This window comes from Centroberyx affinis, unplaced genomic scaffold (genome assembly GCF_046629955.1).
Source record: "Centroberyx affinis isolate AG114_WGS23_722 - 3 ecotype Tasmania unplaced genomic scaffold, CSIRO-AGI_Caff_v1 ptg003754l_1, whole genome shotgun sequence".
In the NCBI taxonomy this organism is placed as follows: domain Eukaryota; kingdom Metazoa; phylum Chordata; class Actinopteri; order Beryciformes; family Berycidae; genus Centroberyx; species Centroberyx affinis.
In genome coordinates this window covers 17,378-79,931 of record NW_027281631.1, presented here as the reverse complement: position 1 = coordinate 79,931, position 62,554 = coordinate 17,378, and the positions used below count along the sequence as shown (strand labels likewise).

Genomic DNA, 62,554 nt, shown 5'->3' with positions numbered 1-62,554 from the left:
CAATCAATACTCACCTTTGCTGTTTCTTGATGATTTTCCTTGGCTCCTGCTGTATGTTCCTTAGTAAACCGTGGTTTAGCATTGCTGCACTTCATAAGGGTCTCCTGTGGAAGGCAAACTTCCTCAGATGTGCAGTAGGAGCAGACAGTAAGGGTTAAAACTATCATTGTGGCATCTGAGGGCCTCAAACTCTGCAGTACTGAGATAGTATTTGAGCTCTTTAACTGCTTTCCAGGTCCACCTTGGTAGTGGTAGAGATAATTAGGGATGAGTTTTGTAACCTTGAAGAGTTTACTGTGTTTTTGAACCACGTGTACTATTTCCTGATCAGTTTTGGCAGGAGGTGGGGAGAAATTACCAGAATGTACCTTTAATGATGGAGAAAAAGGAGCCCAGTGTCTTATCCTCAAGTGTTGGACTGTTGATCACTTGTTTTTATTTAGGGAGCTCATCCCTAAGATAACAGTGGTTAAAATCACCCAAAATTAATACTGCAGAGTTGGGATTTCTGGTTTCCAATTTTATTATCTTCCCTGCTAGTAGGCACACAAGACTGAGGCCAATAAGGTCACTGTCCATGACATGACTTTCCAAGTGGTGTCTCAAGACCGGACTCAAGCTCTTACAACCCTGCTTTAATGTCTTTAATCTGTTTGTCCGGTTGTCTTTTTCAGGTGCCAGCGCCCTCACAGCTAGGTTGATCTTCACTGATTCAAACGTCTGTCCAAAGCTGAATATGGAGGAGTGACGCAGCTTTGGAATGGTGAACAACACAAACTCTCTGTATTCATCAGATATCGGACGAATCATCTTTTTCATCAATCCGAGAATCTTTTCACCGGTCCACTATGGAGAAGCAGCAGTGTGTTGGGATGGTCATGAACAGTCATCTGGTGCATCCGTCAGATATCAGACTGTACCTGCTTGTCCTTGACATTCTTTATCTGTTAATATCATTAGGGCAATAAATAACCATAATGTCCAAACTCAGAAATCAGTTTTGATTATTAAAATCTAGCTGCTCTTTTATGAGGTTTTAAAGATAGACACAGGATACAACAGTAGAAAGAGATAACTAGCTGCTCTTAATGAGTTCGGGGGAAATTAACGGGGGATGCTTATCAGTTGCCAAGGGAAAGGGATTAGGGCCTCTATCCATCCTGAGGTATTGCTGATCAACTGTCAGGACAATGGCAAAATTCAGAGAGAGGCCAGATACCTTAACCATGACTATGACTGTCCGCTATGACTCCTTTACAAAGTGACTCATTTTGTTTAGAAGTTGTCACAAAAGGCCTACCATTTCTTCCCTGGTGCGCAGCTAAAACAGGATGGACACTCTATGATTTTGTTTTCGTAAAGTGTTATTCATCAACTCTCTCTTTCGATTAACAGCTGTATTGAATCTGCTCTGCCTAATTATGGTATACTAGTACAAGTTCATGTAATAAAATTTACTCCAAATACAAGGGGCCTCTGTGCTATCTACATTTGCATTGGTATATTTGGGTTGGTAACATGTGAGGACACTGTGGACGCTTTATCTGTAGTAAGCACATTGTTGGCAAAGCACAAGGGGTTACTGTTTGCCATCATCAATTTTTATTACATTCAAAGCCCTGTAATCACACTCAACAATATAACCGTTTCATAGTCAGATAAGGAATTACTATAATTGATGCTCTCACTGCTAAGTAGTGTTTTTGGTATTTAACTTTCTCTAGGAAAAGCATGCACCTTGTCTTCCTTTTTTATTTCAGGCATTGGAATCAGATAGCAGACATTGTCCAAAGCAATGCAGTTAGGAGCAGCACCCCATGCACGTGAGGACGTTTTGTACTGAGAGGGAGTGTTTTGTTTACTACTGAACATTCAGAGGACTTGCGGCCAGCCAGAGGTTAGCTCTACACCAACTAAGCTATTATGTAATCCAGCAGAACATTACGATCTAGCGTCACTGGATTCCCCCGACGGGACATTTCAAATGCCTGCACTGTACACCTCCTAACGTCAGGGAAGTGAACACAATGTCCTCAAGTTGCCACACATTCTGTAGTGGTCACGTTTTTTGGCTTACTGCCAGCTCGCCAGCCAATGACAATCCAGGAAATCTTGGCAGTGGGCGGGCGTAACAAACTAAAGAATGTGACGTGTCCACTACTCCGCACAAGTCGACGCCCCTAACTACCAAATATGGGAGAGTAGCACTACAACGTATACCCTGTCTCGTGCATCTCCCCCTGCGTTTTTCACTACTCGTGAGCACAGATGGTCTCCAGGAACAAAATCCACAACCGACGATACTTTCCCTGCAACGCTCGCAGAGAAAAGGTCCGTTTGAGGTGACTACCTGCACGCCTGGAAAATAGACGCGAGTAGCCGAACAACAAGCCGAACACTTCTTTTTCACGTCTTTTTCTTCTTCTTCAGTTTTGTTTGACGGCGGTTGATAAACAATTTAAAAGGTGCATTTCCGCCACCCACACTCACTGTGCTCTAACAACCCAGACCTTCACGTTACTTATTTTTATTTTAATGTAGGCATTACAGGTGGCATTTATGGAAGATATTACATAGCGTTCTAATAAAATGGTATAAGGACTGCTCATGGAGTGACATCTTGGAATAGATATAAAAACATCATCCTCGGAGCTGTGCAGTCGGTGGAGAGCAGCAGCGCCTCGGTCTCGCGAGATTCCCGTGGCTGGTCGGCGGAGCAAGTCGGACAACTTTTCTAACCATCATGCAACGGACCAAGCAAGTCGCTGGTCAAAACTGCGCAGGACTTGCTCATCTCAAACGAGCCTAGTAGCAAATTGCAACGGACACATCGCTGCATCGCGCTGCGCATGTGACTGAGCCGACGGGGGAGGAGCGGTCGGTCTCGTGTACAGTACCGTGGAACACCGAGTTCTAGTCAACGGTAGCTTCCTAGCGAGACAACAACGGCTGCAAACCGAAAAAACAGACACCGAGACGGACACTTTGACCAGCGCCGAGCTCGTTTCTCTAGGGCTTGAGGACCAGCATCGTTGGAGCTGTTCCAAGGACGTGGTACGTACTTTCTTTTGTTTCTGTTAAACCGTTTTGTGATGTTTTTATGCGATTAGAGCAAGTCGCACTTTGGCGATTTATCGGTGCCTAGCTACAATGTCCTAGGTAACCAGGCTGAAACAGATTGAGGCTGCCTGTAATTCGTGCAGTAACGTTAATGCCAGTTTGTTAGTGTGTTAGTTACGTTAGCTAACGTTAACTTAAATTGTGCTTTCATCTTGTTTGTTAGTGTTCAGTTGCTCTTATCCAGGGCATCACATCGCTGGTGTTCACTCCTCGTGTTTATACCTTTCCTTGCCAAGTAAAGATAGATGTAGGTGGGCTGCACATGCCATCTAATAACAGATCAGTGTCGTATAAATCAGTACAACTCCCCATTTTATCGGCGACACAAAAAATGGGAGCTACTCAATAGTTGTTTGATTCCCAGATTCAACCTCTCGGAGATGCTGATGTAGATGTGGGAGTTTGAGCCAAGGATATTACCACAACAGGAAACAAGATGAGCACCAAGAGGAAGGCGGAGAATCACTCCAGGGCCACAAACAAACTGTGCACCATGAAGTCTGGGCGCTCCAGAGCAGATTCGGAGAGAGACTCTGGATTCTCAGGTTCGAGTTCATTCTTGCCACAGTCTTTCATGCCGTAGTTATACAGTAGCACATAATGCAACCTCCAGTTTCTTACCCATCTCCCTGTCCTGTAGATGCAAGCTCGGAGCACATGAGCGTGATGGTCACTAGAGACTCAAAGGATTCCCCCCGCTCTGTGGTGCAGCAAGGGTCGCAGTGCTCCGGCTCCGGGTCCAAACCCTCTCAGCTGGCTGTGGTGGGAGGCTCCTACTCCAGCCTCTCCCCTATGATCATCATGAACAACGTCCTCCTCAAGCAGGTACATGGCTGTTTAATCCCCTCCCTGCTCCTACTCAGAGGTCCAAACCTCAGTCTTCAGGCAACAGTTTGCAGGTCACAACAGGGAAGTGGCAGTCCAGTTTTACTGCGCCTGAGTTTAACTGGAATGTTGTCTTCAGCTGCCTGGAATGTGACACACTCTAAAAAAAGGACTGGCCAGTGTCAAGACAAACTGCTCACCAGCAGAATAGAAGAAAGAAAGAAATCTATTCATATCTGCTACTTTAGATGTCATGATTATTTGTGTGATTAGTACCATGACCATGTTCAGCTAGCATATAGCCAGGAGGTAATGTATAAGCATCCAAAAACATGAGCAGGGTCTTTATATAAATGATAGAGTTATGCTTTTCTAGTGGTTTATTCAGTGGTTTATTGAGCAAAGTTTTGGGCACAACCAGGCTTTATTAGGCATGCATACTTGACATATGTGTCGGACAAAGACCACTTCTGGTTGAAACATTGCTGAATAAACCACAGTCTAGTCTGTGGATATTTTTCATTTTTATTGATAAGAGGAATTAACTAATTATTTATTTATTTTAATTATTAATTATTTATTTTCCGTCATGGCTTATTAATACAATACTGCTTTACCTCCTGTGACTTGTATAAATTGTGTAACTTATGTGTCACAAGCTAGAAGATATTTTGTCTATTTCTTTCTATTAAGCATAAGTCCTAGTTAGTTAATATAGAACAGCTGGTTTTGTTACTACACAGCCATAGCAAAGCAGCATGATTTTGGTTTGTGGGTAGGTTGATGTGTACTCTCTTATTATGTATGTCAGGAGTGTTTGAGCTCCGTACTTCTACCATTTTGTGGTTGTTTTTTGTGGCTCAAATGTTTGACCAAGCACACCCATCCCCCACCATGATCACATATCCATTGTAAGCAATGAGAAAGAGACACGTAAAGTGTGAAAGAGGGAAAATGCTTGTGATAGACCCGCCTGTTTAATCCCTGTATTTTGACTGTATTTCCCTCACAGCCTGGAGACAACCCCCCTGCTCTGGAGCCCTGGGGGTTTAGTCCTGCTGTAGAGGTGGTTCAGCCGGTCGTCCAGCAGCCTCAGGTGGTTTTCCTGCAGCCTGTGGTCTCTCGCAGAGCTTCCTCTGCCTCCAAAGAGGCCTCCTCAAGACACAGACGGCCCAAGAAGTATCTTCCCATCCTTAAGTCCTACCCCAAGATTGCCCCACACCCTGGAGACAGCTCTAGTTCCTCAGGGAGAGGGACTGCTTCCTCTTCTTCGTCCTCCTCTTTCTCCACATCTTCCTCTTCATATTCCTCATCCTTTTCCTCAGGGTCAGAGAGAGGCAGTAGTTTGGCCTCCAGCCACCGGGAACGCCATCAAAGAGACAAGAGAAAGAGAAATCTGTCTGGTGGCTCCAGTAACTCTGGGTCGACCACACCGAGTCTTCCTGCTCCTCCCAGCTCCATGTCCCCTCTGCTTCAGCACCGGCTCACTCTCCCCTCAACAGAAACCAGCGCCAGCAGCAGTCCTGCCAGGGAGAGCCGGTCAGAGTTAACCCCCTCCCCGTCCCTCATGCCCTCCAACCACACCAGTTGCACCAAGAACCAGACACTCCCTGTCCCGCTGCCCCAGGTTGCCACCCAAGAGAGCAGCAGCCAAGATGAATCTAACTACACAGACGGCGAATCTGATACAAAGAGGAAGCGGTTCTGCAACACTTACAACATCCTGAGCAAATCTGGTCTCCTGGACATCACACTCCGAACCAAGGAGCTTCTGAGGCAGAACCGGCGCACCCAGACTGAACTGGACCGGCTGAAGGAGCTCACCGACCTGTTCCTCCAGGCCCTGCAGAGCGGTGACAGCAGCATCTGTGCCAAGTTGCAGACCAGCCTTCAGGAGGAGGACAGGGAAAAAGAGAAAGAGAGGGGTGCCCAGAGCAGCTTAAAGGCAGAGTAGACCTAGACTAAGGCTAGACAGTAATCCTTTAGACTGAGATGGGGAAAGGAAGGGAAGGATGGGGGGTTGGAGCACACAGAGACAGCTGGACCGGAAGTAATGTGCTCCACAATACACCGCCTCCAGTCTCTCACACACAGACAGTGTGCTGTGGCCTACATTCTGGCTGCCGTCTGCCTTAGCCCAAACCAGGCCAGAGCCACAGCTCAATTTTTTTGTCATACCCAGCCTGGCTAGATCTCTTCCACTGAAACTGCCTCTCTGCTGCACAGACATCCTTTACTGAGTGGCAGACACTCAGACTTAACGTTTATATCATCGATTCAACCCGGCAGCCCCAACAGATTTTTAAAGATAAGGGATGAAGATTAAAATCTGTAAGACTGGATATTATCACCCTGACAATGCATGACGCAATATGGTTATTTGCATCTAAAATTGAAAACCTTCAGCTGGTGCTCATGACAACAGAATTTCTGATCTCAGTACATAAACTGAAGTAGGCCAACGTTTCTTTTGATCTGTAACTCTTGCATCATTCATGGTAGCTCTGCTCTGGTCCATTGATACAGAGATGTTGCCTAGCTAATGTCCATTTAACTGTTGATGTAGATCGTGACAAGCAGTCTTTCAAAAGGAAAATAGAATAACTTCAAAGTGACTGTGCTGCAGTCAGCCATTGTATATCTATGATTATCAGGCTTAAGCGAGTGTTTTCATTTTACACTGAATGTGTTCAGGGCCTCTTGCTTATCGGCGTCTTTAAACAGAACAACATGTGCCTAAAGTGTCTTTTGAGTTTCTGCTGTATTTTGAAACTTTTCATATGTATGATGTGGCACTCGTTGACACCTTCACGCTTAGCATTCCCATCATGTTGATGGCAGCTGTAACACTTTGGAAACTGACTGCGAGTATAGCTCAGTCCATTCAGGCGCTTCCCAGGCAGGTAACATTCAAGTATGGAGTGTGCTTCCATAGCTCATAACAATCAATATTTATTAATGGCTTGATGTATGTGTTGTAGCTTTTGTTGTTTGTGGGTTTTTTTTTTTTTTATATCTAGGCATATAATTTAATGAGTCAATATTGCCTAACTTAAGTGCACACTTGTTTCTGTTTTCATCTTCTGTTTGGAATTATAAATTGCATGCAGCTTATGGAGTTTTCTGAAAGAAACTTGAAGAAATTGAATTCAGATGAAGATACAACCATCAGAACAGTTCCATTTGTGAAGAACAGTAGTGGTGTGTCAACTTAGGGGCTCATTAGTTCAACTAGACAGCAATTCAGCTTTTCATCCAAGCATTTTATATCCAGATCTTAGTTTTATTCAGCAAACAAAAAGTAACAATGAAGTCCAAAGTTATAAATGGTCATGGAGTTTGGGCCAAGACACTTCATATGTCATTTTCTGTGTGTGTGTAATTATGGCCTTAATATCCAAACCTGATGTATGTTAAAGATTTTTGTGTTTGCACTAAAATATTCTCAGAGTAGCTCTGAAGCGATTTCTGAGCAGTACTTTAAGGCAGCTATGGCGGCTCATTTGAAACACAAACTGCAAAGGTCTTTTTGTTAACAATTTACTTGAAGTGCATTGTGAGGCATCATAAGCACATTAAAAGTGTATATGTACTATTCATTACATTATGATCATGTATAAAATTTATATGAATTGCAATGTATTATGTATTATGACATTGTCATATGAGATGTTTTTTTACTTGGAATATTTTCCTCTGCATTCAACCCCTATTTTTTGCATATACTGTGTATGTAATTATAGCGTAATATATTGTGATGATTACAGTGCACTTGATGTGCTTATGATGACTTTAAATATGAGGAACGCCTCAAGTAAGGGATGATTTGTATTCTACTTTTGCAGTCTTTAGCCATGTGCATCTGAATATAAATAGATCCTTGTTTACTATACAAAGCAAAGGTTTGAAATGCCACAAGACAGTTTTTGCAAACAAATTTGGGAATGCGTGCACATGGTAAACACGATGATGTGACTGTTAATGAGGCTATGATACGTGTACTCTGTCACTGTAATAGACCCAGTAATATCTTTATATGCCATGTGTGCTTAATCAAGGCCTTATTGAGACACCTTGTGTTTTGTGGTGATCAAGATTTCTCCTCTACAGTACGACTCATAAGCAAGGACAAAATGTCAGCAGCAAGACCACGGGCAGCATTTTTTGTCTTCTGCCTTGGCCTACAAAAAAGCAATGGCAGTGTGTTTGTGCCTCAGTTTTTATAGCTATCATTTATCCTTTAGAGTCGGGACCCCACCACTATGATTTAATTTTTGGTCCAATGCTGATACCTGGGGAAGAAAATTAACATCCAAAAACATATATATATATTTGTGGTATAATTGTTACAGAATACATCATTAATAAGCCTTTAGACCAAGTCCTCAACAAGAAACCTAAGACATATTTTGGGAATTATGTTCAAATTATGTGGTCCCAATCTTACTGGTGCACTACCAGTGGAATAAATGATGGCTCTGATATATTGGAAAAGTCAATCTATTATCATTATCTGATAATAGCAGCACACTGATATATGATCAGGCCCATCTTAACAGTCAAGAGCTTTCCTTGTCTGCTGCCATTGGCCTAAAACAGCACATTTCTTCATTAGACAGTAGCTGCAATCAACTCAGTGTAACCTAAAACAAGGCTTTGTTTACATGGATCCACATCGTTACAGTGACAGATAATCTTCCTTTGATCTTATCCATATAATTTTGAGTTACTATTTATTTTTTATTTTTTTATTGCTGAAGAGTTCAGCAACTGAACTGTATTTAACCGTAGCCTCTGTTGCAACTAGAGTACATATTTCTTGCTGGACTGTAACTGTAGTTGTAATATGATCATGTTATGTGACCACTACTTTCTGTTCAGTAATTACTGTAATTCAGAGCAACACCTTAATTGGATCTGAGGAAAGGCATTTTAAGGTGTGAACTATGTACATTGTCATTCATTGTTTAATACCTATGAAAGGCTAAACCTGCTTGTTATCATAGCTTTCAGTGACACAGGTGAATATGTACTGCCTTTGCTCGTAGGACAATGGTAATCTTATGGCACACTGGAGTCGCTTATCTAAATGTTGGCTGCTGTTTGTGTTTTTTTTTTTTTCAGTGTATTTCAGTCTGCCTTCTTTCATTTCAAAGATGCCGAAATGTGAGGATTGTGATTCTTTTTTATTATCAGTGTTTCAGTAGTGCACCAGCAGTAGCGATGGACAAAATGATCATTAGCCCAAACATGATTGGTTTTTTTTTATGATGATCTAAATTCTTTAAATTCTGAATTTTCGGGGGAAAAGTATATGATGGCAAACAGGTTTTGAAATAAACAGTAGCCACCAGATAACTGTTAACTTTTGCTTGTGGCTGGTAAGTCCGTCAGTAGAACTAGTGGAATCAGTCTTTTCTATTCTAAAACTGTGTCTGCTGGTAAAATAGCTGTTCAAATTCTCATTCTACTGGCAGATTTACAAAGATACAAAGATGTTTGTTTCATGTGCTAACGGCAAACCTCTGAGAAGATGGACTTATGAATAATGGAACCTCAGCTACCAATCAAAGATCATTAAAGGAAGATGAAGACAGGAGGGTTTGGTGTAAGGTGCTCTAAGGCACTCTCTGTACATTTCTAGTGAGAGAGTCATTGCTTGTATAATAAATGTCATTCCAAAGAACCTGTCTGTGTGGTTGGATGTTATTATTACACACCTCAGTTTTACAGTAAGATGTGTCCAAATTAATGGCACCGTTTCTATAGTTGTCTAAAGTCAGTTCATTCAAGTCAACATTTTTAGCCTACATGGGGGCCGGAAAGCAATCAATTCTGCATAGAAAAGATAAATATAAACATGATACATCCATATACTGCAATCATTAATCAAGTTCAATGTAAATATTCTTTATCCCACTTAGCTCAGTCAAGCAGCTAACTCAATTAATAAAACAAAAGTTCAATCATAAATCACAAATAGACAATACATCCAATGTTACACTATGTACGTATATCTGGGCTTCAAACATTTAAAGAGAACTGTCCACTGTAGTTAACAGACTTTCACCACTAGATGGAACTGATGACACAGCTATTATATGTATACTAAACGCGGAAGTGGTTCAAACATTGTTCCATCACGGTCTCCGTAGAACAAACCTGCTACTATGTTTTGACACATTTCTCACATTACTCTCACATTGGTCTTCATTTCACTAAATTATAAGGTAAATGCTTTGACTTAATGTTTCACTAGTGATATAGATAGATAATGGGACTCGGGTTCGTAGTGTCGTTTCAGCGGCCAGGTTATTGTCTTTGACAGCGATAGCTAACATCTGGCTGGTTAGCTAGCTAGCTGGCCAGCGACCATCAACAACAACAAACTCGCCGGCTAGTTTGGTAGCTAAGCTAGCTAGCTAGCTAAGTTAACAAGACAGATTTTCATCCATTGTCTCTCCAGCAATATGTAAGGGAGGATGGTGATAAATACTGACATTATTGTCAATCTTCAGTTGCATAGTTGCATTGCTTGGTCGGCCAATTTTCGGCCAGTAAGTTATATTTGTAACAGCTAACGTTAGCAGGGTTAGCTAGCAAAGGCTAGACATTTGCGTTTACTTTTTTGACGTTTTTGTCCTGTTTTGTTTGACTGTAGATCTCGTGTGATGGTTCTGAGTAAGAGATGACTCGCGCCCAAAACAACTGAGAATCTCACAGTTAGCAGGTCAATTTTGGGTAAGTGTTGGTTTTATACTTATGTGACCTTAGCCCAAGTTGATCACTTTGAGAAGTGCTGAGGATTGTTCCGTCTGGTCACAGTTGCTCATCTTCTTATTGTACAGATTTCACAAAGTGTGACCCATGCTTTCTGATGAGCTTGACTCCAAACCTGAGGTAACCTCCTTATTGTTGAGCCAGAACACTCTGTTACTCAATGTAACTTGGGTTATAACTTTAAATAAGTCACAAGTTTCACATTCATTTCTGACGTGTCTCACCTCACTGGTATTATGCTCTCACTCTTTTCCCCATTTGTCCCATCAGCTGCTGGTGCAGTTTGTGCAGAACGCGTCCATCCCCCTGGTTCAGGGTCTGGAGGACTCAGAGTCCAAACACTCCTGCCTGCCTCTGCTGGCCCCGACTGAGAGCTCACTGTGCAGCCCGCTGGAGCTGACAGGTCAGCAGCTACTATTACAGCCTTTTGTCCATTGTAAGGCAAAGTACTAGTGTGGTTAAAGTGACACTTGATTATATTTTCAGCATGTTGTGGACAAGATAGTTGACAGTTGTTGTTGAACCGTATTTATCCAAACTTCAGTCATCTCCATTGACAGGCTGGTATAACAAACAAAAATATACAATATAGCCGCAAGCGACGATTGCGGGGTCCAACCACAATTTGATAAGACAGACAGATAGACAAAACATTACAGAAGGTAGAAAGACACACAAAAACTGACATGCTGTGAAGATCGGACATGCAGTCTAACACCGGCTTTTGTGTTGGCCCGTGACTTCTGTCAAGTTAATCTTTTCATTGCAGGAGTTGTTTACAACGGCCAAACTTTCTATTATTTGTCCTTGACGACTAATGACTTTGGAAAGGACAAGTCTGGAGTTGAACCCACAACCTTCCACAGAAAAAGTGTTTCTTAAATGATTCAAAATGGCGGACAATGCAATATGGTGCACACTGAAAGTGATATATGGGTTGGACTCGGCACATTCCAAAGAATCTAGGAACACAAGAATTTTCAGTCTACGACACACGGTTCAGAAGTTATTGGCCAAAACGTAAAGTTGCTTGTTATAGAGCCACCATCTGGCCAATGTGCATGGGCTGCCTTGCCTGAGTAGCGGTGCGCCATAGGAGCCCACCTGCCAAATATGGTTGCTGTAGGACTTACGGTTCTGAGCTGCAGATTTTTTTTAGCAGAAAGAAAGAAAGAAAGAAGCAGAATAATTCCAGCAAATACAATAGGGTTCCAGCACTACATGCTAGGACCCCTAACAAGGGCGAAACTATGTTCTGATAATTGAAGCATACAGTATATAGTCAATCCAGAGTACTTGAAGTGTAAATGGTATACATTACCTGAAGGCACACAACCTCTGCAGCTGTAACTATGAGTGTGCATAGCACTTAATTATACTGTTTTAAGATAATGGGATTTGAAAGCTGTACTTATTTCAAAACTTATAATGATTGTTCTTTGTCAAAAGTGGTCAACTGTGCACAGACATTAATTTTATTCAGTGTATTATACAGTTTTCGGATGTATTACAGCTGTGTGAATATTTCACCAGTTTCATAAGATCTCTGTTCCCTACAAATTTGGATTGGCATTGGTTCTAGTGTGTCGCTTTCAATCCTACATGATTAAAAGTGAGCTTTGACAGGCTTCACATGACTCTGCTGTGGAAAAGTGATTATTGACTGATTGAAAAGTGAGTATTGACAGTTCCAGCCCTTTTAGATATGTGCATCACTTTTACCTAAGATGGCTTTAGCAGCTTAGGGTTCTGTGGCAAAACCCTGGATAGAAACCCCTAGTGACATTTAATGTCTGGTGTGATTTTTCTCTGTTATCTGCCGTCAATCCGCCAGGGCCAACCCCTGGTCCATGTTAATGCACTTGGAAAGAGAAGTGATATTGCAGATTTGATGGTGCAGATACAACTATTTATAGATATTGAATGTAGTATATATATAGAGTGTATATATGTCTATGTATAGTATATTGTCTGTTATATCCCTCGCACTGTATGTGAGGTCCTGTTGTCCGTGTACCAGGGCTGGGCGATAATTAAATATTATCGTTTATCATTTTTCAGTGGAATCATATTGGCACGATATGGTGATTTTGGGATATTGTGACACACACAATTCTGATTTCTAAATTGATATTAACAAGCACATTTTATTAAAAATCTTGGACAAAATGAGGTATGAAACATTGTAAGGAATATTATTTGAAAATTTCAGTTTTGCTTGATATCACTCCTAGCATTAGCCTACCATTTGGTTCAATGGGATGAGCTTTAATTTGAGTATTTAACATGTATTTTGCATACGTGAGCCATATCGCAATATATATGTCAATATCAAAAAATCCTTATGACTATTGTGATATTGATTTCAACCATATCGCCCAGCCCTACCGTGTACCATACTGTCATAAGTCTCTGCACCAATGCCACAAAGGTTAATAGAGTAAACCAGATTCTGATTATTTTGGGAAATTGATTTGCAGATAATGTGTGTTGTTTGATCCAGGACAAAGCTCCCATTACATGCTGCTAACAGACTCTGATTTGCTCCTCAGATGGCGGCCTCAGCCATGAGCCTGAGAGTTCTCCCTCCCTGTCAGATTTTGGGGGCGCTTCAGAGCGAAGTCCTCTAGTAGTCCAGGCACACTCCCACCCACGGGGCTCCCCCAGCCCCCCGCCCATCCTGCACGACCTACAGCAGTCAGACAGCACCTCCTACGTCCTACTGAACCTTGCAAAAGGTAAAGGGACACCAAAGCACTTATCCTCAACTGTCCACACCCGGGTCTGAAATGAAATGGACACCCATCAGGCGCCAAATTCCAGTAAAATTGTCTTTGATGGATACAACAATAAACGTCACCCACCACACTGGCCTGTTTAACTTTTGAGACAATAACATTTGAATGCCTCCGTTGTATACAGTCTTTGGTCTTTGCCTGTTCTCACACTTTGTCCCCACTGGCCACCACACAATCTCTGTGAAATCAAATCACAGCAAAACAATGGCTTCGTATGAAACAGGCTCCTGATTGGCTGCCTGTTACGCTGGCCCTACATTAAGGGGCGTCTAAACTTGCGATAACTTTTCCTCCTGTTTCTTCCCTGTCTGGATGGTTAACCAGCCTAACGTTAGTGGAAACATAACATTATACCATATGGTGAGTCACGTCATGATGAATCACAAGCTTGATCCATTTTATAAGAGAGTGAGCAAGTATTAAATTAAAATCTAAATCTGCTCTTGTCTCTGTACTCAGTGTTTCGCACAGTAACTGATACAATGCACAAAATCGCATTGAAAAGGGTTAGGGTGACATATTTGTATGAAAAATGTACATTCATTGTTTTGGCTGGTAAAAATGATTCTTGGCAGGCAATTGCTTTTGGTTTAATAGCCCTTGGCAGCAGAGCCAACAAATTAATTTCGGACACTGGCGTACACCCCTGTCTGCTCTCAGTCCGCTCCCAGACTGCTCTCTGTCTGACTCTGTGAATGAACATCGCTGAGGACATAAAGGACTTTCCAGGAGAGAGAATCACTTTCTCTCCATTGTTCTGTTATATTTAAATCCTGAATGGAGATGGATTGTGTTTTTTTGTGCGTGTGTGTGTGCTTTTTCTGTGTCTGTTCAGCGACATCTTAAACCCAGAATGCTCAGAGAGACTGTAGGACAATAACGAATCCAGGAGTTTAACCTAGAGGGGCTGAGGCATTGGCGAGCTTGCACAATATTGCAGTGTCTTTGCATTCTGACAGTGATTCTGCTTCTGCCTTTCTCTCCGCTGCTCATCCCAGGCATCACAGCCTCCTCAGAGTCCCTGATCTTCGCTGCAGATGGAGCCGGGGAGGAGGATGACGAGGGGGTCTCATCGGGGGACTATGGGATAGATGGCAGCGCTCCATGGTATCTGCGGGTACAGGAGCTGGCGCACGACAGCCTGATCGCCGCCACGCGGGCGCAGCTTGCCAGGGATGCCAAGGCCAGCCAGGACGCCAGGGCTGCAAGTGTCAATAACAGTAATGTCACTTTGACTTAATCAGTACAAGCAGAAAGTCAATGATCTTTTTAAGAGGTGATTTACAATGAATTGCAAAATTCTTTGGACAGTGCAGTGACATTTTTATTTGTTGTTTTTCACCCGTGACATTTCTGTTTCACATAAACAAATAAATCTGAGGCAAAAGAATTGTCAGTCAGCTATTGACTCTGACAAGGAAGGCATTTGCATACATGCCAAAGCATGTTGCAGAGAGAGAGAGACCGCATTTGTGGTGGACATTCTCTCTGATCTCAAGCGTACATAACTAATCATAACAATGACTCAAAATTTGCATGTATATTGCGATCTATCAGCACCTCAGGATTCTGGATATCTTTGTTTGACACGATCTCCCAAGACCAAAATGCAGTGTCTTGCATAAGCATCAGGCAGAAGATATTCTGTGCCTTATAGTACTTAAGTGCATTGTGGAATATAATGTCGAAACCCCGAGCTAGTGTAACAGTCAGAAATTGTCTTACAATACTTTGTACCTTGGTGCATTGTGGATTAAGATGACTGCAGCACAATATAACAGGTTTCAGTGTGGAATAAAAAGTTCATTATGTATCTAAACTAGTGTAATGACCAGAAAATGATTGCCCTCCCACTACCTTTCATTAGATTATACAGATTCCCTTCAGCAGTAATAGATGCATTGCTACTGGCATGCCATAAGCAAAATTGGAACTGATAAATGCATTCATAGCAGGGAGTCCTTGGCAGGTTAAAAGAGAGTGATTGCATTCAGCACTGGGTTGTTTTCTCTATGTTCTAGTACTTCAGCAGGTCTCAGTCCCTGATGATTAGCTTTTATACAGCCAGGCTCCAGAGACTTGCCACCTGGCACTGCTGGATTATTTTCTTCACTCTCTTGCTCACTTTCCTCTTCCGGTTGCCTAGGTGACCACACACACAGTTTCACATCAGACGGGGAAAAGCGAGAGTTGGCGTCTCGCACCGGCCACACACTCTCCAAGCAGATCCTCCGCTGTTCGTTTGAGGGTTGCTGCAGGACCTTTACCTGGCCCGCTCATCTCAAATACCATCTCAAAACACACAGGTGAGAGCGTTTGCACACAGTGGTGGAACTCAGTGGTTTTGGGCAGCAGCACCAGTCACTTGGCTGCTATCTACAAACCATCTCCACTGGACCCTGCTCGAATTCTGGACACATTCTACTATGTGGATAATTATTGGACTTGACCAGGCTGAAAAATAACACCAAGCTTACAGGCTAGTAGAGTTTCCATCCCTTTATGCAGATCAGAACACACTGCAGCTGCAATTATCACATGTTCAGACACAGATACATATCTGACTGAAAATTCAAAGTCAATATTACCTGTAAACACAAAAGGTGACACACACACATGAAATAATTATGTCCTCAAGGAAATCACATGATTACCATATCCATTTTGTTCCATTTCATGTGCATGAAAATAGGTCTGGGAATTTATCCTGATGGAATGGTGTTAGATAGCCCCAACCTAAACAATGCAAGCAAAGAGATTAATTGTAAAAAAAAAAAAAAAAAAACAGTAAAAGGAGAATAAAAAGAGCAGAGAAAAATTTGTTCCTTGATTATTATAATGTAATAAATGTAAAAACAGTGGGGCAGCAGTGTGGCATAGCGACTGAAGTACCTGGATTGTGCTGAAGTGTCCTTGTGTATCACTACCAGCGATTCACTGCTCTGTTCTGACCCTGCAGGAGGGCATGCAAAAAGATCAATTATGTATCTTGTTGAAGAATTAATATTAGGTGTACCGTTAATAATGCAAATATCAGCTATCAACATGTGTCAGACAGATATAGATTAGATCAAAAGCCTGCAGGATGTTTGACAGCTAAGTTGAGGATGTGCTGGCAGTTAAGACTGTTCAGCTGTGGAGTTTCCCACTGGATATTTGTGGTGGCAGCAGACCAGGCAGGTAAGAGAAACACAGTGTGTACATGTATCGCAAAAAGCTCTATAAATATCAGTTTGGGAAATGTATTTGTGGCTGGCCTGCCTGACATTGCGGTGGGCTGTTGTAAATAAACCTAGTATGCACAGGAGACGCTGAGAGTTGTGTTTATCTTCCAGGAACGACCGTACGTTCAGGTGCGGCGCCGAAGGTTGTGGGAAGAGTTTCTATGTGCTGCAGAGACTGCAGGTTCACATGAGGACCCATAATGGCGAGAAGCCCTTCACCTGCAAGGAGAAGAACTGTGGCAAGAAGTTCACCACTGCCGGAAACTTAAAGAACCACAGACGCACACACACAGGTGGGGAGCAGGAGCAGGAAACGTTCGCGCATAAAGGCCCAAACACGCTGGAAGCAGTAACTGACTCAGTCCATTTGACTCCTCATTTGATGCTTCCTTGGCGCACTCAAGGCCGGGGATTCGAAGCGTCAGCAACACTGGTGCCGCCAGTACACTACTGCAATGAGTAGCAGTACTGTGTCATATTTTATTTAGGGTGACATAAAGATTTTTCATGGCCTGTTTCACAGTCTGCTTCTTATATCTAGAGACCAGTTAGTAGAGCAGCTACACTATATATAGTGTTCATATTTTGTCCATACGTCTGGGAGAACTGCTTGCCACATTACCCACTTTGTACACAGTAATTGTATTACATTTGTTCAGTCCTTTTGCCTCAGAGTAGGTCAGTTGTCACCACAGGTCAAATAACCTCATAACAAAAATCTCCAAAATGCTCCGAAATCTAACCAAGTTTGCATCAGATGCATTAGCCTGGTTTGGCGCATCACTTGATGCTTTTAGAGTGCACTGGGCCATTGAAAACAATTTGAAAACATGCAGATCTGGGGCTTCCAGTGCATTTCTGCAACAAGAGGCTTTACTATGTGAACCCTTTGTGTTGTGGAGGGAAATAGAATTGTGTGCGTGTGTATTCACCTGTGTGTGTGTGTGTGTGTGTGGTGGGCGGCTGCTTCTAGGAGAGAAGCCTTTTCTGTGTGAAGCAGATGGTTGTGGGCGATCCTTTGCAGAATACTCCAGTCTACGAAAACACATGCTTGTTCATTCTGGTGAGTGGGACACACTTCAAGCTGGACAGCTGAGGAGTTTCTGTAATTAGTGTGCTACAGCTATAGTATTTTAAGTGTCTCATATCTGTTCACAAGAGATCACAGGAAAGTGTGTCCTTTTGTTTATGTGTGTGTGTGTGTGTGTGTGTGTGTGTGTGTGTGTGTGTGTGTGTGTGTGTGTGTGTGTGTGTGTGTGTGTGTGTGTGTGTGTGTGTGCTGTTTCCCAGGTGAGAAGCCTCATCTATGTGGGATCTGTGGGAAGACCTTCTCCCAGTCCGGCAGCAGAAACGTCCACATGAGGAAGAGACATGGAGAGGAGGGACTCACTAGTGAAAGCAGAGAAACAGGTCTTTCTCTCTAACTCACATTATCTCTCCCACACACTCCCACACACACACACACTGCGGTAGGTAGAAATGGTAATCCTTGGATTATGTAGCTGTAAGCAGTCCGTACATTTTAAAATGTGCATACAGATATTGTTCCATGGTTAAAGTTACATTTCGGAGTACGTCTTGAATTCTTCATGACCTTTTGTGGTTAAATAATTTATTATTCAACTTATTTATTCATCGTGACCAATAGATGAATTTGCGCAGAGTGTACATAAGATACATACATTTTTGAAAAAGCAGAGCAACTATAACTACACTACAGCACAGATAGACTTGTTAAGATTATTTTGATGGAGTCAAATAGGACTGAAAAATATGCAAGTTAAATAAGAACAATAACTCAAATTCACCTCATTAAGCTTCCCTGACCTGACTCAAATTTCCTTCTTGCCTTCACCTTACAAAATTACTGAGATACGTTTTTGGAGACTGAGGTAAATCTCCTTTTGTAGCTGTGGGAGATAAGTTTGGTTTGGGGACCTGGATTCACCCCTGCCACTATTCTGTGCATCAGTTTCAGTGCCTCTTATGGGCTGAAAATATCTCTCATTGAGATACTTATGGACTAATTGTACAATATTGACCTAAATTCATTTTGGGTGAAACAATAAACCCAGACGGTGAATTTTCATTCTTCTCACATCTCTGTAGCAGTGGGGAAGCACCGCAGCTGAATCACCACCGAGGAAACAATGCCAAACTTCTAATTATAAAAAACAGATTTATTTGGGCCAGCCTCCCCGAAGAGCCTGGTCTTTTGTAGAAGCAGAGCAAATGAAAATAACACAGAACAACCCCCTCTGTTCTCAAGTTGCATTCATAGACAATAGATTTATTGGATCAGTTATTAAATCCTGCGTGTTGGAGTTTATACAGTCCCAATCAGACCAAGAACCATTTTATCATAGCGGGCTAAAGGTATTTTAAAGTTAGAATTTATGAGCAACTGATCACTTTCAAGTTGAAATAATAAGATGATTCATTATCACAAACAAGTAATCTGAATGGCTCAGTTTAGCATAATCCGGATGCCTTTTAAAGTCATGGATTAAGCGGCTGTGTGTCTTCCACTTCATGTTTCTTTTGTGTCGAATAGTTTTAAGCCAAACTGCCAGTGTGACCTTTTGGAGAGCACTTAAGAGTCTCAAGAAAAGCTGTAATGGGTCCAAGTGTTGTACAGAAACTTCATTCAAGTGTTGTGTGTGTGTGTGTATGTGTGTGTGTGATTGATTGATTGACAGGAGAGGCTCTGACCCATAGCAGTCTGCTGGAGGCAGACGGGGAGACTGGGGACAGTCTGGTCACCATGACAACAACAGTAGAACCCATGAATCTTCATCACGCTATGCTGAGAGCTCCAGGTAGGAGTGTGAAGACACATACGACATCAAGCACAATAATAATATAGTAACATATGCAGGGATGGATATTTCCAGTGTGCGAAATCAGTATCTGAACTATCGGCTGGTAGTTTTCTCAACCCAGACTCAAAACTGTCCCCATTTGTCAGAACGTCAACGAGCCTGTATATTGGATAAAGTTCCTATGCTTGTCCTTCAATTTCGCTAAAACGGCCTGTCAGCTTTCTTCATTAAAACCAAGGAGCATAGCCAGGTGCAAGCTTGCAGAAACTCAAGGACAAATCTGTGAACTTTTTTCCCCCCTGCAAGGTGACGAGTGTCTGGTGAAATGAATTTGAAAATGTCAAGGAGCCCATTTAGGTTCTACCTCTGGACAGATAAAGCAGGACAGGCCTTCTCACTGCTAGACGTCTTTCATGTTACCGTGTAGTTTCTCCTGTTTGAACTTGCCTTGGTGTTTTTGGTTCCTTCAAGGCTCTGCGGACTCGGTGGTGGTTCTCTCTCAGCCACACGAACTGGTGACCATGACGACCGAGGGCCATGCGTACGGAGAAGACGTGGTGGCTCTGCTGTAGTCCGTTATCATGAAACTGTCATACACTGCCCATTTCAACAGCACTATGCTAGTCAGTCAAAGGCGAAGCGGACTAATTAAAGATATCTTTTTGTAAATAGATTAATCATTGACGTTCACCCATGTAGATATTTGTAATTAGCAGCCAATAATGGTTTTATTTTGAGAAGTGTGAAATGCAAAAGTTTGTACAAACAACCTTTTCCTCAAGTTTTTGAAAACAAGTACTCCCAAAGAAATACTGAGACGGGTGTAAAAAAAAATTACGTTTTATGAAAATATAAAGACAATGACCACGCATTGTTACCTGCAATATCATGCAACACAAGTTAAAGGTTGAAATGCAGTGATTTTCCTAATGCAAAACGAGTGCCATTTATTTTTACCCAGAAGTTCAATGGCTGATATAACTGACTGACTGTTAAATTTAAATGTACCAGACATGTATTCCCCTCTCCGCTCATTACTAATAACAAAAAAATTGGCAGTAAGAACTGCTAAGGCACTGTACATCACATTGCTGCATGAAAACACTGGACTTGCACAGCTAGCCTCTCTAGTTATAGCATTACACACAAAAAAATATTAATTTCGAACAAAATTGTGTATCCAGTAACATCCAGTGCTACATTAACAGAATGTGATATTGCTAACAGCTTTCCGTCAAATTTCAGCCCTCAGTGCTTCAGCTGGTCTCGGAGTAAGGCAACAAGTTGCTCATTTACAGCTCAATATATTAACACTTGAGAATAATTGCTTTTAAAAAGAAATGAAGAATCACTCATGAGGCTAGCTACACCCTTAGGAAACAAACAGCAAATGTCTGGGACCGTTAGATAAGGCAGTGAACATTACTCGGTACGTTTGTTATTGAGCACCACCTGAATCAGCAGTATTCGCTCCTCCTCCCGTTGCTCTCTTCTCCTCAGTGGATCTTCAGGTTGCGGAAGTGGTCGAACGTGGCGCCCAAAGCCCAGCTTGCCTCCACGTTGTTCACTTTCTTGGTCAACTAGGAGGGGAAATAGGAGGGGAAAAAAAACCCCAACACCAAATCACTCAAATGCCTTTTTGTATTTATTGAAATAAAAAAGTAACAACAGAATGTCACGTGTAGAATTTATGTTTTTGTCTACTGCATCTGTGTTATATTGTGGTCTGGGGCATCATTTATAGAAAGGTTTTTTTTTTTTTTTAACAAACCTCATGCTTGACACAGCTCTATTCCAGGGTCAGACTTAGCATACTGTTTTGCTGATTATTGGGTCAGTATATTTTTCTCTCAGCCATGACTGCTATGTCAAGCCCTCCCTCTCATCTAGGGATTATTAAAACAGTAATTACAAATGCTAAATGGAGGGCATTCATATCTTAATTAATCTTGTTCATGTGTCTTCGAATGGGAGTTAGAGTATGATTTATATACGACTGGTAAGACTGCATAACTTAAAACGTGCGCACTTGATTCTATAATGCCCAACCACGCTTTGAAACACAATCTTGCTGTTGAGTTGTTGTATGACACTGCCTTACCTGCAGCACAGTGTTCTCCTTGAAGCCAAAGCCATCCTTAAGCAGACAGGTGATGTAGGTCATGTCCATACATAGAAAAGGACTAATGGGACGGTACTTGGTCATCTTGTTGCACACTGAGCAGACAAAAGGGGAATCATGTCTCTGTTAGGTTGGATAATCAGTCATCTGTATGCTGCTGTGAGGTGTGAGGGCAGGGTTTCAGATGAAGGAGGAGAGGACAGAAGTCCGGACCATTGAGATGCACACCGTGTCTCAAGTACAGCGAGCTGCAGATCTGTCACAGTAATGATGCATCGCCAAGCGTTTCAGGACTCTGTGCCCGACTCACCCTCTTTAGCTCTCTTCTTGAAGTCTCTGACCTCCAGCATCCCTCCTCGGGCCCCATCTGCAACACGGGGTGATCGGGGTCATTTGCCTCTCATCTAAAATGCTATACCATTCATTACAATGAGAGCAGGACTACACGCACATTTCCATAATACTAATAATAGAGCTTGTGCCCTTTCAGCTCAGACTGGCAGTGGATAGTGATTTCTCTAATAACTACACACCTATGGCTCGTCAAATCCACAGACAGGTGCTGATGACTCATATTTCACGGACTCTGTCTAGAATTGGATTGGGGAATAATGTCCTGCTGGGTCTGTGTAATTATGTAAGGTGTGTACTGTGTGTGTGTGTGTGTGTGTACTAACCGATAAGGCCTGCATCCACAGCTCTGTCGAAGTAATAGGAGAATGCATAGAAAACACTGCTGTCTTTGAGCTCGTACGGCTGATGGATAATCCCCCTCACAACCTTAAGTACCTCCTGATAACAAAGCTTGTATCCTGCATAACCTGGAGCAGAAACAGAGACCGTGATGTAAATTACGCACCTTATGTTGGGAACACATTAGGAAATGCTGCGCAAGTCCATTTTGCTGGGTTTAGTCAACAATATTGCCCATGTTGAGATGCTTATATAACATTTGCAATTTTATGTATTTTGTTCAAACATGCACCGGGTGCCATATATTGTTGACAGCGTTTTTACTCTGCGGCTGTTTGTACCCGGTTGATATAAATCTTGCTTGCAAGGGAACAAAATCTCACCATCTGGGATCCCACTGACTTGATAGGTGAGCCCTCCAAAGCTCCATTCATCCCTGAACTTCTTCGGCAGACAGGCGCTTCTGAAAACCTGCCAATCCAATCCTGTGAGAGTACAGACAAGAGTTTTATCTGCTGATTGGCTCAGTGGCCACACACCTGGTCACCCTGGTTTTAGACACTGACTCAAGAACTGAGGTAGTTACTAATAAGACAATTTTCTCAAAAGCCCTTTGGTGATTCATTGCACTTCACATCCTTTCTCAGTGTCTCATTGGAATTGTTGATTAGAAATTAAGATTTCAAGTGCATCCCACAAAAACGTCTTTCTTTCATCACCTCCTTCTCTCACTACTTGGAGAAAACAGCGAAGGACAAAACATTCGGGGAATCAAGGGGATACTTGGAGAACTGGCTCACTGTTGTGTCTCGGGATCCTTTTGAGACACACTTACAATGAACACTGGGACTCAGCAGAGCTACAGCTAATGGCAACGGAGTACCTTTCATTCATGTACCTTCTGCACCCAAAGCTCCCAGTGTGGCCAGTCGCGCCGCCATCAGTCCGTTCCCCAGGTAACTGGAGAGAGTCACAGTGTTGTTATGCAAAACCAACCAGGAAAGAAAGAGACTGTCATGTAGCATGTAAGTTACTCTGAAAGTAGGCCAAATAAAAGCCCTCTGCATGTTATCCACATCCTAGTGACTATACAAACAGATTAAGTTTTCATGATGAAAAACCTTTCAGAGGAGAGTTTTGAGTTGTTTCACTGAAAATAACTACAACAACTAGGTCAGTTCACTGCACACAGAGGTTTCATTCAGAGTCCATGTGTAATGCAACTGGTCTATTCTGGAGACCAATTAAAATATTGTGAATAGAAGAGTTACACTCAGTATTTGGGTAATACGGAAGTTATCTTGAATAAGGATTAAGTCAGGCATTAATTATATGCAATCAAATATAATTCAAATCCTTTTTTAGCATGGCTGTCTCTTGCAATTACGCTAATATCTTGCTAAAAGGACAACTAACCATTGCATGGGCAGCCTGGGATTAGTATGTCACTTGAAAGCAGGATATTATAGAAAATCATCTATATTTGCATGAATTAATAAATCCGTTACCTGTGAGTGTACAATTCATATGTTGAATTGAACATGTCAAATCTGGCAGTGTAATCAGCAGTGGGAGCACTTTCAATGGTTTTCTACAGAGGGATATGAAGTATGCAAATTACACATCACAAAGGGGTTAAATTTAATTTGCAGAGAATTGTCTAAACATGCAAATGACTAACCCTCAATTTTGGCAGGAAAGTGATCTGCGTAGATCCTCCACCCAAATCCAAGATTCCCACAGTCTTCTTGTTTTGCACATTCAGGTGACCTAAAAACATTTCACACGACACCTACTTTAATCCAGCAGTTGACTCCACGGCGGAGGAGAGATAATCAGTTACACCTTAGATGCTATCTTCAAAAGGCCTATGTTGGCACGGGACGTGTAACCATAAAGTACAAAATCTCAATGTTGAGGTTGATAAAGATCACACACATCCCCTTCTAAGGAAAGGAATTGTGTGTAGAGTGAGTGTGTAGGTGTACACACTCACTCAGCTTCTGTCTACCAGTGAACAACGGTCTATAATAAGACACCGTGACAATTTCAGCTGACACCGACTTATGCTTAGATATATCTGAGCTCATAAGACACAAGTGCATAAATAGTCCAGGCTTCATTCAATAATAGAAAAAAAACGAAAACGCTGTAGACCATGTAGACACGAGTTTTCAGACCTCACCTGTCAGAAAGTTCACAGATACCCAGGCCAGGATTCCTACATAATAGAAATTAGCAAACAAGCAAACCAAGAAAGAGAAAACAGTCATTTCAGGGGGAACTTACAAGCTCAATTTTAGAAATGATAACCACATATTCTCATAAAAATTACAATGGTTACAGCATACAAACACTGACAAGTGCAAACACTTGAGCAAGAGCTATAATTCAAAAAACAAGTCTGAAATGCTGACAAATCAATTACACTGCAGCATAACATGTGGCCTAACACCATAACATTTTTTCACCACGTAATTACAGCCTTTTAAGGTCACAACAACTTTGTGGCCAAAAGCAATTCCATTTTCTAAAGTGTCATCATAAAAGATAGCAATAATCTACTGCAATTTAGTTAAATGTCTTCCGTAAACAAAGACTTCATAATGAAAATGCATAGCACGCTAAAACTGGGGGAGAGGGATGACTGATGCCACCTACGAAGTACTGCAGAAACAACTTGAGTGACAGTGATAGCTGACGAATGACTTTGAGTGGTGCTTGTCAGGGCCAAGGGTGGGCAGACGTTACCTTCATTTGTACCGTTCATTATGCTGACGCTGTTGTCTGGGACCAAAAAAGGAGATTCGTCAAACACGTCTTGAACCTGAAGGAGAAGAAGGGAGGGGAGGGGAGGGGAGGCGAGCGATAGAAAGAGGGAGACAGAGAAAGAGAGAGCACAAAAGAGCAAGAGAAAGAAAGCAGCAGAGCAAGAGGGAGAGAGCACAAGGGAGCCAGGGAGAGAGAGGAATGGCCTTAATGTTATCTGCTGTAATGGTAGCTCATCCAGAGGTGCCCTCCACTAGAAGGGATTAATTAATTCCCCCAGGGGGATTAATAAAGTATCATTTATCTCCCAAGGTGCCCCCGGGCCATCCATTACTACCTTATCCCCTGCACAAGAGCCTTCCACCCTAAGCTCACTCCACCACTCTGATAACAATGCTTTTCCTCCTCTGCCTCTGTAGTACCTGTCATGCCACTGAAACCTCCTTTCACTTTCTGCCTGCTCCCTCACAGGCTAAGAAGTTGCTTTACCCTTCCTCCCTTAGCAGTGTCAGACAGTGCAGTGTCCAACATCTTCCCCCATTACACACACCTGCACTGTACCTTATCTCAGCCCTCCTCGCCGTCTAAACAGTGCTCACAATGTTCAGTCTTTGTATCTCATGTCTAAGTGTCCATGCAGCCCTTTACCTTGTCAAGTAGAGCCTCTGCTTTCTCTCGGGGCAGCAGCCGGAGTCCAGCTGTGGCCCTGAGGACCACCGGGGTCCTCTTCCACTCCAGACGAGGGACGGTCTTCTTGGCCACCTTCAACAACATCCTCACTGTGTGCCCACCCTTTAGAGACAGACACACAATGCTAAACACAAAGCAGCACTGCACTGCACAGCAGAGCAGTCTTTTCACTAAAAGATAAAACGGTGGCGGGTTGGAGCTGAGAAAACACTTGAGGTGTCATGTGTCGGATGTGGCTGCTTCAGTCTTCACTTGTTTGTCATTTAGCTTTTCTCACTTCCTACTTTCCTTCATTACCAAAGTGATTCCCTGCAAAGGCAAGTTTTTGGCAGCGTTTCTGTATATGATATAGAGACAGCGGACCTTTTCCTTTGGTTCAATACAATTGATTAAATTTGACAATGTACTCACCATTTCGGGTGAGTCAGCATATGCTGACAAGCCAGGCTTTATGGAATGGAACATCTCATTGTCCAAAACAGGCAGCTCCACTAAAAGATACAAGATCCCCCCATATCAAATATGCAGCAGCTATTAAAAGCATTAAGAGGTCTAAATCTGCTTAGCATACATATGCAGAATATATCTCCTTATTCAAGACAATGCATGTTGAATATTATTACTTGAAAAATAAATAAATTAAAGTACAGTCTATGCAGTTTGCAGTTTTACATTTGCAGAAATAGTAATTAAATAATTAAAGAGTACTAATTTGCAGTTTCACAGAACTGAGAGACTGTGAGAGAAGAGAAAGGAGGGTGACGAAAGAGAGATTCAATGCCATCGCATCTACCTGTCTGCTAATCAGCATTGCAAAACTGCTCATTTGCATTGTAAATAAACTGACTTCATTAAATGTTTCACAAGCCATGTTTGTACAGCACATGACAAAAATCTTCATCATCATTTAAAGCATTTCTCATACTATCATGCAATCAACAAAGTAGGACAGAGTAATCACTACACTACCTGAGTCAGTCTGGATGAAGGTGTAGATGTGGATGCGTGTCCCTGTGCTCCCTGCATCAAACATCACCCCATAGAAGATGCGGCTGAAGTTGGCTGGGCGGCTCAGACTGGGGAGGATGCTCCCGATGCTGTTGGTCAGGTCCAGGAGAGAGGTCCTGGCCTGGGCACGGCTCAGCCCCGCTACAGCCAGCAGGACCAGCAGCAGCAGCGCGGGCACGACGGGCCTCATCTTCACTCTGGAGGATCAGCAGAAAACAACAGGTCTGAACGAACGAACTGAACGAAGCAGCTCAGGGTAAACAAGAGGACCGGGTGTCGCTGCCTATTCTTGAGAGATGTTAAGTCGCGGGGTGACAGGCAACAGAGGAGTAAGGAGCAATCAGATGAAGTTATTTACTCTGGCCTTTGACCACACCCTTTTAGTCATTCTACCCAACCGCAGGGAAACATCCCGAGATCAGTGCAACCTCTCTACCTGCTGAGTCAACTCCTGCAGAATGGAGACGATCTAAAAAAAACAAAAACATAATTTCACAGGGTTGGACTTGGATATAGATCAGCTTCAAGAGTGTTGGTAGGGGGCCTTATAACATTTTTCCTTTTTAAAAAAATGACAAGAATTCAAATATCCTTTTCCTTTGATCTTAAGAAGTTCAACCAATATCCATTAACCTGACCAACTGTCTAGAAAACTGAGATCCAACACAATAAACAATGATGTCTTAAAGCCCCAGTCAGGCATTGCCGTATGACAAACCCCTGTTGAAACACTGTCACCCTGCTACTGACTTTATTTACATAGAAATCCACTGGATTATAATCCAATGACTAGCAATTTACAATGAATGAGCATGTAGGGGTTAATTGTCTTCCTCAGTTACAGGACTCTCTAACCACTAGGCCACCCTGTCACCTTCCCTTTATTCTTCATTGATGATTACTGAAATGCTTCAGAAGCTAAGTGGAAGCTATATGAAGTATCGATCTGTGACATGCTTGTCTTGTGATATGTGATCCTTGTCTCTGTATTATGGTGGTACATCCTATGCCGTGTTATGTTGTTATGTGTTTTATGTAATGAACACTTGCTGTGGAAAAAGATTTCCCTCCATGGAGAACATCTATCTATCTAGCCTATCTATCTAGAGTTAAAAGAATAGGTTTATTCCTCAGTTTTTATTTGCATCTTGCAAAGGGAGTGTTCTCCTCTGTGTCTGTGTGATCTTTAAAACGTTAATTCTCCTAAAAAAAATGATGGGCTTTATCAATCTGAGCCTTATTGTATGACTGAGATCATTGTCATGTCTGGTCTGGATGTACGCTCATTCAAAATGGTTTTCTGTTGAAAAAAGATAGAAACACAAAATGACAAAATGCACCAGCATCTATTACTGAGAGCTGTCATTTCAGTCTATGTGTATTCACTGGAGGACACTGCCAAATCCGGGGGTGTTTTGGTGCTCACAAGAACTTGCCTTTCACAATCCTGCACTCAAATGGAAGCTGGAAAAAGGATTCTTACAATCCTCTCTGCATTTGAATTAGCAATGATTTCTATAATGGTTTCATAAATGAGTGCTATTGTCTGAGTGTTTGATAGGACTGACAGTATGGCATGAGTTTTAAATTTTTTGAAGTTGTAAAAGGTTAATTTACATTTGTAATGCTTGTAAACAATGGAATAAAACAGACCGCTGCTTTGATATTGAAATATTAAGGTTCTGTACTTTACAAGGAGAATCCAGGGGCTGCTTCATTGACGATGAATTAAAAACTGACTATGGGTTTTATATCTAAATACACTTAATTTCATTGTGGCATTAACAGATATGAACCAGAAAATGTTGGAATAAAATCTACAGTCACAGAGTCCATAAAGTTAATAATCCATTGTCAGCGCTGTCAATGATGCAGTTTCACTGTCAGTGAAACCGCTCCAGGATTTGTCTCACCAAGGTCTCTAGCTTTGAGAGAGACTCATAAATCTAGTCTAGGAGATTTTCCTTTACAGAGTATTTCTGTATTCTTCCACTGGCAGGATATTTGATATTCACTTACAGCACTATTTCTAGAAAGCTCATGTGATACTGAGTATGATCTAAGGCGACAATGTCTGTGACAGCTAGCTAGACTTGTTTGGGCTTGTAGCTGAAGTCAAGTCCATAGCTAACTTTATCAAATTGAATGATAGCAAATTAAACACCAGAGTATTTAACACTCACAGGTTAACTGTTAGCTAACGATAGCTAACGTTAACTGGTTTACTAACGTTACTGTAATCTGTCACTTCACTGTTATGCAATAGGTACAGTAAGCCTGTTACCTTCCTTGACTATCACGCTACATACCAGATACACTTAATTTGCAGTGTTATATTAGGATTCATGACCAACTAACGCTAAATGAACGTTAGCTTAGCTTCTCAGCACATGCAGTCAACTGATATTAGCAAGCTAAGTAGCGAAGTTAGCTGAGCGAAGTTAGTTGGCTGCCGGTTACAACGTGCTCCTCAAAGAAACTTGAATTTTGAACAAAACTAAAAAGACCTGTGCCTATAAAATACAGCACAAAACTCTATTGAAGAGTTATCTGAACGCTAAACATAGTTCATGCTCACCATGGTGTCCGACTAGCTACTCTTCTCACAGCTGTTACCGTGACGTCACCCCTGTTATGATAAACACCAGCTGAAGTTGTTTTCAGCAGCCTCGGTCTCAGAGGTTCATGTCAAAATGACAAACATGCTGAGTAGAAGTACACAAACAGCCCACAAGACCAATGTCTAGCATGCTTGATGGAGTCAAGGGGAAACCATCAGTAATTAATTTTCTGCCAGCAGGAGCATATTTCTAATGTTTTCATTTTACAGGCAGTCAAAACAGGATTAAGTCAAATTCAAATGATGTGGCCATGATGTGGCTATATCTTTCATCTCTGGAGTTCATTAAGCTGTTTAGATCTGCATCCTTTATGCTTCTGCATATTACCTAGATTTGCACAAAGAAAATTGCAAACCAGGGAACTGTTTCATAACAAATCAGAATACAGCTGTTTTACTCAAACAATGAACTGCAGACACAAAAAACCTCAGTGTTATCTTCTGTAATCTGCTTCTTCTTAGAGCCACATCTTATTTGGTGGCCTCAAGACCTTAAAACTATTTACTTAACAGTCAAGGAGACAAAGTTTCTTAGATACTTTGGATCGAAAGGTGTCTAACAAATAACTATGGTGCAGCTACAAACAATTTATTCCAAGGAATTTCACCATAACGATTCAAAACAGTATCAAGTGTCAGGTTTTATCACATGTAACACAATGCAATACAACTTCTCTACCATACATGGCCAGAAAAAGAAAGCATCACTGTGATACTACAGAGCAAACTGTGAACCTATCAAATTCAAACACACACTAAACCAGACACTGGACAGTACAGGACAAACAGTTTGAGTACAACAGCTGGAACCGTAATTTAAATGTCACTGGAGTGTTATAAAATGATGATGAACCATGTAGCTTTTGTTCAATTTATCTCCTTTTCAAATATCTACACAATGCTGATACACAGGGCAAGTGAAAAAAATAGCAGAAACTGATGGAAGAACTTTGGAAGAGCTTTGATTTCTCTGAGGCAGAATCCTACATCCTTTGCTTGATTCCTCCTATAGGTTTTGAGAAAGGTGAAGGCAGAGTTCACAGGGGATCAAAGAAATGGCCGACTAATAGACCATGGTCTTTCTAGTCAGTACAGAAAATGAACACAAGGAACATGATGGTAGAAAATACAACCCCCTTGGAGACTCTGTGACAGCATCATTCATTGCATCAATCCGGTTATCTCCCCCTTCTTGTGAGAAGAGGTAGCATGTGGCTTATATTTGAAATGGAGAGCTTGTTTGTGCAACATCGTCCAGGTTGTTTGAAGTAGCAGAACCACTGACTAATAATCCTGTAAAAATATTTCTATACAGTAACAGACTTGCAACCTTTATCGATAACCCCCCTCAGGCTCCTTCTTAAATATTAAGGCATATCAGTAGTCACTGAAGGTTATGCTGGATGTAATCACACATCTATTCTTGGGTCGCTCTTGTCAATTTAGCGTCCCATGGTTGGCATGGTAACAGCTGGGCTCGTCAGGGTGGCATCCTCAGCCTTCCACTGTGACGTCACCGTCTTGATCTGAGTGTAGAACTGGATGCCCTGGTGATAGAAAGAGAGACAACTACTGTGACAGGCAGCCACCCAGAACATTTCTACAGGGGAGTGTGTCTGTATTGTGAAAGTATTTTGTTTTGATGTGTAGTATTCAATGTTTTAACACGTGATGCAGCTTGTTTCTTATTTACCTGCTTGCCATAGAAGTTAGTGTCTCCTCTGAATGAGCCTCTGGAGCCGGTGAAGGAGAACATGGGCAGGGGGACGGGGATAGGCACGTTCACGCCAATCTGTACAAAAAAAAAACAAAAAAAAAACACACATGATAAGTCACCATAATATCAAGAAGTTATGATGCATAATTACTACAGGAATGCAAACACATCAAAAACCTGAAGACACATTATAGCTAGTGTGCAGTGGACATACTCCCCCAGAATTTTTTTGGGGAAAAAAAAGTGTTTAAGAGCCTATTTCTAGTATTTATTTTTTTATATAAGACTATATGAAAAGCTCTTTAGGTCAAGTTAATGGCACCACAAAATTATTCCAAGAGTAACTTTGATTCAAAGGATGAACATTTGAAAAAAAAAAAAAAAAAAAAAAAGCTCCAATGACTATTCCCCACTTCATGTGACGTAAACTCAGCAGAAACTGCAGTCACATTCACAACCGTCACATTCACAAAGGGAGAAGAGTAGTCACAGCCGAGTGTGACACAGATGGAGGGAGAAAGAGAGAAGCGAAAGAAAAGAAACACCGATAGAGGTTTTGCCTGTCGAATTGTGTTTTTCTGGTCATAAGACGGCCAATAACCCCCCAGTCTCGTATGTTTAAATTGGTGCAGCCATATCTTGTATATCTGGCCCGGTCTCCCGGATTCCAATTGAATAATTGTTACACCCCTAGTCAAGATAGTACAGAATGAATGAGAGGAATAACAAAGAATTATGGAGTGGATAGAGAGAGAGAAATGGGGAGAGAAGAAAGGGGACAGAAGGGAAAAGGGCAGAGAGCAAAAACGGAGCATTTCCGTTGGAGCCTCTCTGCTTTGCCTGGCAGCGGGAAGCCAATGTATCAGCCGACATCCAGTTAGCAAAGATGATGGCTCTGATGCTGACAAGATCGTCTGACTCACTTGGTTAAATAACAGTCCAATAAAGCAATATATAACAAGTGTTTCTTTCCTCATTCTCAAACTGACACCGCCCCCACCTTCTAACCCAATTTGTCTGCTACATAGCTTCGGGACGGCATCTCTCACCTGGCCGACGTCCACCTCATGTGTGTATTTGCGTGCAGTGGCTCCGTTGCTGGTGAAGATGGCGGTGCCGTTGCCGTAGGGGTTCTTGTTGATCAAACCGATGGCGTCATCAAGATCCTCGGCCTCCAGGACTACGAGCACTGGGCCGAAAATCTCCTCCCTGTAGCACGTCATGTCCGGCTGGGGAGAACAGCACAGTGAGTTTCCCCTACCGTTTAAATGGTAACTCAGAACCTAACCCAATTCCAGTTCCTGTCTCACCGTAACATTGCCCAGGATGGTGGGTCCTACAAAGTTTCCATTCTCAAATCCCTTGACTTTGACATTTCTGCCATCCAGCAGCAGCTTGGCTCCCTCATCCACCCCGCTCTGGATCAAAGAGTCCACCCTGGTCTTGGCTTCAGGAGAGATCAGGGGGCCCACGTCTGCCCCAGGCTGATCGCCTTCAGGGCACACACACACACACACACAAAATTAGGATATCATTTCCACTTACACAGGATCATACACCCCAGTATTTTATATCAAATCCATGAGAACAAGCTGTATTCATTTTAGCAAAGAGATAGTGTTGAAATTACCTGCATTGACACGCAGTGCCTTAGAACGCTCTACCAGCTCTGGGAGCCAATCACGAGCCTCTCCCACCAGAATGGCAGTTGAGAGAGCCATACAACGCTGACCAGCTGCCCCAAAGGCAGCGCCCACCAGCTGGTTGAGTGTGTTCTCTTTGTTGGCATCAGGCATCACCACACCATGGTTCTTGGCACCCTAAAATGCAAAAATGTAGGACATGGCTCTGTAGGATTTTTCTCTGCAATACGTTGTAGGACATCAAACAGATGCAGAAAAAGGCTAATCACATATTTAACAAACCTCAGGGATTTGCAGCCAAGAACTAAGCTTTAGTCTTGGTGAAACAGCAAGAGCAAATGTTTTTGTCCGTAACAATGTGCGCCGTGCGTAATGTGTGGGTTATCATGGAAAATAACCGTTGCTACCCAGAGCGATAGATAATCACAAACACAAAAGTAGCATATTTAGCCGAAGGATGTTAAAATGTAGTGTTGTGTGTTCTGGATGTACCATGTTAGACTGCACTCTCTTGCCGTTCTTGGAGCCCCGCTCATAGATGTACTCTCCTGCCTGGTTGGAGCCCACAAAGCTGATAGCTTTGATAGCAGGATGGTCACAGATGAAGTTCACCGCTACATGAGAGATACAAATGGATACTGTAAATCCAGTCCCCTTCTTCTTCACTGCACCCTGAAGGCACAGCGGCCACTGATACAGAGTTTAAAATGGGTCTCTCTTGCCTACAGCATTTTGGTGAATTACTTAAAGACATAGGTGCCACACATTATGCAAACCACCATCTACATATTGCCAAAGGGTATATCATTAGTGTTTAAATGATCTCTGGACCTTGCTTTTTGCTTAACACACACACACACAGCGTATTTGTCTGCTTCTGAATAAACAGACAATTTAAAAAACAAACACACTTCTTGCTACCCCTTTCCATATTTCATGCTAATGTTGTGCAGTCACACACACACACACACACACCTGCATGCTGGCCGTGGATGACGTTGAGTGTGCCATCTGGTGCCCCAGAGTCCTGGAGCAGTTTGGCCAGGAGCATGGCGCATCCTGGGACCCGTTCAGAGGGTTTCATCAGGTAGGTGTTGCCACACACCATGCCAATGGGGAACATCCACAGAGGTATCATGGCGGGGAAGTTGAAAGGAGCAATGCCGGCACACACACCGATGGGCAGCCGGTAGGTGTAGGTGTCCATGTCCTTTGTGATGGAGGGCAAGGTTTCCCCCAGCATGAGGGATGTAATGCTGCAGGCGTGCTCAACCACCTCTAGGGGGCCAAGAGGAGGAGAGAGGGTGAGATAAACCCCAGGAGAGGTGCAGCATCTGAGAGATGAGCTACACAGTGAACTAATGGATAATACATGTTGGTGTCTATATTTTATTCAACATGATTTAATGTACACCTTACAGTGTATTATCCAGTTTGTACCTTGGCCAAATCTTTTTTTCTCTGGAGGCCAAAGATAAAAAAAATCGGAACAGTTTCTTTTATTTCTTGGAGAAAACTGTTTTTGTGAAATCAAGTTGGTCCCTTTGCCAGCACTGTAGTAAATCTCTGCAATGCTGGCAACCCACACCTGCCAACACAGCCTGGCCTTCAGCTGATAAGTTAAAGTTAGTAACCCAAAATGATTTGGGCATCCCAAAACTGGGCACTACACTAAGGAGTACAAAAATACTTTGGCAGCTCTATCTTGTAGTGAGCAAAATATATATTTCTTTTTATTTTGGAGTTCCAATGGCTTTTTAATTTGTCAACATCTCTGTCGCTGATGCAAATCTGCTGATGTCAACAATCGCGCCTCACTGAGAGGAATTGAATAATAATGTTTGAATAGCTTGTAAATAAAGCAGAGCTTTACAAAGAGGCATAAAACCCAGTAACAGTAAAATACCAAAATGGTCACATTGTACTGTTACATCTACCGTTTCGATGATCCTTGCTTTATTAAACTGGGCATTTTGAAGACTTCTTGAAAATCAATGTATGCAAGCCTTTATATGTTGGGGGGTGTCCAGTTACACAAAAATAATGGCTGTGGTATAAAGGCGTAAACAAATGTACAGACTTGTCTTCGGGAGATAAGAATATTATAGACAACAGAAAACAATAAGGGAATTTGATGTCCAACATCCAACATGCATTCACCAGCCTTCTTTACTCAACAGAGCCATCACAATCCAACAGCTTAGCTGGGAGCCAGGGCCACGCTTTACTTACGCAGTCCTCTAAATACATCTCCCTCAGCATCGGCAAGGGTCTTGCCCTGCTCCAGTGTGATCACCTTAGCCAGCTCTTTCTGAAATATCAAGGGGGGAAACCTTCTGAGCAAGAGTTCAAGACATCAGCAAGGAATAATTGTTTAAACCATTACACATATAGCTACTCCCTTGCTCTCCAATTTGTTCTCTAGGAAATGGAAAAACACTGATCGATGATGAATAAAAAAAAAAAGTCTGAGGCATATGAGAGAGGGAGAGAGAGAGAGAGAGGGAAAGAGAGAGAGAGAGAGAGAGAGAGAGAGAGACATTTCCTTACAATGTTATCCTTGATGAGCTGCTGGTAACGAAGGAAGACCTGCTGCCTGCTGAGGATGGAGGTCTCGGACCAGGACTGGAAGGCCCTGGAGCAGGAGTCCGCCGCTGCCAGCATCTCTCCCTGGGTGGCTTTGGGAACCCGTCCCACCACCTCATTAGTGGCCTGAGGAACAGGAGACAGCCCAGGACAATCCAGTCAGGTTATATTACACTTGACTGAGAGCAGGGGAAGTAATCAGTGTTATTGCTATGCATTAGTCCATCGATATTCATATTTTTAATTTTTTTATATTGTTGTTGATGTGAAATGTTTGGGGAGTGCGAGTAGATGGCTGCTTTAGCATTCTATTATCATCCATCGCTGCGTTGCTGGAGGCAAACACTTGACAAGGCAATTGCCAGTGGGGCTTATGGGGGACATAAATTCATCAACATGCATTTTCAGTTCAACTGGCTATGTAGAGGGGGTTCAAATTGAACAGCAGCTTCATGCCAAGTTACTATTACAAAGTTCCACTGGTTATTTGTATTATGTACAGCACATATCTCGTTACTGCAGGAGCTGTGTGGGTTAGGTTCAGTTCTTCATCCAAGCATACTTACAGGGTTGTGAATGTCAAGCCATTCAGAGGTGTTGGACTCTACAAACTTGCCATCAATGAACAGCTTGGTGGTGGGCTGGAGCATTATTACAGAAACACAAAAATTACAATGATTAAATTCACTTTCTCTATGGTTACATCACCACTAGGGCCATTTATGTAATCGATCCATCAATACATAATCAAATATGATGCATCATTTTAACAAATTCCATACAATATAAACAATCTGTGCTGAACAACAGACAATTCATCCACTGATGAGTTATGAAAGCTGATGACTGAAAGCTCTTACCACTGAGGAGGAGTAGCACATGCGGCCCAGCTGGAGAGGGGCCTGTAACAAAATAAAACCAAGGCATTAGAGAACTTCAATTCATATTACAGTTCTCATTTGCTTTAACACGTTTTCTGAAACATTGTCAACAGTCTCAAAACTGCAAGTGCAAACACCACAACAGTTTATACTGTGTAACACAACACTATATTTCACCTGCAAAACGCTGTAACTCTTAACTCCTGTTTCAAAAGTAAATGAATCCATCAACAAATCCAATCAATGTCACCAAATTTAAAGTCCCCCTTATCATTGCTTAAACCAAGACAGACAAACTGCTAACTACTGGCATCAATATGACACAATGTACCCTGAAAATGTGTTATTTTACTTTATACCATATTGAGACAATAGCAGCCTACTGGAAAATACTGTCAAATTGTCATTTTTCTATGTAGCTGACTGCATAGTTTTGCCGTCAAAGATTATGCCACAAAAACACAAAAGTCAACAAAAATATTTATTCAGTTTTCCCATTGCATACCTTTACAGTAAAATACAAAAAATCCAAGCTTGTAATGCAAGCTTGTATATGTCAATATATTTTACACAACAATACCAGATCACTTACGTAATATGTGTGTGTGTGAGTGTGTGTGTGTGTGTGTGTCAGTTTATTGAATGTTGGTTGTACTATTTTGCATGCAAGGACACTATAAATATATGTATAAATGCATGCATTCAACCGAAAAGCAGCGTAATCCATTTTGATCAGCAATACTTGAATACTAAATACTAAATGTGCTTCACATTTGCATTTTGTGTAAAAGCAGAGAAATGATAGTGCTGTGAGCAAATGAGTAAATGATTGAATGGGGTATTTCACACACTGTTTCAAGTAGATAATCATCCGAGGATTATGTGTTTAAGTAATTGAGAAAAACTACATTTCTAGACCAAGGCCCCAGGAACAGGAGCAGTCTGTTTGCATAATTGACTCGTAACTCCTGTTCACGTGATGCAAATAACACCTTACCTACCCAACTACTTTGAGCCACGCATAAATATTAAATGCCTGCAAGCGAGAAGGAGGGGTGACTGTCTGCAACGTGTGTGCAAGGCAATGACTTTGTTAGCTAGGTTCAGTTAGCTCTTTCTAGCTGCACACAGCGTCTAACAAAACAACGTTTCTATAAAACAAGAGCACGAATTAGCTTTACCTTCTTGTTCACTAGGGACCTGGCGAGAATCGCTGCCATTGTTGAAAGTCGCTTGTTTCTATTCCTGCTCCGGAGCCCTTGAACCAACCCGAAAAACACCCGAGTGCAAGAGAACTTTATGTAGCACAAATCATGCAGCCAAGCGGCGGAGGACAGAGGTGAAAGCCAATGCTGCGCTTTCAAACGACCTCTACGTCTCCACAGTCTCGATTTCAGTGATTAGCACGAGTGGAGATGATGTGTAGATCAGTGAAAACTGCGCGTTTCCGTTTCTGTTTCCGTTAAGCGTGGGCGGGACAAGCCCAATTTAAGAACCAATCAATTCGCGCAAATTGCCAGCCGCCCTAAATTTTATGAAGCTGATTGGCTGCTCTACAAAGGCAGCCCCAACCACCACTGATTAGACCCGCCTCATCTCCTTTACATATCTTTCATTGGTCCAAAGTCAAACTGTGTAATTCAACCTAAAACAACCCCACTCAGTAACTTTGGTGTGAAAAATACAAGTTTATGTTGCATTAAAAAAACGTCCAGTACTGCCAGCATGAGGACCCAGCACTTTTAATACACCTTCCCGAGTGGACTAAACGCATTTTTTGTGGGGCAAGGAAACTCTACCTAGCTACTCAAGGTAACGAACACCTAGTGGCAGTGACAGTTTCCATGGCAACATACACACAGGCGACATGGAGTACCTATACTGGAGTTGTCATGACGTTGCAGGGTGGATTGAATCCATAGGATATCCACAATATAAAGTAAGTTGAATTCACCTGACTAAAACTGAGATAATACAGGCTATGCGGTTACAGAGTAGCGTCCGTCAAGCTGTCAGTATTTAATTTCTCAACGCCCTAATCCATTTATATCGCAGGCATGTTTCACGGAGAACCTCATCACTGGAAGAAAACTCATTTATGTGAATTGTGTCTACCTTCCAAGACTAGGGATCACAGATTTCAAAGATATGCAGGTAAGAAGAAGAAGAAACTCTTTTGTTTGTAAGTTTCAGAGAGACTAGTGTCAGAAATTGGAGATTGATGTGATTATGCAAACATCTTGTCTGCCAACAGCGCCCAGCTCCTCTCTCTCCTCTCTTTGTGCCAATTACCAAACAGTGCTGTTATATCTTTCAAAATGGCAAAGATGGTGGCTCACACAACTTTCAAATGCTCAAATTTGTGTTTTAGCATATGATGTGTAACAAAATACCATGCCACCGTTCAATATACTGTATGTTAAATATTATGTTACCAATATTGCACCTCAAAGCTCTCTCCAATGTGTGTTTCAGTAAATATAAGATTAGTTGGTGCCAGCTCAGTTGCACATCACATTTGGCAGTTTAGCATGCTTCTTTTTAACAGTGTGACATCCAATTAAAGTTTGGATTTGGAACTGAGCATCATTGCCAATAAACACCAGATAGATCAATTGTATCTCATATATGCTGTTTACAGTCAGGAGGATTGTTTTTGTTATCTCTCCCTCAGGTCAGAGCTAAATGAGCCAAAAGTGCCTTTATGTACTCTGCTCCCTCTTTATGGAGCTCACTGGAAAATCAAGCAGAAAATCTAAGAATAAAGCTTAAAGAACTGTTCTCTCTTGGTGACTTTAAACTGATAATGAACGATCCTGAGACAGATTGACTCAATAAGGAGTTGTCTTTGCTTTATTTAGTCAGGATTAAAATAGGTTTGGCCTATAAACCAGTATACTGTTTTGATAGACTGTTGCCTTTTGGAGCGCTTATGTAGAAAATGTCACCTTTTTCTGTCTTTTATGTGATTTTATCTTGATATATTGTTGTTGATCTGCAACTTTTTTTGATTCTTATCAGGATGCTGCTTTCTTGGCCAGGTCTCCCCAGAAAAAAAGAGGCTTTTAATCTCAGTGGGACTAACCTGGTTAAATAAAGGTTAGATAAATAATATATATGTTATCAGAGGACTCAACCCTGCCGTGTGCCCCGCAGGTCATCTCTGCTCGCGTGCGTGAGCTGCTGGGGATCACAGAGCCCCTGTGGAGCCGCAGCATCGCTGACCCTCCACGGGACGGCATGGGGCTGTTCCTGGAAAAAAAGAGCCAGACGGGCGAGCGGGCAGACAAACTCACCTACCAGCAGTTCCTGGACGACAGGCGTCAGTGAAAACCAGAAGTCAATCACAACAGTAAAAGAGTACAGCAAAGCGCAAGGCATGTCAGTGTCATTTCCTATGGACTGTTAGCTCAGGATGGCTGTGATGGGACAGTAACTATGTCACATGCAAGGCTTGAAATTACCACTTGCCACCAGCCAGGTGCTAGTGAGTTTTGGGTGTGGCTAGTAAAACTCAGTTATTCTACTAGCTGTTTTTGCAGGTAGCCAACCTATGTTCTTCATATCTTAGCATGAAAATTACTTCAGCTACCAAGAAATTTAATTGGCAAGTGAAGATTTGAATCTACTAGCCACTGTGGACGGTTGACTATAGTTTTGTACCATGTGGTCTAATGAGGAGACTGGATATCACCACCGGTCCTGCTGTAACAAAGACTGACACAACACAGTGTCACAGTTACACATCTAACACCAGTCATTATGTATTTTTGTACAGTTAGAGATGAAAATCTGTTCTGGATAGCTATGAATGCTTAAACCACTTACACTGAGGCTATTCCTATTGATCTGAAGTGCGTCAGTTGTAACTGGATGGAGCTATTGATCTGGAGTAGAGCTCCTCGGGGTAATTCTCTGGATGACAACAAACACCTATTTGGAAGTGCCAAGAGGCCCAGGAGCAGCACAGGCCATTGTTCTTGGGAATAAAAACACTGAGTGTGCGACTATCCCCTCCAAGAAGGCGACTGTGCCGCTGTAATAGACCTATTCATGTGTGCCTTGCCAACTTGCACTAAAGGCCATACAACCCTGTGCATCTGATAGTGATGGGTTCGGGTGCCAGCCAGACCCACAGGGAGCCAGCGCTTTCGATTTAAGCCAACTCGACACTTTCTTGCCAACAATCTATGTAATACATGCAGAAATATTCAGCTATACTGTAACACCCAAGCTTGAAAAACAGTGATTTACCATAAAGTGCAGGTAGACCGGCCTACTGTAGATTTTCACCTCAATGGTTTAATGCAGAAGAAGATGGATGGTTTTCTGATAATATAATCTAATATCAAGTTTACACTGGATATTGCCTGACATATTTTCCTAAATTGCTAGATTAAATATCTCTTCATTAGCATTTTCCTTATGATTGGCTCTTGCCTATCTAAATGATTACTGATTGACTAACCTTCTTGCAGTCCTACTACTACTTTATTCTTTTGGAGAGAGAGAATGTTGCGCTTATGGATAGGCCTACTGCATTTTCGTGCAGCAGAGTTCAATCTACATGAATAAATTATGATTCCTGCCTGTGAGATAGGCTGGGAGGCATTGCATCTGTCTATGCACACAAATGGTCTCTGTGCAGCTCGGGGCGCACAGATTACCATTCCGAGCACAGCACCTCTGGTCAGAAATGGAGCTGGATCGGTGGCAGCGAGAGGTTGACAGTAGTCCGGGGGCAGAAGAGGGGATATATGGCAGCAACCTTTCAGTCAATCTGGATTAACTCAACACTGAGCCCTGCGTCGCTGGAAAACCTCGTGAAAGCGATACGAACATCTGGCTGGATTCAGCAGCACACCAGTCACTCAGCGCTGTAGATAATAAAGCAGCCTGTCGCTACAAAGGCGTTTTCTCTTCTGGAGGTGCATGCAGGCGAATGCGCAGTAGAGGCGATCCTGCACAGCTGCAGCCTCAAAGCCATACCGGGACCCTTCAGGTTACGTTTTCTGGTTTTTAACATAGGCGACGGCGGGCTGTATTTGTCGGTGAGAATTTACCGGTCGGAGGGCATCGGAAGGGAATCGTCCTTTATCTGTTGGTCATGGATTTCTTGAAGGGCATCGGTGGTTTCGCAGGCCGTCGCACGCTGATGTAGGAGCCAAGACGCGCGTTTTCGGGACACCTGAATTATCTCCAAGAGGCACCGTCGGTCCTGTTTTAGACGAGGCTCCTTCAGTATGCTCGTAGCCCCACTGGGAGGGAATAAGCTCCAAACCACCCTCCATTGACCTGGGTTGATGTTCCATCTGCAAGGTAAATTCAACATTTTATAGGCTGCAAATGGTGTGAATTATAGCTCCTGAACTCTTTTGGGAAACTGTCTTTCAAGAAGCGCAATATACTGTTGACTTGGAGTAGTTCTCCCAGGACCCATCTGAAAAAAGGTGGAGAATTTCCCTTATGACAGGGGTTATGCGTATAGGCTGTAACCCGCTAGCCCAGGACCTGTACCGCAAGGTCAAAAAAATCTCCTCATTTGCTAAGGAACGCGGTCAGATAGCAATTTTATTTTTAGTATCCACTTGGCTGCATGCTGTTTTTTCTACAGGTGAAACTGAATCATGCCTAATGCGCCCATTACCCAGTCCGCTCTCGGATGTATGCAGGACAAGATTGATTTCAGATGTGAAATGTTTGTGTGTTTTATCATATCTTTTATCAGCCTAAAGAGGGACCGGTGATATCTGCTGCTGTAATGAGGTGTGTGCTCTGGTTAAACCACGGCTGATATGCAAATTACACGTCAATCATTCACTTGGTAAGGTGTGATAAAGTCTAAATCAGGCCAAGTAAGAAAATTAATTACTGGTTAAGTATGTAGGCAGGGAAATATAGTGCCAGGTGACTGATATAGACAAGTGAAAATATTGTCCGGGAGATTTATAAACGATGAGGTATAATGATCTTGTTTAATGTCGAGTGTTAGTTATCACATATCTTATTATTCATGAGTGCCTGAGGCACCATTGTAACTGCTACACCACTGAAACCAGGCCCACGCCTCATTTTACTGCCTCTATTTGCTCTTACTGCTATGTTAATACACTCAATGATGTAGCCTGTGCCGCTATCTTTCACTGATGGAAAAGAAGTGATATATGGTTCTACTACAGCAAGGCTTTGTGCAGACAGGCTCTGTACTCATTGACCCAAATTTTGCTCCTCACACAAAAGAAGCTTTTTCTTTTTTTTATAGAATCGTTTTCATTCAGATTTCGAACACACTGAATTTCAAGAAAATAAATTCACATGCAGGCCTATCAGTGCAGGCATATTTACAAACTGCATGCACACACACCTGGCCCACATGCTGTGTGTGTGTTTGTGTGTGTGAGAGAGCAGCTTTTTTGATTACACAACACAATAAGAAGAGAGGGCATTATACATTATTTAGCCATTTTGTTGCTGTGTGAGGGAGAAAACAGAAATTTTAGGGGGTCTCCAGAAAAGGGAAAATGAATGAATGGGTGAATTGTGATCATAGATTTAATTCTGGCTGCCCTTGTTCCCCCACATTTAGACATCATGAATGAGAGCCTTTGTAATAGAACATGATATTTTCACCAAGAGAGGTCTGGATATGAAGTCATTGCACTGTGTACGATCATAATCATTGACAGAATTGAAAATCTATACACTTGTGGGCCAAGTGTGGAGAATATTCACTTGAGGAGGTCATATTGATATTCAAAGGTGCTCCTTAAGGATTGTGCATTCCCCGTTCAGGAAGAAAATCCCAGGTCATAAGCCCTTCACATCAGGGGGTCTGCGCTGCTGTGGGAGAATGAAGGTGTAAAATCAATGTACAGCATTTAAATTTGGTCGGTTCAGTCTCCTGTTCAATACAAGACAGCAGCATCTAAAATCTGGATGGTATTTTCTGTGTTCGTTGTTGTTGGATTAATGGGAAGCCTGCTCTAGTCATGGAAGCCTATCTAGCCTATCAAGGTAGCGCTGAATTTCCTCTGATACTGTGTGAAGGAAAACACTTGGAATTACAAGGGGGAGTTGTAAATGCTGATGAACAGCACTTCTATTGATGCAGTGGGGTCTGCTTAGTATGCTATCCCCTGGCACACACACACACACACGCACAGTCACAAAGACATTTGTCTGGCTGAAACAGAAAAATAAATTAAACTACATCAGAGGTCCATCCAGCCCCATCTAGCCATTGCTCTTTTTTTATTTATGCGCAAGGCTGGACGAATGGTAACAATTCAGTCACTCCCAACATTGAATCCAATACTGAATTAGCTGAGTATACAATCTCTCCTTTTTTTCTCATCGGTGCAGAGTTAACTAGGTGTCATAAATGGTAGAATGAGTCTGCAGTGGCTTCCAAGCAAAACCTCTGCCATTACCAAAAACAAAATTGTCAAGGTATTTTCTTCCAGAGAACTGTCTTTGTTGTAAATATTATTAGGTGATCTGAAAATGAGCCACTGATTACATCTCACCCCAAACTGACGTTTTCTGTGTTGCCATGGTATCAAGGCTGTCACCCAAGAGCTATCGCATTCTAACATTGGCAGGGAATTTGGCAGAGTCTGTAGGAAAAGGGTGTCACAACGCACATACCCACATTCACAAACACAGATGTGTTAGTTAGATGGCCGTAACAGCATCGATGTTTGGTCAGGATGTTTGGACTTGGGCTACAAGAGCATTTATCAGACACAATAGAATTTCTACCAGCTCAGTCAAAATTTGATCCACTTCAGCAGATGCAGCAGCTCCATTTGGTCTCATAAAGTGGGCAGGCTGAGTACCCATTTCACTGTTTTGTCGATACCCTTTTACCATCATGTATTGCAGCATCAGTTTACCTCCTTGACACAACAAAGCTTATTTTTGGCGGTAGCAGATATCCAGCTGCTTTCGCTGTATAACCCAGGTGAGACACTGCCATGTGCCATTATGCCGGCCTGTGTGGAGGCATACCAAGCAGACTTCATCTCATTAACTTCCCCTCTCAGGGCTGCTTTCCCTGATTCCCTGCCCAAACGTGGATTGCAGAGGCTTTCTCACATGAGCTCCAGCATAAGTTAGACCATCTGAAAACATATCCCCCATGACCTCACCGGCCGATTGGCATGCAGCATGCTGCATAAGGCTTTTCTTGGCGAATGCTGCCCCAGGGAGAGCATAGATATCCTCTCCAGTACACTGCTGCTGCGCATGAATGTCTGTCTCCATAGCTGGGGGTTGTTGTGTAGTGAGCTACCTCTATTAGGCACAATTCCACCCACTGGTGTGTGAGTGTGTGTGTGGGTGTGTGCTGTCAGTCTGTGCTCTGAGAGAGAAAAGACCTGCTCAGAGGTAGTAAAGGAACATTTGATTGACTAAGAAGGAGATTATCGTTAAAGCACCAGTAGATTATCTGCTTTTTTGTTTATTTGTGGCCCTCCCATGTCGCCTCACTATAATGAACAGCCCAACCTGTAGGATAATGATTTTCCGAGGGAGTGACATTTAAAGATGAAGTGTGTGATTGATGAATTCATTGATTGATTATCTAGTTATTTGTTCATGTACTTGATGAGTGTGACCTGTTATGCAAATCTCTGTGGAACACCCCGTAATTAAATGCAAATTAGGTAGACAGCAACAGATCTTTCCCGCCCGGTCTCAGCAGCGATGGGGCTGTCCTTTTGTCCTCACAAAACGAATTTCGTAGGGATTACCGTTGCAACCATTCTCTTCACGTTTGGCTGAGTTTTCACCGGCGAAAAAAGCCCCCATCTCCGCAGAGTGAATCAATATCACGTCCTCAGCGCCATTCTAGTCGGGAAGTAGCAGGTCCTCTCCGCCTCATTGCACATCCAGAGGCCGTGCCACTCAGAGCAGAGCAGAAGGTGGTTGGCACACATTCACACAAACATGAACAGGCACACACTCCCTTGAACACTCGCATGCACCTCCTCTCTTGTACCCGCTCCCTGATATACACAAACATGCAGACACACACACACGCACACACACATATATATATATATCTTCTCCCTTCCACATGGGTGCCTGCACATCAATCCACATAGCCTCGCAGTATTGCATGACGCTGAAGTCATCTGCCATCTTTAAGCAGCGTCATAACAGCATTTAACAATTACTCTACAGTCCATTTCTCAGCAGTTTCACACTGAGATCTCTGCGCTGCTGTTCCCCTGACTAAAACGCCACACCAGAGAGCCAAGGGAGCGCACTTGTGTGACTTGGTAAAGGGGGTGAAGTTGTCCCTCGTAAAAATGGGTCAGGAAAGACATTGATGCATGGCCGCTTGATCAGCAGTATTCATGAAAATGTCATACCTAGTGTGCTCTCCCAAATGATATCATCCCTCCCCTTGCTATTATGGGCCATTTTAACGCGACCTCTTTTCTCCCCGCTTGTCAGGCTGTGATACATTTTATACAGCTGTCAAAATGCAACTGTTGTCAGTGGATGCCACCAGGCTTCACTCCCTTTTAACATGAAAAACATGCCCCCACATGGCAGCGTGTCACTCACATTCTGTCTGAGGTATTCTTCACTCTGTGACATTTTCTTCATACTCTGACTGTCAAGGTTATTATACTGTGAGTTCTGTGTCACAGCTCTGGTGCAGCAGAGGCTTTTGAAGCACGAAGTAACTCGGTTGGCTGGCCCTTTGCTGAGGCAAGATTTTTATGCAGTCTCTAAGACCAAACGTTGGCAATGGGGGCATTACCAGCAAACCACAGAAAGCCATAATCATAAATCAGCCATTCTGTTCTGTATTTAAAGGTTAGCCTTTGTATTTTTACTACAGTTGTGGGATTGGATCTCTTGTTCTCTGTGTTTGATTGGATTGGTGTTCCTTTCTGTGTGCGGTAACAGGACACCCAGAGGGATGAATATTGCATGCTGAACAAAAATGACAATAAATTTAGTTTCAAATATAATCAGGGCTAATGTCACACCAAATCGGCTTTATTGTGTCGTACTCCTGCACAGTTATGCTCTGAGCTCCACTTTCTTAGTTTTATGACATGCTATATCCGTGACAAGGTCTCAGGATTCATCAAATGGATCCCTCCTTATCCCCCATCTCAGTTGTGTCATAAGTAAGAGTAGCAGAGAGAGCAGAGAGAAAATCAATAGCCAGGCATAGCACATCCTCACGGAGGCAGTGGGCCCCATCATCCCTTCCCATTGGCGATATGATCCTGGGAGACATCAGTCTAATTCTGATGAGGCACTGGACCGCCGGTCTAGACTTTCATCCTTCTGTACACAAACATGAAAGGACTTGCATTATCATATCAAAAAGTAGGATCAGCAGAGCAGGGGCTAAAAAGTATAACTGTCGCGATGTTATTCTGACATGTGCAGGTGAACAATTATTTTAATGTCTAATTGAACAGCCTCTATGGTTTGTTCAAGCATTGACTTGTTTAGCTCCCTGCTCAGCTTGGATTCTCTGCAAATCTCAGCTCTGAGTTGTCAATAGTAATATTTCAAATCTAGTGCGAAAGCTGACATCTTAGCTTTACAGAGTAGAATCCCCCAGCGCCGTTTTAGGAGGGGATTTCTCAGTGCAGGTGTGATAGAGATTACACAAATTACAAACAATCACCACATTTCATGCTCTGCATTCCCAAACTGTTTCATAAATAGCATGCCCCCCCTCTTTCTCCCCCCCCTCTCTCTCTCTTCACCGGTCTTGTTTAGGTGTATTAACCTGACTGGAAAGCCAAATGGAGTCTCTCCTGGTTTATCTGATAGTCCTTGGCATGGCTGTGAAGGCCCACAAAGTTCAGGTCTGCCCCAAGCGCTGCGTCTGCCAGATGCTTAACCCCAACCTGGCAACCTTGTGCGACAAAAAGGGGCTGCTCTTTGTGCCCCCAAACATCGACAGGCACACGGTGGAGATGCGTCTGGGCGATAACTTTGTAACCAGCATAAAACGCAGAGACTTTGCTAATATGACCAAGCTGGTGGACCTGACCCTTTCTCGGAACACCATCGGCTCCATCGCGCCCCACGCCTTCAAAGACCTGGAGAACCTGCGCGCCCTTCACCTCGACAGCAACCGGCTAACCCGCATCACCAACGACACCTTCAGCGGCATGTCCAAGCTGCACCACCTCATCCTCAACAACAACCAGCTGATCAACATCCACATCGGGGCCTTCAACGACCTCACAGCCCTGGAAGAGCTGGACTTGTCCTACAACAACTTGGAAAGCGCCCCGTGGGTGGCCATTCAGAGGATGTCCAGCCTCCACACCCTTAACCTGGACCACAACATGCTCAGCTATATCCCAGAGGGCACCTTCTCCGGCCTGCAGAAGCTGAAGAGGCTGGACGTGACCTCCAACAAGCTCCAGAAGCTTCCTCCCGACCCCGTGTTCCAGCGGGCGGGGGTCCTGGCCACGTCGGGGATAATGGGCCCTACGTCGTTCGCGCTGAGCTTTGGGGGAAACCCGCTGAGGTGCAACTGTGAGCTGCTGTGGCTGAGGAGGCTGAGGAGGGAGGACGATCTGGAGACCTGCGCTTCACCCCAACACCTCGCTGGACGCTACTTCTGGACCGTTTCAGAGGAGGAGTTCCTGTGTGAGCCTCCTCTCATCACCAGGCACTCTCAGGTATAACTGTATGCAGGTATAATTGCACTGTGAGATATAACGCTAGCTGCTAGTAAAAATATTGCAAGGCTGTTCTGGCTTGTGAGGCTTATATTCGGTGTGATGGGCACAGAAAGCACAAAATGCCAACCTGGATTAATTTAAGCAGAATCAATCTGCCTCAAAGCTGATCAACTTGCAAGGCTCTTCTGGCTTGCGAGGCTAACCAAATATTGTTTCAAATAAAATATATCATGCAGGGTTTACTTTAAAAATCTAATCAAATTGTGGCCTTGAGATTGTTTGGAGTTGCTCTTTTTCATGGATTTTCAGTTATCAGTGTAATAAAGCTATTTGTAGGTTTATAATGGATCTTCTGTGACGCTCTTGTTACACAGTGAAAGCTTACAGTGACTTAGCCCTCGATTGATGCATGCAAACAAAATCATCTGATTGCAAATCCTTTCTAAATAATCACAGCTATATATCCTCATTTACATTCACTAGACTCCTTTCAGATAATTGCAGTGAAACTAAATCTTTACTAAGACCGTTGCATATACACTCCAAAATTACTGTCATATACTTCATACGCAGGGTAATTCCTGTTATCTTGATGAAGATGAATAGCTGATTATAGACACTAAAGCTTTAAAATGCAACAATTTAGAAATATTGATCATCAATAATGGCATTAATTATGGTATCTCACTCATTTAGGCTGTCTCAACATCAACAATTGAACATGAGTAGATTCAGTGTTCCTGTATTTTGTCAAATATGCAGAAGTCCCAGCTCTAACTGCCTTGCCTTCCTTGCCTCAGGAGCTGCGAGCGTTGGAGGGTCAGAGTGTGACTCTGCGCTGTAAGGCCAGGGGCGACCCAGACCCCATTATCCACTGGATCGCCCCCGACGGACGCCTTATGTCCAACTCCTCCAGGGCCGTGGTCCACAGTGACGGCACGCTGGACATCCTCATCAGCACTGTCAAGGACTCCGGTCTGTTTACACCCAGCGGCTGTGCTTGTGTTGTTGACTGAACGAAATTACTTGTTTACTTGGGTACACCAGTGGCCCATAGGACTGAAGTATTTGTCTACATCAGTTGATAAAGTTTGGAGTGTGGAAGTGTGTAGGCTGCTGGCACACTGGTTAAAGTCACAATGAAATGAAAAATGACCTTTTTTTTTTTACATTGTTAGCTGATTTTCCATATCATTATATACACCTATTTACAATACATACCAAAGATTATCAAGTTATCAAGTTAAAATGATAAAGTTTTTATTTTCTCAGATTTTTATATCAAAAACCCATTGCTTTCCCTTCCAAGAAAACTAAAAACCAACCAATAATATCACAGATTCCCTCTCTGCCCCTCCCATCATGTAAAACTGCCTCTTCCTGGCAGATACTTCTATCCCACCGGTTTACACCACCGGACACTTTCGAATGATCCCACCCCACGTTTTGTCCCGCCCCAACATCCTGTTTCAACCGGAAATACAAGCAAGTTCTCAAAATGCCATTTCATTGCGACTTTAATAGATGTGTGGCGTGTAGTACTAGTCTGTGCATCATAATGAATATCAGGGAGGATGATAATCTTCTGGGTTCGTGTTCCAGGCTCCTTCACCTGCGTAGCTTCCAACCCGGCCGGGGAAGCCCAGCAGACAATGGAGCTGGTCATCGCTAAACTCCCCCACATCACCAACAACACTATCGCGGAGCAGGAGCCCGACCCCGGATCATCAGATATCGCCACGGTGACCAAGACGGGGGCGGAGGCGGGAGGCGTGCCCCTGGGGAACGCAAAGACGAGCCAGGAGAAGAAAGTGGTAATTGCTGAGGCTACCTCCACCTCGGCCCTGGTCAAGTTCAACTTCCAGAGGAGTATTCCTGGAATCCGCATGTTCCAAATCCAATACAATGGCACCTATGATGATTCACTGGTCTACAGGTAGGCAGCAACACATGCCGAGTCGTGCTGGATTGATATGAAACATGCCGAGGTTGTAGAATCAAACTGGCAGTGAGGCTCCTTTCTCTTAAAGTGCTGGTGCTATACAAATAAAAGATGAACCTGAAATCTGCATGGTTTTATGCAAACTGTGTTTAAAAGCTGTTGTGAACCATGTTATAAAAAATCTCATAACCCTTGTTTTACCTTTTATAGTCTACTTTCATTGTTTAAACCCCATTGGAAATTCAGTCATTAAGAATTGGACCTGGCTGTCAACATGATTATTTGTGGTGTCTATTTATCCCATCAGGAAGACAGACTAATGCACTGTATCAGACTTCTTTTTCTTTGACTGATAATCCCCCTTGCCAGAGTGTATCATTTACTATGTGCAAAACCTTGATAATGCCTAATCAACAAAATCAAAATAGAATGTCAGCACTAAGCTGCAGACTGATAGGAAGATGAAAGAGAAGTCAGCCAGTGTTTTACAAAAACCTTCAGAGGCTTCACACATCTTCGCCCATCTGAGAAACTGGCGTACACAGCATTCTTTCATCTCTCCCCTCTTTCACTCCATATTTAGTGCTTATCACTAAGATATGATAGGACCATCACACAGACGCTTTTATCCAAACGGACTTCAAGTCAACAACACACATGGCATGCAGCATTGGCTACTGAATGCAGGAGACACGTTAGGGAATCAAGCCCATAATCCTGATGTTGTGAACAAACGGAGGCATCCTGCGTCCCCAGCTACCGAAAGCAACCTTTTATCAGTGATGATGTTGGAGAGAATAAATCAAATGTCACAAAAGATTATGCCTCAGACAGATCTTAAATAGCCCCCTGAGAGACAAATGATTGTCATGTCATTTCATCGCTACAAAACAATAAGCCGGTTAATCTGATTTGCTTCTGTCTCCTGTCATTTAACCCTCTCTAGTCGATATCAGGATTCACAACGCGTTTGTTTTACAGGATGATACCCCCGACCAGTAAGAACATCCTGGTAAACAACCTGGCGGCCGGCACGCAGTATGACCTGTGTGTGCTGGCCATCTACGATGACCAGGTGACCGCGCTGACGGCCACCAGGGTGGTAGGTTGTATCCACTTCACCACTGAGCCGCAGTACCTGAGATGCCACTTCATGCAGTCCCAGTTTCTCGGCGGCACCATTGTGGTTATCATCGGAGGGATTATTGTGGCCTCAGTGCTTGCCTTTATCATCTTCCTCATTGTGCGCTACCGGGTCTGTAACCAAGGAGATGTAGATAAGGTCAGTTTTGCATGATTCCTTCTATGTTGTTCTTTATCTGTTCGGTATTGTTGTTGACGGTGTCGATATTGAAAGGGATGCCTCAAAGAATTGCTCTCATTCCTCTGTCTCCCTATCTCCCTCGTCTTACTTGTTTCTTGTCTCTGCTTCCATCTCACTTTATCTCAGGCGCTGGAGATGGGGGATATTCGCTCGCTGAGCAGTGACGGGCAGCTACAGGGCTGTGGGATCCCCAAGTCCCTGTCCAAGCAAGTCCTGCGACCAGAGAAGAATGACAAGGACTGCCTGAGAGTTGCCCTGCCGCCCCCGGAGCCAGCCAAGCAGCGACTGCCAGTCGTGGTAGCGACCACCAAACCCTCCATCCCTGACTGCACCGTCTCTACCTCGGCTGCCAGCCACAGCTGGCACCCGGCCTCCCCAGGCACTCTGAGGCCCAAACGTTCCACCGCTCCCTCGAAACCCTCCGAGGCCCGCCGAGCTGAAGCTCAGGCAGACGTTGAGCTAGATAACATGAACCGGAATAACTCCTCAGAGGTTAAAATGGCCACCACTGTTGCAGTGGCTGTACCCGGCCAGCCCACCAAATGGACTGCGGTTCCTAGGGGCCCGCGGCCCCTCCAAGCCCCCCGCCATTACATGACTGTGCCTGCAGGGGGTACGAGGGTGAACCGCAGGCACTCCCTGAATGTGGACTCGTATAAAGAGCGCTACTATGTGGCCTACCCCAAAGCTGGGGGCAGTTTGCGCTCCAAGCGGAGCCTGTCAATGAGTGGAGAGCTGCCGCAGCTCGAGAGCACAACAAACATTCGCCGGGCCAGGGACAAGCTCTCCAGGTCTGAGTGGCTTCTAGAGAGCACTTTATGATTTGGAGTTTATGACCTGGGTTCTCTTGTTTTCTTAGATTGGATTTGTGGCCCATTGTGGAACAGACAGGGATTTTATGCCTTGTTTTGAGCTTTTGTGCTCTCTAATGAGGGACCTGTAAGCTTCTGTCATATATCTGGGGGCAGAGCAGGCATACAGGGTTATGGGAAGCGTTTCACATTTGTTTTCTACCTTATAACCTATCAAAGTCTTCTTTATAGCGACATTTGATCGAACTTTGATGAAAGGCACAACAATGTATAAAGCAACTTCATGTACAAAAAAATGTTTAGTTGTGTGAGGTATATCTCAAGACAACGTAAGTGTTCACATGGTATTGAATGCAGTAACCTTGTTGGACATATTATAACAAAGAAAGAAAGGGAAACAGGTAGTTGGGGTTGGGGTTGTTATACCTGTACTCGCATTGCCTGTTACTTAAAGTGATACAATCTGTGTAGACTTTGGACATGATTCTTGTCTCCGGCTCTACAGACAGATGGTGACATGTCTTAATTACCTTGGCGGTGGTTTGGAAAGATTATGAATGTGCTGCACATCCCAGAGGTGTTGGGACAGAATGTAGTAGACAGAGCCCAAATCTTTTCATCACGACACTCCAGACACAGCACAATGCGGCATTTGTGGCACAAGTTGACTCAGCCTAATACTGCCCTCCGGTTTGAATCAATACATTTTTATCACATAATTACATAAAGACTCAACACTGATAGGATTCCTGTCATGACTGATTTGAACGACAATTGAACCAACACCAACAACATGACAGGTGCATGAAGTGATCCGATATTGCGTGTGGATGAAATCCAGAGGAAAGGGACATCGTTCATTTCCATATTTTTTACTTACTGATGCTATCATGTCACACCAGTGGCAACCATTGTAAATTAACTTGTCGATGTAAGAGAAACGATAATCACATGAGTATGGGAGGAAGTCAGCTCTTGATTTTGCTGTTGTTTCTGTTTGATGTTTACCAGTATAAATAAAACAGTGATAAAAGGGGCATACTCATGTTTTTTTAAGAGCGATGCAGTGATACAGCGTTGCTTCACATCCTTTCAGATTTAATCCACTTTCAGTTTGCCTTGTGAATTTGCCAGCTGCCTAACTTTTCCCCCAAGTCCCTCTTCATAGCATCAGTAGTCGAGTGCAGACCGCTGTGTGCTGTAGCCTGCATCTCGGTTGGTTGTATCTACACTATCTCAAGGTAAAGCCCTATCAGAGCGAACAAAAACAACTGATGTATCCCTTAGTTCAGCAAGCTCTACCAGTAATGATTTTGGGGGGTTTCCGTAATCTTGAAGCAGCATAATCCCCCCTCTCCCTGCGAGCGCCGGACCTCTGACAGATCTCTGCCCTGAGCGCCTTGTGTTTGTTCAAAGGGAAGAGGGAAGCAGATGATGAAAAGAGGCCATGCTAGTCACCGGGGACGCCTCTCGCCCGCACATCCACGCACGTCTGACAGCGCTGCCTCTGCCCTCAGACTCTGCGCCGGGGATGGCAGGCAGGCAGGCAGGCACTGCAGAAGCCTGCCGCAGGAACGAGAGGTTAAACACGCCAGCCTCCGCAGTGGGAAACCTGCACACAACTAATCTACAATTACAGTAATGTCTCACATCGCTGGACTGACATGATATGCGTTATCTGCCGGAATGCGAGCTCTGATTCACCCAGTGTTTCTGGTGGTCGGATGCTGCCCGGATTGATTTGTGTACATGTGCACCGAGCTGGACCTCGAGGGTTGAGATCCTGGTGAAAAACAGTGTTATAGGCTACAGGGAAAACTGTTAAGAAGTGCTGCGCATACACAGTATGTTAGACATACATTAATTGCTGTCACCCAAACAGGCCCTGGATTCAAGCACCGTTATTTATTATTTCTAGCTCATTACGGGTGATTAAAATGCTGAGGAGCTTGGCCTGGACCTTGGTTCAGTCTTTGGTGAGTGCCAGAGGTGTGTGTTAATAATAGATGCGTTTCTGGGGAGGGTGGGAACGAGGGGAAGAGAGATGAGGTGAGGAAGAGAGAGAGAGTGAGAGGAGTAGATGGAAGGTTTTGAAACAAATATGGCAGGGAGGGTGAGAGGGAGGGGGAGGGGAGGGGAGGGGAGGGGGGCGGAGGTGCGGAGAGGGAGCGAGAGGTGGAAAGAAAGTAAAGAGGGTTTCAGTCAGAGACGGGGAGAGAGAAAGAGGGCACAGAAAGCTGAGCGTAAGAAAGAACGTAGAGCAAAACAGAAAGGGAGTGGAGGAGACAGAAAAGAGCATTCTTTGTAAGCCAGCCATGCAGCCTCTGGCTCTTCAGTATTCAGTGCACCTCCACAAAGAGGGGAGGAGGAGGGAGGAGGGAGGGGGGGGGGGGTGAGGGAGGGGCAGGGGGTTTAGGAGGAAATGGACCTCGGCTGGAGGTCTGGCAATGAGCAGAGCGATGTGCGCCTCGCGGCCAAATCAGAGCCGCACGCTCACCCCCTCACAACGCCGCATGATCCTGCCCCACTTGCGAACCCCCCCATCATACCTTTCCCATATCTAGACTTCCTCCTACGCCCCCCCTCCCTCTTCCACCCCTCCATCCCACCGCCATCTGACCTATCTCCCTTCTCCCTCCTGCCCCTTCTCCACTCCACTGCCTTGCATCACGCTGATTCACTCCACTCAACTGCAAGACTCTCGCCACACACCCTCACATCCTCCCCTCACATCCAAACCCCTGACCCCCACCCACCGGCCCGCTCGAGGACTCGCCTGCCAGTCTTTTGTGTCTCTGAGTCCGACCGGCCTTCCGCAGCCAGGCCGGCCGATCACCACACAGCCAGCACTGATTTGATATGCTACTCAAATGCCACTGGGTCAGAGTGATCGTCAGAGACAATTTGATTAGCTTTTCCCCCTTCTCAATAGGGGCCTGAATGTTCCACCAATTAAATCCATTTTCTGCTGTCACTGGTAATGGACTTTTCATTCCTTTGTGTGAGTTTCAGTCTGTCCTGACAGGACAAGTCTCTTTACGGAGCACTTAAACCAACATGGTCACTGATGCCGCAATTGCCTCCTTTTAATCATGATATGGTGAAAATCACATTGGGGCATTGACGTGTCCAATTTGTGGTCAATTGTCTTGTTTGAAGAGATCGTTGAGGCTATTTCAACAAACCGAAGAGCCTATTAGAATCACAGTTAGAGAGGAGTAATAGGAATGTTTAATTGAAGAAGACCGAGGTACTTCAACAAGTGTGTTGGCACCTTTTACCCTCCATGCAGCAATTCAGTGTTTCATTATCTCCGCACAGCAGGCGGCTTTAGCCCAAGTTACACATGAGACATTGCTTCCCTGGTAAGCATTATCCTTAAGAGTATATGTAGAAAGCGCCTGGGGCCAGATAGTGAATGTGACCAAAACACCAGTGATATCCCTCTCAGGGGGAACACACAGGGGGGAGATGGTGCAGTGTAAAATATGCACAGGCAATTCCAAAGAGTATGCATTATTGAGAGGAGTAAATGGGTCCAGGATGAACATGGCTCATTAATACTGAATGTGATTACTGTTTCTGGGAAAACAGCAGTCTGGGCAAGGGGAGAGATAATTGAAATGGTCAAATCAAAACTAAAGACTTCCTCGTTTACTCAGCACCAACTGTTACCGTCTAGTCAAGCTCGTGACTAAAGTTGATAACTAATGATGATGTTAATTGCGCGTCCGCAGAGCTATTTTAGCTTCCTCTCGACCCATGTTGTTCCGTGGCCTTGTGAGTTCAAGGGTTTGGAGAATAGAGTCATTCATTTTTTATCGGCTCTGCTTTTGAATCAACGATACTTCAATCGCCAACGGGATCAAGCCAAGAGAGAAAACGAGTGAGCGTTTTTTGAACTCCCATTAGAGAGCGGAGGAGTTGGCTGAGTGAAGGTCAAACACCACGGGGTGCCGACTGAGTGACTTCCACTGTTTGACACGCGGACTCAGTAAGTGTCACGGCAACGTCCCACTGCACAGACACCAGATTTGGCTTGACGTGAACCCAGATTATCTCGTTGCCCCCCTGAGGGGTTCCCACGCTGAACGAACAGATGCTTCCTCCTCTTCCTCTCCTCTCCTGCCGCCTCCCCTCTCTCGGTTACATATGCTCCAGGGTGATGGACGACAAAGAGGCTTGCTGCAGTTTACACCAGACATACCAGGCACCATTAGGAACCATTTTCTGCCCATTTGCCTGATAGCTGCTATCGCTTATAGAGGTGATTTGCTCTCTGTCTCGGCGCTGAGCGTCCCCAATGATGGATCTGCCATTGATTGCCAGTGCTGGGGATCACTAAGAGAGCAGTAGCAGCAACCGAGCAGATCTGCCAGTCAGCCCCAACTATCTATCAGCGGCTGGTGAAGGGGGGGACGGTTAAGCCTCTTTAAGGATCCCATTCACAGTGACTTACTAGTACTTATGCTAATCTTGTTATCGCTACAGGCTTCTGGTAATGGAGGATACAGGAGGCTGTTGGGAGGTTGTGGACCACATGGCTTTGCTCACTCATCTCAGAAACATCCAGTGGTCCCAAGCTATTATATTAATGTGTGCATGCCTGGGTATCACCGGGCCAGGCTCATCCTCACGTGGTTAAATCATTTCTACAGATGCACACGAGATACTGCATGGCTTTACGGCTGTCATGCCAGGATTATGAATCGACTGTGTAGGCCTAGTAATCTTGCTTATTTATTGGTCATAGTGATCTCATCTAAGTGTGCTTGTTAAGTTGAGATATCAAACCATGATGTCACATTTAACATGAATTTCACACTAATTGGCCACATGAAGCATACAAGCTCACGCACACACGGGGATATAGATAGAATAATGAGTGCGATGGCCCCTCAGTAATTGTTTGATCATTTGTCATCCACTGCTGCTGATGGGACAGTGGTGCTGCTGGGATATTGAGAATGTCAGGTAGCTCTTCATAAACAAGGCTTTAAAGGTCTTTTGATCTTACTGTGACTACGTTTGCGATGTAAAAAAAAACAACAACAACAACACACAGATCACACCCCCAGTGCAGCGTGCAGCGTTACAGTCAGTGATATGAAATGTAGATGCAATAGCTATACTCTTTTGAAGAGAGTGCGCACCTTTTAGTGACCGGGGTGGGGTGGAGCGGGGGAGCGGGGGGGGGCGGAGGAGAGGTTGGACGTGATGAGGATCCTGAAATGAAGCATTCATCAAATAAAGGTCGATTTGTGATAGACGTTTGGTGGTTGATGAGAGTGAGTGAGAGAGAGAGAGAGAGAGAGAGAGAGAGAGAGGGAGAGATACTGGTAGCCTATATATAACCTATAGAGAGAGTCAGACACGGAGAGAGAGAGAGAGAGAGAGAGAGAGAGAGAGAGAAGGAGACAAGGACACAGGTATATACAGGGTGAGAGAGAGACAGACAGACAGACAGAGATGTATATAATGTATTGTCCATACAGGGAGAGACGGAAATGGATACAGAGGGGGGCTGAGAGAGAGAGAGAGAGAGAGAGAGAGAGCGAGAGAGCGAGAGAGAGAGAGAGAGAGAGAGAGGCGGGGGGAAGAGAGGCAAGGAGATTGGTATATCAGGTATATACAGGGAGGGAGGAGGGAGAGAGGAGAGAGAGAGAGAGAGAGAGAGAGAGAAGCTGGTGTATATATAGAGACAGAGAGAAAGAGAGAGAGAGAGAAAGAGAGAGAGAGAGAGAGAGAGAGAGAGAGAGAGACGTAAACAGAAAGAGAGAAAGCCTATATTGGTCGGATAAAACCTGCCTCGACATTTAAAACATTCACAGACAGCTCTCAGATGTGTAATGAGTGTTTTACATGGGTTGAGAATCTGCTCTGCTGATGCTGACAGGGCGGAGTGTTGTGCTCTGCGTCTGCAGCGGCAGTCCTGGTATTCAGGGAGTATCTCAGCCTCTCTCTCTCTCTCTCTTTCTCTCTCTCTCTCTCTCTCTCTCTCTCTGTCTCTCTCTCTCTCTCTCTCTCTCACCCTCCTCTGTTACCTTGGCAACATATTTTCTGCATGGAAATAGCATCTCTATCTGTGCCCACCGCGAAAAAAAAAACGAAGCACTTGAAAAGATTTTAAACGCGTCTAGAACAGATTTAAGTTCAGAGATTTGACCTGCAGATGAAATTGAGCTGTGCAGAAACAATGCTGCGCACGTTACCATTCATTTGGCTGTGAGATAGAGAGAGCCATGGATGAGTTAAGCATAATAGTCATGGACAGACTTTGACTGTGTAACCAGCAGGGATGTATTGCAAGGTAAACCCACCTAAAATTAAATTTGCTCAACTCCTTATATACGGAATTAAGTTTACTCACCTTTTTGGGTTGACACAAATCTTTATGACCTAAATTCACAGTAGGCTATTGCCCTAAATCATAAAATAATGTCAAACTGGTGTAAGTTATAGGAAGACATGGTATTTTCAGGGGGGGAAATATAAATTACTGTCGAAAATAGGCTATAATAGGGTTGTGTTTATATTTTTATGTTGTTGTTTTTTTTTGCCTCTTGATCTCCCACTGGAGGAAATAATAATAATTTTATTTACCTATGACTATGAAAATCAGTTTACCGCAGGCGCCCATGAAGCGCCGACGAGAGAAGGATCCTGCAAGAATATTATCAAGAAATGTAAAATAAATAATAAACCACAGAGGGCTGATCAGGTCGATCTGTACGATTTCCTGATTTAGTCTACATTCACGGATGAAGGGTTTAGTGCCGCGGCAGCAGGCTGCCCTCGTGCCGGGCTGCTCGGTTTGGTTCAGTGTGATAAACCTTTGTTTGCTCTCCGCCAGAGAAAGAGAGGGAGAGAGAAAGGGACAGGGGGAAAACTGATGAAAGAAAATCCAGGCGTATAGAGATTGTGGCTGAGATCACACTCCGCTGCAAATAGCCTAAGACTCGGCCAAAGAAGCAGAGAGAGAGAGAGAGAGAGAGAGAGAGAGAGAGAGAGAGAGAGAGAGAGAGAGAGAGAGAGAGAGAGAGAGAGAGAGAGAGAGAGAGAGAGAGAGAGAGAGAGAGAGAGAGAATAACATCCAGGTTAAACACGTAGCACAGGATAAAAAACAAGTGCCTTGGCTCCTGGGAGGGAGAAGCCATAATGAAATAAGCATCTGAGAGAGAGAGCAGGTGTTGGAGGCTTGACAGACTTCAGCTGCATAACAAGTAGCGCATTTACTCTCCCCTGCCTTTGTCAATCAAAACAACCAATCGCATGAATAAATACCCCGTTAGAAAAAAAAAAAAAGAAAAGAAAAAAACAGGAGACCCCCAAGTGGAATCATGCCTGAATCGGGCTTTAAACACATCACGCACGCGCACAAGCACGCGGGGCACATGCAAATGCTCGCACGCACATATAGCCTACACGCACACGCACACACACATATACTCTTTCCCTTTCTAACTTGCTCTCTCACCCTCTCTCTTTCTCGCACGCACGCGCGCGCGCGCGCGCGCACGCACACACACACACACACACACACACACACACACACACAGACGGTGTGGGCTAAACCCCAGTCAGACTGTTGCGGTCTCAGGTAGAGGGAAGTGCATCGGGCTCTGAATTTCAAGCAGCGAGTCAGCGAGTGCATCTGAGTTCTTCGGTGTCTAAAAAGCCGATAAGACATCAGGAATGCACTTGAGCTGAATCAATGTATTTCTTCAGGAAAAAAAAAAAGAAAGCCACTCGGCTCCCTTTTGCTTTTCTTTAACACTCAGACTGAGACCTCAACAGACAGTGAGGAGGAGGAGAAACGCAGATAATGAACTCCTGCTGTTCTCATACAATATGAAGCTCTTCAAACGAGCAGGCTTGGTCACGGCCTTTTAGTCACAGCTGATCCCTTTTATTCTACAATCAAAGGGCGCAGACGGGTTCAGCACCGTGGACAGCGCTGTCACCCTGGTTAAAGTCTTTACCACTTACTGCCAATAGGTGGCAGTAAAAGCTGGTGTGGGCGGGAGTCGGGAGTCTGCAGCAGGATGACAAGGATCAGGCCCAAAGGCTTCCTGGCAGCAGCATCTTGGCAGGACGCTGAGGTAGACAGTGTGGTAATCCTGCTGCCTGAGCAGAACAGGCATGAACTTAAGTGTAAACTCCAATTTGCAAGTGGAGACGTGCAAAGGGAGGAAATCCCACCGAGCCACTGCAGCTTTTAGAACGTGTGCAAGCTAAATATGAATGAAGACACACATTTGGGGCTTTTAATTCCCTGAAAAAAATATACATATGCATGGGACGGCACATGGGATATTCCCTCACCATAGGAATTTAGACATAAGATTAGATTTAGACTTGATAACCACCAGCAGGCTGGAGGATTATACGCTTGGATAATTGCTGCAGTCTGGCCATTAGCACTAATATATGTACCAGAAAGCATTTGCGTCTAAAATGAATAGCAAACACTCGTCAATCAAAAAGATGCACTCAGTAAAAGCACTCGGCTATTTCAACAGGGTTGGAATGACCCATTTTATTGTGGGCAGTTGAGATACATGGGTGTAAATATCAACAAAGGAAGTTAATGGTTGACGTCTGTACATTACATTCTAACAAAGAAAGTGATGGTCTCGCAGTCAATTTAATGTACGTTTCAGATACTTTAACTGAGACAGGCTCTGAGTAAGTTTATATTACTCATTTATCCGTGTAAAGACAGTCCATAGAAAAGATAAAGCAACTCATGACTAAAAGTTTAATTGGTTAACACTTTAAATCACGCCTCTATCTATGTCTACATAATTTCAATACAGCCATACAATACAAGTATACAAGGTTATTTTGTGGTTAGAGAAAAATACAACCAAAGAAGGTATGGAAATGCAAACAAACAGATTTTTTTTAACTTCTCATACATGTGAAACGGGTCACACAAGGCCGAGGCCTTTCATATCATAGGTACAGATCTCATAACGCAGGAGAAAAATCACAATTTTAGTAAACATAGCCCAAGTTAAGTGTACAATATGCACACTTGGAGGAAAAGAAAAAATAAAAGCTATGCAGCAAAATTAATTTAAAGTAAATAAAAAAAGGACAGATTGCTGTTTCTCTCTTCGCTCTGTGGTAAAAATAGTCTCTGGTGTTTGTCCATTAGTTCCATCTTCTGGCAACTGAGCGCCACTGGAGAAAGAGAAGGACAGTGGCGGCAGGGGCGGGTGTTTGGGGAATAGTCACCATGTTCCTCAGCCAATACAACAGCAGAAGAAGGGGAGGGAGGAAAACTAGTTGAATTTCACTATTTTTCAAGTCTTTTATTCTCTGTTTTTTTTTTCTTTTTAAATCAAAAAGTCTCAAGCTTTTCATTCCGTCTTCAAACGAGGTTCCACGTGTGTTGCTAAGATGCGTTGTGTTTTTTTCTGGGTGTGTGTGGCTTGAGGCTGGTGGGTGGGTTCTCATTGGTTGTTTTTGGCTTTGGCGTGTGTGAGGATGTGGGACTTTAGGTTGGTTGACTGGGCGAACTTCTTATTGCAGCCGTCGAAAGGGCAGACGTAGGGCCGGTCTCCAGTGTGGATCCGCACGTGTGTGCGCAGGTTGAAGTCGAGAGAAAACCTTTTCCCGCAGCCCTCAAAGGTACACTGAAGAGGAAAGAGAAGAACAAGGGAATAATTACTCAAGTGGATGATGCAGCGTCTGAAAGTTCCTTTTTGGCTCACCTGACAAGGACTGATAAACAAAAAAAAATTCCCTACTATTTTTGCTACCAAAATATAATTCTTCATAGAAATCAGAAATCACTGTGTACAGAAGCAGGGACTGTGTGTTCATTTAAAATTTGCTCACTCACATAATGGATCATGTTTGCAATTCACCATGAAGTGCAAGATTCAAATTACAAGCAAAAGACTATTTAACCGAGGCATTCAAATGTTACCGTCTCAAAATGTTACCAGTCAGCGTGGCTGGTGACGCGTATTGATCTATCTGCCAAAGACAAATTATACTGGCATTTACCGCTTGCTGCTTGTTACTTTTGGACCCTGTAAGTGAGCAATTAGTTGTTCCATTCTCCTTAGCTTGAATTTTGACTGTGTATGGGTGTGCTTATTTGACAGACAGAGAACGATAGGCTTAAATACCTGAAATGTAAATGCAATGTAAATATAACTGTGTGTGGGTGCGGTGTGTGCAGATGCCAACCTGGAAGGGTTTCTCCCCCGTATGAACAAGTTGGTGACGTTTGAGTTTGGAGCTCTCCACAAAGGCCTTGCCGCACTCGGCGCAGACGTGCACGCGGGGCCCGTGGGTGTGGAGATGCTTCCTCATGGCTGAGTTATCCCTGAACATCTTTGTGCAGCCCTGGGGGGGAAAGACAGTGCAGCACGGGGTTAGCAAACAACACAAGTCTCATCAGGGGTTTTAACTCTTAAAACGGTGCTTAAAAGCAGTGTTTTTTCCCCTCTTGTACACAAATACAAATATAAAATGTGTTGT

The 62,554-nt window shown here is 43.6% G+C and overlaps 6 protein-coding genes across 11 annotated transcripts in view; 3 read left to right on the top strand and 3 right to left on the bottom strand.

The window, feature by feature from the left end:
* Nucleotides 1-2,259: 2,259 nt before the first annotated feature.
* On the top strand, nt 2,260-9,625 carry cipcb (CLOCK-interacting pacemaker b). Its single transcript, XM_071540953.1, has 4 exons — nt 2,260-3,054; nt 3,485-3,665; nt 3,761-3,945; nt 4,958-9,625. Exons 2-4 carry the CDS (start codon nt 3,557-3,559, stop codon nt 5,897-5,899), a joined length of 1,236 nt encoding a protein of 411 aa, XP_071397054.1. The 5' UTR covers nt 2,260-3,054; nt 3,485-3,556; the 3' UTR covers nt 5,900-9,625.
* Nucleotides 9,626-10,085: 460 nt separating this feature from the next.
* znf410 (zinc finger protein 410) lies at nt 10,086-20,174 on the top strand. Its single transcript, XM_071540949.1, has 12 exons — nt 10,086-10,175; nt 10,607-10,686; nt 10,794-10,845; nt 10,996-11,128; nt 13,278-13,463; nt 14,522-14,743; nt 15,670-15,829; nt 16,859-17,040; nt 17,721-17,810; nt 18,038-18,157; nt 19,447-19,566; nt 20,041-20,174. Exons 3-12 carry the CDS (start codon nt 10,813-10,815, stop codon nt 20,139-20,141), a joined length of 1,347 nt encoding a protein of 448 aa, XP_071397050.1. The 5' UTR covers nt 10,086-10,175; nt 10,607-10,686; nt 10,794-10,812; the 3' UTR covers nt 20,142-20,174.
* Nucleotides 20,175-21,016: 842 nt separating this feature from the next.
* LOC139662299 (ectonucleoside triphosphate diphosphohydrolase 5-like) lies at nt 21,017-29,454 on the bottom strand. Of its 3 annotated transcripts, XM_071540951.1 has the most exons (14): nt 29,430-29,454; nt 26,813-27,048; nt 26,255-26,334; nt 25,802-25,945; nt 25,136-25,211; nt 24,570-24,605; nt 24,066-24,154; nt 23,893-23,975; nt 23,283-23,344; nt 22,768-22,869; nt 22,369-22,512; nt 22,002-22,058; nt 21,671-21,786; nt 21,017-21,149 (listed from the first exon to the last, which is right to left on the bottom strand). In XM_071540951.1, exons 2-14 carry the CDS (start codon nt 27,039-27,041, stop codon nt 21,066-21,068), a joined length of 1,302 nt encoding a protein of 433 aa, XP_071397052.1. In that variant the 5' UTR covers nt 27,042-27,048; nt 29,430-29,454; the 3' UTR covers nt 21,017-21,065. The 3 variants fall into 3 exon arrangements, with proteins under 3 accessions (XP_071397052.1, XP_071397053.1, XP_071397051.1); XM_071540952.1 differs by lacking the exon at nt 29,430-29,454 and having other exon boundaries at nt 26,255-26,329; nt 26,808-27,143; XM_071540950.1 differs by lacking the exon at nt 29,430-29,454 and having other exon boundaries at nt 26,813-27,143.
* Nucleotides 29,455-30,046: 592 nt separating this feature from the next.
* Nucleotides 30,047-37,606, bottom strand: LOC139662304 (methylmalonate-semialdehyde/malonate-semialdehyde dehydrogenase [acylating], mitochondrial-like). Of its 2 annotated transcripts, none has more exons than XM_071540959.1 (12): nt 37,480-37,606; nt 36,278-36,319; nt 35,984-36,058; nt 35,382-35,543; nt 35,064-35,142; nt 33,807-34,109; nt 33,324-33,445; nt 32,819-33,008; nt 32,499-32,680; nt 32,238-32,417; nt 31,165-31,263; nt 30,047-31,018 (listed from the first exon to the last, which is right to left on the bottom strand). In XM_071540959.1, the coding sequence occupies exons 1-12, from the start codon at nt 37,516-37,518 to the stop codon at nt 30,914-30,916; spliced, it is 1,578 nt and encodes a 525-aa protein (XP_071397060.1). In that variant the 5' UTR covers nt 37,519-37,606; the 3' UTR covers nt 30,047-30,913. The 2 variants fall into 2 exon arrangements, with proteins under 2 accessions (XP_071397060.1, XP_071397061.1); XM_071540960.1 differs by having other exon boundaries at nt 36,281-36,319.
* A 9,476-nt stretch (nt 37,607-47,082) lies between these two features.
* lrfn5b (leucine rich repeat and fibronectin type III domain containing 5b) lies at nt 47,083-52,064 on the top strand. Of its 2 annotated transcripts, XM_071540958.1 has the most exons (6): nt 47,083-47,973; nt 48,777-48,951; nt 49,579-49,912; nt 50,900-51,200; nt 51,369-51,639; nt 51,679-52,064. In XM_071540958.1, exons 1-6 carry the CDS (start codon nt 47,083-47,085, stop codon nt 52,062-52,064), a joined length of 2,358 nt encoding a protein of 785 aa, XP_071397059.1. The 2 variants fall into 2 exon arrangements, with proteins under 2 accessions (XP_071397059.1, XP_071397058.1); XM_071540957.1 differs by having other exon boundaries at nt 51,369-52,064.
* An 8,505-nt stretch (nt 52,065-60,569) lies between these two features.
* Nucleotides 60,570-62,554, bottom strand: part of LOC139662302 (transcriptional repressor protein YY1-like) — a 5,044-nt gene continuing 3,059 nt past the window's right edge. For both annotated transcript variants that reach the window (XM_071540955.1, XM_071540954.1), the window contains exons 4-5: nt 62,261-62,419; nt 60,570-61,698 (exon numbers count right to left, since the gene is read on the bottom strand). In XM_071540955.1, coding sequence (XP_071397056.1) covers nt 61,516-61,698; nt 62,261-62,419 — 342 coding nt within the window. In that variant the 3' untranslated portion in view covers nt 60,570-61,515. The remainder of the gene's footprint in view (nt 61,699-62,260; nt 62,420-62,554) is intronic.

Bases quoted from the DNA above. Each gene is read 5' to 3' on its own strand.
- znf410 (XM_071540949.1), top strand. From the start codon at position 10,813: ATGCTTTCTGATGAGCTTGACTCCAAACCTGAG. The intron at 11,129-13,277 runs GTCAGCAGCTAC...TTTGCTCCTCAG, and splicing joins CAGCCCGCTGGAGCTGACAG to ATGGCGGCCTCAGCCATGAG. The intron at 15,830-16,858 runs GTGAGAGCGTTT...TTTATCTTCCAG, and splicing joins TACCATCTCAAAACACACAG to GAACGACCGTACGTTCAGGT.
- lrfn5b (XM_071540957.1), top strand. From the start codon at position 47,083: ATGGAGTCTCTCCTGGTTTATCTGATAGTCCTTGGCATGGCTGTGAAG. The intron at 48,952-49,578 runs GTCTGTTTACAC...TTCGTGTTCCAG, and splicing joins CAGCACTGTCAAGGACTCCG to GCTCCTTCACCTGCGTAGCT. The intron at 49,913-50,899 runs GTAGGCAGCAAC...TTTGTTTTACAG, and splicing joins GATGATTCACTGGTCTACAG to GATGATACCCCCGACCAGTA.
- LOC139662299 (XM_071540951.1), bottom strand. From the start codon at position 27,041: ATGAGGCCCGTCGTGCCCGCGCTGCTGCTGCTGGTCCTGCTGGCTGTA. The intron at 25,946-26,254 runs GTGAGTACATTG...CTGTCTCTAAAG, and splicing joins ATGCTGACTCACCCGAAATG to GGTGGGCACACAGTGAGGAT. The intron at 23,976-24,065 runs GTTAGTCATTTG...ATCCCTCTGTAG, and splicing joins CTTTCCTGCCAAAATTGAGG to AAAACCATTGAAAGTGCTCC.
- cipcb (XM_071540953.1), top strand. From the start codon at position 3,557: ATGAGCACCAAGAGGAAGGCGGAGAATCACTCCAGGGCCACAAACAAA. The intron at 3,666-3,760 runs GTTCGAGTTCAT...CCTGTCCTGTAG, and splicing joins GAGAGACTCTGGATTCTCAG to ATGCAAGCTCGGAGCACATG. The intron at 3,946-4,957 runs GTACATGGCTGT...TTTCCCTCACAG, and splicing joins ACAACGTCCTCCTCAAGCAG to CCTGGAGACAACCCCCCTGC.
- LOC139662304 (XM_071540959.1), bottom strand. From the start codon at position 37,518: ATGGCAGCGATTCTCGCCAGGTCCCTAGTGAACAAGAAG. The intron at 36,320-37,479 runs GTAAAGCTAATT...ATTTTGTTACAG, and splicing joins GGTCCCTAGTGAACAAGAAG to GCCCCTCTCCAGCTGGGCCG. The intron at 34,110-35,063 runs GTAAGTAAAGCG...TTGGCCCCCTAG, and splicing joins AGATGTATTTAGAGGACTGC to AGGTGGTTGAGCACGCCTGC.